The 68,080-nt window shown below is 44.4% G+C and overlaps 2 protein-coding genes and 1 long non-coding RNA gene across 7 annotated transcripts; 1 reads left to right on the forward strand and 2 right to left on the reverse strand.

Annotated features, from left to right (window-relative positions):
- Positions 1 to 1,942: 1,942 nt before the first annotated feature.
- On the reverse strand, positions 1,943 to 25,723 carry smarcc1a (SWI/SNF related BAF chromatin remodeling complex subunit C1a). Of its 5 annotated transcripts, none has more exons than XM_086217713.1 (28): positions 25,378 to 25,723; positions 22,936 to 23,055; positions 22,708 to 22,793; positions 22,311 to 22,392; positions 21,942 to 22,034; positions 21,745 to 21,816; positions 21,542 to 21,621; positions 21,089 to 21,164; positions 20,486 to 20,611; positions 18,514 to 18,608; positions 18,165 to 18,295; positions 16,282 to 16,341; positions 16,115 to 16,152; positions 15,106 to 15,227; positions 14,932 to 15,003; positions 14,735 to 14,848; positions 14,492 to 14,645; positions 13,841 to 13,951; positions 13,627 to 13,686; positions 12,964 to 13,222; positions 12,477 to 12,638; positions 11,333 to 11,388; positions 9,871 to 10,024; positions 9,313 to 9,491; positions 8,056 to 8,190; positions 6,205 to 6,565; positions 5,952 to 6,077; positions 1,943 to 5,144 (listed from the first exon to the last, which is right to left on the reverse strand). In XM_086217713.1, exons 1-28 carry the CDS (start codon positions 25,546 to 25,548, stop codon positions 5,053 to 5,055), a joined length of 3,387 nt encoding a protein of 1,128 aa, XP_086073839.1. In that variant the 5' UTR covers positions 25,549 to 25,723; the 3' UTR covers positions 1,943 to 5,052. The 5 variants fall into 5 exon arrangements, with proteins under 5 accessions (XP_086073839.1, XP_086073840.1, XP_086073837.1 ...); XM_086217714.1 differs by having other exon boundaries at positions 21,542 to 21,611; positions 21,747 to 21,816; positions 25,378 to 25,721; XM_086217711.1 differs by having other exon boundaries at positions 18,514 to 18,632; positions 25,378 to 25,721.
- Positions 25,724 to 26,966: 1,243 nt separating this feature from the next.
- On the reverse strand, positions 26,967 to 50,113 carry dpy19l1l (dpy-19-like 1, like (H. sapiens)). Its single transcript, XM_086217717.1, has 22 exons — positions 49,731 to 50,113; positions 49,300 to 49,324; positions 49,102 to 49,189; positions 46,495 to 46,632; positions 45,157 to 45,277; positions 43,489 to 43,582; positions 43,201 to 43,258; positions 42,714 to 42,805; positions 41,989 to 42,088; positions 41,172 to 41,249; positions 38,013 to 38,099; positions 37,429 to 37,488; positions 36,626 to 36,706; positions 36,315 to 36,416; positions 35,965 to 36,036; positions 34,508 to 34,581; positions 33,899 to 33,923; positions 32,469 to 32,588; positions 32,017 to 32,191; positions 31,800 to 31,899; positions 31,587 to 31,712; positions 26,967 to 30,988 (listed from the first exon to the last, which is right to left on the reverse strand). Exons 1-22 carry the CDS (start codon positions 49,951 to 49,953, stop codon positions 30,817 to 30,819), a joined length of 2,211 nt encoding a protein of 736 aa, XP_086073843.1. The 5' UTR covers positions 49,954 to 50,113; the 3' UTR covers positions 26,967 to 30,816.
- Positions 49,482 to 52,980, forward strand: LOC147252845 (uncharacterized). The gene is made up of 3 exons (XR_015118478.1): positions 49,482 to 49,812; positions 49,947 to 50,176; positions 52,144 to 52,980. It is a non-coding gene; the product is annotated as an uncharacterized LOC147252845 (long non-coding RNA).
- The last annotated feature ends 15,100 nt before the right edge of the window (positions 52,981 to 68,080 follow it).

Consider the following 68,080-nt stretch of genomic DNA (forward strand, 5'->3'; position numbering starts at 1 on the left):
AAAATAAAGAGGGCCTTTTCCCAAATGACTCAGCACCCGGAAACACCGGTACCTGAAAATGAGTCCAAATAAACGGTCTCAAAGGAATGAAAGCTCAAAATGATGACTGCCAACTCCAAAACGACTTCCTCAATATTTGGCACTCCAGTGTTTTGATCTTCAGGACGTTTTTCCTTCACCTGACTTGCGAGGGGGGGGGGACAACAGAGATGAGCCCTTGATCAGCTGAGTCATGAGCACGGCTCAGGGATTGACGGCGAATACTCGCATGCCGCCAGCTCGGAAGATCGTTTTGTTGCGTTTGACAAGCAGAGCGCGCTGAGAGGATGTCACACCTTTCAAACGCCACACGCAGCACACAATGGCGTGACAAGTATGTGATGTCACAACCTGTAATTCACACCCCAGAGAAACATGTAAAGATGTTTTGCTGCGACGTCCTTAATCCCAACACAAAGGCACTAATCCACTTCCTGCCCCCGGTTCCTCAAAAACAGCTCCTGAGCATCAGATCACAATCCTCCACCCAGCAGTCGTTTGGAGGTGATTTCACTGTCAGATCTGCTGTTAGCTTCACCAAGGAGGTCATGTGATCAACTGGTTCACTGTAGCAGGGCAGCTCGACCAACAAGGCCGATTTTGGTGGAAACGGGGAACGCTGGGGGACGAGTGATGAACTTCTGGAGGTGATCAGGATGTTGATCCTGTTCCAGGACAGGAAATCTCACGCCAGTTAGAGTTTTCTGAGAGGAAGGATGAGATCGGACGAGATCCATCTACAGGTCCGCCGTGATCTGTGACACCCGAGAGCTCCCTGGATCCTAGCGAGCCAGCACATTTTGATCAACTGCGTTGAGGCCGTGTGTTGTGACGGGAGGGATCAGGATCGATCTCCCTGAGGAGGATGGCGTTCTGGATCTGGATGAGCCGTTCGTGGCAGGTTCTTTTGAGTCAAGGATCGATTGTTAGCTCTTTGACACAGGAACTTGCCCTTTAATAACTCTGGCCTGCCAAGAAAAAAAGGTCGAGCATGTGATCGGTGATCCTAGCGTAGTTCTCTCTGCAAAACCCAAAAATCATGCTCATTTTGTCCAATCAGGTCAAGTTTTTGAGACATGGGGTTGTAGAATAATTGTCATTAACTCCCTTTATTACCATTTACTACCTTTTATTTTGGATAATGTGCTTCACAAAAAGCAAGCATTTTATCAAACAAGCTTCAGAAAACAATGAGTATACGTCACCAAACGCTCATCATGGATGAAGGCTTGCTTTTCTTGAATTCGTACGATTTGAGGGTCAAAACGTGCACTTTAACTTAAAAACTTGACCTGATCAAAGAAAATGGGTGTTATTTTTGGATTCAGCGCAACAAAATATACACAAATCAGGTGAAAAACCTTTGACCTTTTTAAAGAAGTTTTTAAACGCAGGCCAGTGTAATCACTGCTCATTTACAGCCTCATCGCTCGTCTTCCTCGTCCCCCCAGCTTAAATTTGCGGTGGCTTTATTTCATTTTATGACCTCATTTCTACCCCCCCCCCTCCCCCAAGATCTGTTAGGAAGTGAAAAACTGTCAGCATCTGATGTTACTTTGAAATCATTTAACAGGATTTGTAAAAAATAAAGCGACCACATTCGAACTGGACAGGCAGGATTCAAGGGTTTCATTTGGAGCCGTTTATAATCAACACCTTTTTTTGTCGACGCGTTCTCTTCGCTGACACGTCTAGAAAGACGAGGTCACGGTTAAAACTCGCTGCTTCAACTTTTCTCCAGTCATTTTTTCAATCTGCTGAATTCAAAACAAAAAGATAGAGAACATCAGGGGGCGGTTTTTTTTTTTCAGTGTATTTACCAGCAGCTCGCAATAAAAACTGGAGCTCGTGAGGTTCAGAGAAAGCTTTTGAAAACGCGCATCACACTGGTGCCACAACAAGCTCATACAAAACAGTTTATTAGACAGTGTCCAGGTCCAAGTACCAACAGACCTCATACAAAAAAAAAGAAAATGCTACAAACTTCCAAAGAACAGGGAACTTCCATCTACACAAAACTTCTCCTTAAAAATACATTACCATTAACAGAAAAAGTAGCGATTAAAGATAATATGTGTGTGAGGGGAATCCCGTCATTTTTAAGTGATATTACATATCAAGCCTGGTGATGAAGATGTGGTGGTGGTGGTGGTGGTGGTGGTGGTGGTGGTGGGGGGGGGGACGAGTGAGAAAATGTTTTCTTCTTCCAACCGGCTGGGAGAAGAGGGCAACAGTCAGTGATGCAGCAGTCATGTGGGCAGGAAACAGAAAGAAAAGTGAAGGGAAAAGAAACGAGAGGTAGCGAAGGGGTGCGCAGAGAGGTAGCAGATAGCAAGAGGAAGATTTCTAGAAGAGGTAGCTAGCGGATGGATGAGGAAGAGGTAGCAGACACGCTAACAGTGCTAGCAGAGCGGGGGGAGGGGCTTCACAGTAGAACGACTGAGCGTATCGTCGGTGCTGCGAAGATGCAGGATGACGAGTGACGTCGTTAAGCCTTTTACTGTCACGTTACCTCTGCGGGATGCTAATTCCCGCCACGCATGGAAGGAGATCCAACGTTTCACACTGAATTCTCTCGGCTAGCAGGTGAAACAAGATTTCTAGGCCCCCGAACAAATGGCGGGTCATTTCTCCGCAGGATTGTTTTTCCACTTTTGTCAGTTGGAAAAAGCTGTTGGCAAAACCACCATGAAGCATCGGATCACGTCACACCTCCTTCATCAGCAGATGAGACTAAAACGCCCAGAAAACTGAAGACACCCGGGAACGCGTCCGCTGAGGTAGATGTTACTTGATCAGAAGCTGTGAATAATCCACATCGTGAGATTTTTCCAGCTGCTTTTTCCATGATTCTACACATCGAAATTTGATCTCCAACGTCTAAATTCTGGATGAGCAAAGACGTGCTGGCCTACACGGACCACCGGTCAGTGTGAGCCGCTGTCTGAAGTGACAACGTCCAATCTTGACATATTGATGAAGGAACATGAGCAGGGGACGGTCCTGCATGTGAGGCTCCCCTGTAGACGGAGGAGGCCTCCACTGCAGAATCAATGGTGCACATTTCACTGAGGAATGCGGATATTGCTAACTTTTAGTGGTTAGAGGCTACAGCTAGCAATGCACGGGTAGGTGCGTGGAGTGGCAGGAGGTTAGCGAGGTAGGCAGCGTTGGGGGAAACTGTGAGCAGAGGAGGAAGGGGCGGGGATTATTGGCTACAGTATCAACACCTAAAGCCCACGGCGCTGAGGAGGAGCGCCGGTCGAGCCGCATCACAGAGTCTCCCTCTCGATCAAGGCTGTGTGAAGGTCAGCAGGAGAATATCTACGCAAGAGTGTGAGTGTGGATGTCCAGTGCTTGGTTGCAGGGTCTGGCCAAGTTGGTGTGTGCACGCAGCCTCCAGTGTGAGCCTCAGCTTAGCTTACGTTTTTGTGTGTGTGTTACAGTGCTGTAGGCGGTGAGGCAGAAGGATGATTGACAGGTGGGTAACCTCCTGGAGTTAAACCGAACCGGTCCGTGCCTCTTGCGTCATCAGCGCATTCGGTCTGGGAAGATATCCTCCGTGTGTCAGGAAGCATTTGGACTGGGCCTCATGAACTGTCCTTTTTATCCTTTGTGAGCTCTTCTGTTCAAACTGTTCACACCTCCTTTCCACATGCAGGTCCATCCCTCCGTCTGCGAAGCTCTTCATGTACTTTGGGGTCAGGGGTCATTATTAGCCTGCAGTTAAGCTAAACAACAACTTCTGCTGCAGATTTTGGAGGCTACGGAGCAAGCAGGCGTCTCTGCAGCCACGCCTGACGTCTCTCGTGCCACTGCACGGCCTGTTTATGAGCTGAGGAATGTTTCAGGCAGAAAACACAAGTTGTGCCTTTGGGAAGATGATCTTCGGTCCGTCTCTCCTACACAGATTCCTACCTTGGATGCGATGCGGGCGAGTAAACAAGAAACTGTTTCAGGTATTTGTGGTGTCCCAGCAGGCTGAGCGCCAGTGTCAAGGCTCAGCTCTGCCTCTGCGAAAGGCTGCGTATGCGGGATGGTATCCAGTCAGTCAGCAGACGACAAGCAGGATTAGTGTACGAGAGAGAGGCAGCGGCCACCTTCGTATGGCGAGGCTCATTACAGGGATGCCATTTAGAGGGAATCCAGGGCTCAGAGGGTAAAAATCCCAAAGATTAAAAAATTCACTGAACCTCCTAAATTCCTCCTCGTTTCTTATTCTAAAAGTCAACATGAATGCAGAGGCGTCACTAGAGGCACAGACTGGTCCGAGGAGGCCGAGCACCATCAAACACCCCTCTGACTTGAACACACACACAAAATTTCAGTGTATCATCTAAAGAGGAGCGGGAGGTAGATACTTGACCAGACAAGAGCGAGGGCGGGCTGTTCCCACTCAGGGGTGTGTGTGTGTGTCACCGTGTTACTGTCTGAATCATCCACCTGACACAACTGTGTGTTACAGCTCAGGCTGCTCAGTGCCCGCGCACACACACGCACACACGCCAGCATGTCTGACAGGCCTTCTGCTCCCACTAGCTCCCCCTAGTGGCTTTGAGAGAGAGAGAGCAGACAGGAAGAAATGTGTTTTTGGAGACAGGAGGGAGTTTACAGTGTCTTTAAAACAGCATTGAAAGAGAAACGTGAGCCGGAACATTTTTGTCTGTTTCGTCCTCTTGTTTTGTTTTCTGTACGCAGTCGTTCTCTCCAGCCTCCGTCTGGCCCCACAGAGCAGAAAACAGTGTTTATTACTAGACGACCCTTGCCGCTGTGCCCTGAGAGGAAGTCTGGACGTGTGTGCGCGTGTGTATGTGTTCATGAGAAATTGGGCCACTGAATCCTGAGTGTGTTTGTGTGTCCTGTGAGGAAGTTATGGTACTTTTGGGTGTTGAGTGAAACTACCGAGCCAGTAGCAAAGGCCATCAAAAAGGAGCTGAGTATCAGAGACAAGTTGGTTTGCACGCGTGTGTGTGTGTGTGTGTGTGCTTTTGCATGTATTTGTGTGTGTTGGTCTTAGTTGTCAGCCACGCGTCCACTCTGAGGTGCCGGAGGACCAACAGGGGCTGCAGGTATCGCTTCAGGCTGTGCAGGTGGGGGGCCGGGGTCTGAAAAAAGGAAAGATGCTCCATTTACAACAAGCAGGGATCCATGCAAGTCCAGGCTGTGGGTCTGGAGGAGGACCCGCCTGAAGAGCAGCCTGATCCACCTCAAGACTGATGCCAAGATCAGCAGGACACACAAGCAGCTCAACAGTACACTACTTTGAATATGCTCACAGTATCCATTTTTCTTTTCTCCTCCCTCTAAAGCTCAACTCTGTTCACTGGGGGTCCAAAGTGTGCCGAGTTAAAGGAACACACCAATCTGTTGGGAAAACACCCTCCCAAGAGCCATTTCTTATCCATCAGCATTCCTTGTGCTAAGCTAACCATCAGCAGCAGAAGGGAGAGAAGGGCCTCCATCACTACAGCAGACCTTGAGGAGAGACTGCAGCGGGTTTCTAATTCACAATAAGTTTGAGATGAGACCTGCGTCTGTGGGACGTCAAAGTCCCAAAATAAGTATCAATGTAAAACCAGAGAATTAATTTCAATACCACAAGCGTCTGAACAAATCCTGACGACACAAACAACCGACAAAAACAAACGTGATCAACACGATCAAGCACTGATGGCCAGAATGTTCGAATGAAGTACCAGCTGAGGGTCACAGAACTATTTGGATTCACAGAAATACTTTTCGTGCAATTCGTGTGTGATGTAAACACAGGATTATGGAATTATTTCCAAGCCTTGAATAAACAACCTCTGGTGAACTGAACGGTTTACCCAGCACCACAAATGAATGGCTATTTTGATAATAATATGTTTTATATCAATAAACGACAGGCGCAGGAGAGGATTTGCACTCACACATGCCGTTAGGAGCCCCGGGGTGGCGTGGGGGCATCATCGGAGGCATGCCGCCGGGGGGGGGGCCAGCTGACGGAGGGCCGGGCATCATTCGGCCAGGCATCGGCTGGCCTGGTCCCATTGGTCCTGTAAGGAAGAAGGTTCAGAGAAGAGAATTGTTGTCCAGCACAGGTGAGGGAGAGGCCGCGGTTGCTGGAGTGACGCTTTCATCGTTACGTTTAAATGGACAAACATGGCAGGAGACGACACCCACCTGTTTGACCGGGATGGTGAGGAGCCATCGGGTGGTGGCCCATTGGGGCGTAGCCAGGGTGCATAGCAGCGCCGGGAGGGGCGCCCCCATGATGTGGTGGGGGTGCTCCATGATGGGGGGAAGGTCCTCCGTGGTGCGGTAAGGGGCCTCCTGGGTGCATGCCTGGTGGATGTGGCCCAGAGTGGGGTCCGGATCCAGGGGCCTGTCCCTGTCCTTGAGCCTGGGCGGCGGCAGCAGCGGCGGCGGCGGCGGCGGCAGCTTGCTGCTCCATCTGCTGCCTCGCCTTCATCTCTGCGTATTTGAGCTGCTCCATGTGGAACGCCTGACGCTCAGTGAGCAGCTGCTGCCGCTGAAGCTCCAACTGCACAGAGAGGAAACACAAAGACGCTTAAATCAAGACATGAGTTGAAACCATGGACTTCACAAAAAGATGGACGCAGCGCTACTGCCTCCCGGAACTGCCCTCATGTACCGGTGATGTCATCTGAAGGCAGAACCTGGCGTTAATGTTTGGGGTTCATCCACAGCTTTGTAAGGTGTTACACATCCAGCATGTCCACATACGAGGTGGGAGACGCTCTGAATGAGGGGCTTCACAGGCCTGCTCCTCCACCGAGCTGTGCTGAGTGAACCATTGTTCAATCTGAGAAGCTCAGTGTTTTACAGTCTATGGCAGCATTGGGCGTTTGGTTTCCCTCCAGCTTACATAAACCAGAGTCCTTTTCACGCACTATTTACAGCTGTGAAACTGGGCTACGATCCCGATGCCTCCACCACAAAAACACTTTTACGCTCTCTGGCGTCTCCAGGGTTTGTCCAGCAGCAGGACACACACACACACACACTCAGAGCCCAGGGCTATTCATTCGCCCTGCAGAGGCAGGTAACTGTTTCATTCGCCTGACTAAACAACAGATTAGCTCTGGAAAATGTTTTATTTTCAATTCAGCTGTCTCACAAAGAAGCAATTCTGCATCTGCTCGTCAGTCTCTGTGGAGGACTGGAGCCTGATGGGAAGCAAACATTGGCTAATGAACTCCAAATATTTACTGGCTACTTGTGTCGAATCAGCCAGCACAGAGCTGAGAACACTGGATGTTGGGGGAGAATAATTCGTTACCCACATCCAAGTCTTCCTTTCACATTTCACACTCGAACTTCACAGCACAGTCAATTCTGAGTGGTCGGTGGAGGCTCTAACTTCAGACCGTGATAATTTAGTTGTCCTATAGAAGTAATCAGACAAAACAGGTCAGAGAAGGGCGTCTAAAATGTTTACGCAAAACAGAAGCCTTCGCTTTGGACTGCGAACAGAATGACCAGTCTAGCCATTATCATTTTTTAATCCATTTAAACATGATGACACAAATTAGTACAGCTGATGGTGGAAATATTTCCCTTCGAAATTTGTCCCCACTAGTCTGAAAGAAGACATTCAATTCTTTTTTTAAATGAAACCTAAAATTGACACCTCAATAAGATACATCATACTGGTGAACATGAGACATGAACAACAGAATGTGAGTAACCCTGCTTTTCCTGATCAGACCGCTACTGCAGGGACCTACATGAAAGATTTACTGTTCTCTCCAGAGTTTAGTATTCACATGGGATGTGTGTGTGTGTGTGTGTGTGTGTGTGTGTGTGTGTGTGTGAGTGACATAAAACTGCAGGATGAGCTTCTGTAAACAACTGTCTCCATTATTAATAATCACTGAGAGGCAAGAGAAATGCCCCTGCTGGAGATAATGCTCTCTGCTCTCAATAATTAATTTTTTTCTTGTCATGCGGGCCCATCAGGCTCATTACGTTCACATTTAAGATAATCCATCAACATCATTCGTGACTTACCGCCTCTTTCTCTCGATCCATGATGGTCTCGAGCTCCTCAAAGTGCCTCAACTTGATCTCCAACTTCTTCATCTGGGTCTCCACCAGCAGAGCAACCAGGGACTTGATCTTCCTCTCCTCCACTGCAGCCAAATGCTGAGGTCAATGAGAAGACAGACAAATTGTGAGCGCAGGAGCAGCGACGTCAAGATTTGGATTTTAGGAGTTCATTTTGGATCAGAACTTACAGATCTCAGGTACACGGGGCACCTTAGCTAAGCAGTACACAGAACATTTGCACCTTCAGACCGAGAAGTTTGGAGCTGTGGTATTTATATAACATTTAACTTGAGGAGCCACTACATCCTTCAGGACTGTGGATTTACAGAATACTTGAGTAAAAATACCTTTACTCAAACCACTGGAGGTATAAATCTTACAGAAAATGTGTACTAAAGTATTTTTAACCTGACTAGATTTAGGAATAACCAAATAATGTAACCGTGCTTCTATTTGAGTAATTCCATTCTCAAAAACGTGGAGGGTATTGTTACTTTGAAGTGCAGCTGTTTGATCACTAACAGGCATCAAGGAGATCCCACGTAGGAAGCATCTACATTTGTCTGATAAACAAAATTTAAAAAGGTACCAATGGATCCAACTCAAGTGATTTATCCTCGAAACAAACGCACAGTTAAATTGCGAATTGTCTGTCTGAAGCATATGAATGAGTATTATGAGTATTTTCTCCAAAACAACATCAAGTGCATCAGTCATGAGCGTGGGACCTTCGTCTTTTTACTCTTTACTTTGTCTGTTCTTTGTTCAATTTGGTTTCTGCTTTCCTTTAATTCAAAAAGAACAGAACAACAACCCAGAAACTCCTGTGTGCGCTCCACTCTTCTTCCTTCTGTCTGCCGCGGCATTTTATTGCCTACATTTCATGGTCTTTATCAGCTGATAGCCTTTCTGGCAACAAACATGCTGATGAGAGCTCTGAAGAGAAGCCAGACTGTAGGTAGTCTGGGGCCCAGACAAATCCACTAGCTCACGTTTGATTCAGTCTGGTGATGGAGCGCTATTCAGTAGTCAATTACAATTACGTTTGAAAGAGTGAGGTAGATAACAGTGATACACAACTAGGAGCAAGACAAAGAACCTAATAGAAAAGTACAAGCCAAATTATCTCTGATTGCAGCAGCCCAAGGTGGAATCTGTCACTTGCAGCCAGGAGGACTAGCTTCAATGAGTTTTATATCTTCACTCTTGCAATCACACCTTGGCCTTTGTGGCAGCTGATGCCAGGGCAGCGGCAGCCGCAGTGGCGATGTTTCCCTCTCCGATATCATGCTCCAGCTTCTTCCTCTTCTCCTCTCCTTCCTCTGTAGTGGCTTTTTCCTCCTTATCCTTCTCCTGCTCAGAGGACGACGTCTCCATAGCCTCCTCTTTGTCCTTGTCTGTCAGAGAGCAAAACAAACACATAAAAAAAAAAAGTCCAGCACCGTTTTCAAAACCGCCTTCCTTCCAGGCAGCACATACTGATCAGGTCAAATTGCAGCATGCAATCATCAGTATGCCACTTGTACCAGGTTTTACTAATTATGAATAAAATCTGCTGCAAGCATTTGACATTTTGAGCTGAACCTGAAGGCCGCTTCAATTTTGTCCTCACCGAAATTATGCCCCTTTATGAAGTTTTGATCATTTTTCTGGTGAGATTTTCGATTTTTTTTATGTGAAGTACATGCATACAATATCACGTCTTTAATTTGCTGACATTTGTAGAGTAGTGAGGACCGGCCAGCTGGTCAAATGCCACTGCCGCCTCAGCGCTACCTGCTGGAGCCGACTTCGCCTCCGCCGCCTCTTCATTCTCCTCCTCGCGCTCGGATGTCTCCCCTCCCTCCTTCTTCACCTTCTCCGCCGCCTCTGTCTTGTCATTCTTCTCTGCAGACTCACTGGGCTTCTCTGCTTCATCCTTCATCTCCGCCTGAATGATCAGGTCACAGGCAGATAGGATTCAGGCCCTTATCACAGCTCACGCTGTAAATCTCACATGAGAGCCGGTGGCCCGTTTGTCGGCCCGTCTATACTGTGAATTTCAGGATATTCAATGCTAATCTGCAACTTCTTACAACAGTCCCACTTATAGTAGTTGTTAAAACATATAATCATCACTGTACCACACATAACTACCATACCAGCTGCAAATAATCAAGGAACCCACCAGGATGAAGAAACAATCTTCAGTTTTTTTATCTGTGTGATGGTGCATCAATTACCAACAGATATCCAGTGTGCTAATTTTCCCTTCAAATAACAGCAGCAACGTTTTATTACCATTATGGTTTGCTCAAAGCACATCAAGCCAGTAAAATCACTTTGCCTCTTTGTTTGTGCTCTGTGCTGCATATTTAAACTACTTACTCACGCCTGTGCTGGTTTCACTCCCCCACCCACACTTACAGGGAAAACCTTCCTGTTTTTTTCATGACTCCTCCATCATGTTTGCTTGTGCGTCGCTCCGTTATAGAACCTGTCAGGTCAGCAGGATCGACAGGCTTGGACATTGTTGATTTTTTGGAGATTGAGAATTACGATGATTAACATTTCTTTGTACACCCCCCAACGGACTGACACGTTGGTAAGTGCTTCCGGCATGTTGCCTCGCAAAAACCCGGGAATGGGGCTGGCTTTTGCATCCCTCATCCGAGTGGACAATATCACCTCCTTGTCAAGCTTTGTTGGTCGTTGACACTGTATAGGCCTAATTCATATTCAGATTTTACAATGCCTTTGGATGACATTTTGTGAGTTTTTGATGAAGTCTCTATATAAACAGTAATTGTTTTGATTGACGATATGCGTTGGTTATAGTACCACTCCCTGCAGGGGCGATCGATTCCAAGATAGATTTCAGAGGAATCGACCGCCTCTCGAGTAATTAAAGCTTTTTCTGGTACTTGTGCCCATTCCTATTCATTATCAGCGTATTCACTGGAACACTCCATTCACACACACTTGCTGCTGTGGAAAGCAGCTACATACGAGTATGATGCATGCACCTCACACGAGCCCAAACACTGAAAGCCATTCTATACTTCAGGTCATTGTAATAGTTACAAAGCAGGTGGAGCCCATGCAATAGCACAGTTTAAAAGTGGTTCAATCAAAGACTGAAAAAGGCAAATGTTCAGCAAACCTCCTCCTCCATCACCCGGCGGATTTCCAACCACGCTTTGTAAACTTGATCTTATTTTCCCTTTAGTTTCTCGGGATTCTTGTCAAGTGCTCTCACCTTATCACCCTGCTGTGAGTCTGTGTCTGTGTCCATCTTCTCTGCCTCTTGGGTTTCTGTAAGTGTCCAGAGTAAATTCTCATTATATTGCAGCCTAAAATTTCATTTCAACTACATCCCCATGTGAATTGTTTAACAGCACGTAAAGTGGGAGGGTAACACAAAATGACAAAGCACAATTGCTTTCATCCCCTCTGACTGATCTGTAAAAGCAGTGGCCAATTTTAGAGTCCAAATTAAAATTTTAGATTCGCTGATGTAAACATGATAAATGGTGTTTGGGGGTTGGGAAGAGGAGGTGGAGGCCAGGAGCAATTGAAGTTTACAGGCCCATAGGGGAGCTGTGCAGGTGTGCACATGCTCACTGAACGGTCCAAAGCACATGTGACCGGGTGAATTCACGTTGCAGATGAGTGTTAAACCACATCCTGGGTGCACTTGAGGGTGTGTTAAGTGGCTGAATATTGATCATAGGATGTGAGTGTTGGTCAAGCACTCCGAGCCATTTGAGGCACTGTACATATTTAAGCTTATTGATTGCAGCTGTGTTTCTGGAGGACATTTATGCAGGCAAAACACGCGAGAGTGTCGGGGAGCAAACGTGAACATTTTTTCAAGAAAGCATCATGGAGGAGAACAAGATAAGCACACAGTGGAGTGTGATGACCCAGTTTTCTGCTCCCCCCTCCTCCTATTCCATTGCCCCATCTGCCACTGTTGTTTTAATCCACTGGTTACCATGGCAGCCTGCACACACATCAATATTTCTGCATTGTTAACCCCCCCACCCCACTTCCCGCTGGTAAAAACAAGAGGTGCATTACCCACAAATGTCAAGATGGGCTAATTATCTTTCCCTGATATCCTGGTGAAAATAAACATCAGTTGTTGTTCAAAGAGGAAAAACAAGCACGTGAGAATAGGAAAATGTGATGACATCATCCACTCCTTCACCACTCTTAACATGGACACACATGCCAGCACTCTGCACCAAAGATGCCTCTTCCAATAGCATTCTGCTAATACAGCAACTGTTTGCTGCCCCCTAGTGGCGAAAGATACCTTTCTTCCTTCATTAAAGAGCTTGATACTCCCACTCATCTGGTGATTTAAACAAAAAACCTTGGGAACCGTTTCTACCTACCGGTCTTTTCTGGCTCATCGGGAGCGGTGCCGGCAATGCCACTGCTCTCCAGACCGAAGGCGGGGTCCACCTTGCCCGTGCTCCTGGCGGCCTCCTGCACCTTTTTCACATGAGCCTCAACCAGTTCTGCTGGCACTTCCTCACGCACACGGGAGAATTCCTCTGCAGAGAGCGGTCCATTTCAGATTTAAATTCATGACTGACATTAATGAGACTCTCCAAGTGTGTTCTAACAGAAGAGCACCTCATTCAAGCAAATGTCTGTCACATCTTTCTAATTTAGCCTGCAGCTAGAGAAACCAAATAACTTATCTTTACCAATGTTTATACTCTTTCTTCTGGGTAGTTGAATTGAGAGGAAATACTGATATGCATATATTTTTTCTAAATAATTTACAAGATTCAATCACTTGGATTCAGAATCTCATTCTCAGATGCAAAATCTGAAGTCAAAACAGCAACAAAACAGTTTCTGGTCTGCTCTCACCTAAGGCTGCCCTGGCAGCAGCAGACGCCACTCTGGGATCGACCACAGACGCCAGGAAAGCAACTGTGCTCATGACGGGGTTTCCAGACTGACTGAAGGGGATTGGCTGGTAGGCAAGAGGGCCTAGAGAGGCTTCAGTGCTCTCCAGGTAAGGATCCTCAATAGGCAGCCTCAGGAAGTGCAGGATACACTCGTCTTGGGTGCGTGAGCCGACGTGCTCAGATACTTTGTTCCAATCGTCTTTGTACATCTCCAGGGCCTGACAGCAGGTGACAAAGGCGTTACGTAAGTCTTTGATCACATCGAAAAGGTATTACAACCACAAATTCCTTCGATTTAAGATGAAATAGAAACTGAAATGAAGAGAGTGAGAGGGTTGCTATGATACAAGATCAAGAGATGTATGAATCAAAAAGGTATGACTACTGAGGGTCAAGAAGTGCAGGACAGACAAAGAGTTAGAAAAGGAGGAATAGAAGTGCAAGAGGGTAAGAGAGGGATGAGGAAAACAACATAAGGTGGCAGGCAGGTCATGGGGCGGCCAGAGGTAGGACGCAGTGCAAGGACCATCCTAGGGTTCCATCAGAATGGATGGCACCTGAGTTTCAAATACAATCCACGGTATTTTTGCAGCCTTGCTGTTGTGTGTCCTTAGGGACTCACCTCCAGCAGCAGTAGAGTCTCCTGCTCCGTCCATTCCCTGGTGGAGGTCACAGCTTTACCCTGTAAACATCAATCACTGAAAGATGAGCACTAAAAACAGGCTGTATGAGCTACTGTACATATGCTGTTTTCTCTCTCTCTCTCTCTCCATTTTTATTATTGTTGCCATATCCCAAAATGTGTGCGGTAAAACAGAAGTTTGTTTTCCTCTGACCTTTGGGTTTCTCTTGTTGTACTGGTCAGTACGAAGGCCAAAGTTTTGGAGGTCAATTGGCTTGTCTTTGCTCTTGTCTGGAAAGTTGGCCATCTGCTGCGGAGGAGGGATCTGAAGGGATGAAACATGATAGTAGGAGCTGGTTTTAATGCAGGACCGAATGAAGAAATGGACATAAACACCACGATTTCATTAGCAAAAGATGGGAGGAATACTGTTGCTGTTTGGTACTACTGTACATCTACACCAGGCATCTTTTAGGTAACAATGTAGGTGTTTAATCATTTAATCTGTTGTTTTATCCATAAAGCCTCTGATTTGCTGACACCAGCTGTAGAGGCCGTGGCCAGCAGTTGCTGCTGCCACGCGATGAGGTATGACAAGTCTCGCCTTTAACCACTACCAACATTTGAGCCAGCGGCAAGCCTTGACATCATGTACCATAATTCGTTTTCAGACAAAACCAAAACCTTGCTGGCAGTCCAGGCTAGCGAGAATTCAAGTCTCATGATTCACTGTATTGAACAACCAAATCCCCCTCAACTCATACACCCCGAAATTTGGTCACCACCATGGTGAGAGATAACCACATTTGGATTGCATTACTTCTGTTGGTCATAAACTTGTTCAGGAAGCGTTTGTAATCCTCACCGGTGGAGGTCGGTTGTTCAGGGGCATGAGGCCAGAGGGCGTGTCAGCCAGCACTGTGAAGTGAGGAGTAGGTGGGGGGCCCATGGGCAACGGCCGGCTCTCTGAGTCAACCTGGTAGTTCACCAAACCCCACTGCTCCAAGAACGCGTGAACCCTGGAGGCAAGGGAAAATATCTCATACATACAGGATGTATATCCTCAACAACAAGCAGAGACTGCATGGACTCAAAGGATCTGGCTCACCTCATAATAGCACAGACATCCCCTGTTAAGTTCCTGCGGCAGGAGGTGGAGGTGAGGTACTCCTGAGGGTTTAACCGGTACGTGTCAATCATGAAGTTACGATAGGCCAGATATCTGTGGAGAAGGGAGAGTTGCATGAGTGGGGCAGGAAACCACAGTAATACACAGCCTTGTGTGGCTTGTATTTCTGGGCTTACATCTCAGGAGTTTTGGACTTGTTCTTCCCATTGAAGAACTCTGGTAAGGCTCTTCTTTCAATCTCATGGATGCTGGCAGACAAATAAGGAAAAGCAAGTTTTAAGTTTGACAGCCACTCCCCTTAAAGTTTTCTGTGACCTCCAGGTTGCTTCACGTTCAAGAACCGCCCTTACCAGTTGTAGTCGAACCAAGCGCCATAGCTGGGGATGATGATGTGGTGCGTCTGTTCAGTCACATTGTCCTCACCAGCATCCATCAGTCGGTTGACTTCAGCTTTGCTCTGATCCTCATCATCCTGCAGACAGCGTTAGGCTGCTCAGTTTGATCGATGGGAATTTTGCATCAGCACAATTCTGACCCGTTAAAGTTTATTGATCATTTGTTTTAAAGCCCCGCTTTCAAAAGGTCATTTGCAATGAAAATAAGGAACAAAAAGCCTTTCATCATCAAGCCATGTTGTGTTCCCACAAGCTGACATTTGACTAGAAATGAGGCATCCACCTCCAAAGTACTCATTAGCATTAGTTAATTACAGGTTTTCTGAAACATTGGCTTTTAATTGCCCTTAAACTACTAAATAATTTGCTTATTTCCCTTGTTATTTTTGCCTCTCAAAATCCAAGTTACCAAGTCCAAAAGTAAAGTAGAGGTATGCCAGGCAGGGGAAACATGGTAGGTGGTCTAATCACCCGGGCCGGTACCATACCCATGACCGTCAAGGCCTGCCTGGATCCACCTGGAGACATGCTCACTAATGGGGCTCTGGTAAAGCCATATGGACGGATCATCCACTTAGTGGAACTTAAACAATTACAGAAACACTCATGGAAAGCATGCATCTGAACCAGCTACAGAAAATTATTGGATGGTGTTTGATCCCTGAGGAGCAAAAGGGGTTTAAGTCAAGCTTGAAGGGCAATTCTGAGCCTGGTAGTGCCAGGAGAATGAAGGAGATTGAGGAAGAACACACGCTCATTTTACTAAAATAAAACTTTACAAGTATTCTTTGATACCACCATTACACTTCACTGTACTTTGAATTTTTGACAACCTCGTGTTGCTCATTTGTAATTTACAGACAATATTCTGGCTAAACTGGTGGCAGGCAGTCACTTTATGGGGTTCACTGCATTTCCTTCCCTGATGTGTCAAACAATGATTAAAGGAGTCAAGCCATCTTACCTTTCCACCAGACAGCACAGAGTCATCCTCCATATCATCTGGAAAAAACAAACAAAATATATACATTTAGCTGTTATTCCTCACCGGTCTTTATTAAAAACCCCTGGAAATCCCAACAGATTGATTCAATCACAACTGAACAGATCATTTCAGTCATAGACACATACCTAAGTCAGCCACATTCCCTCCTTTCACTGGAGTACTCTCAGTGTCTTTCTTTGAATTTGCTGTGTATATAAATAAAAAAGAATAAAGGGGGAAAAATATGAGGAATAAAACACTGAGAAGGAAAACGAAATTTAAAAATTCAGAGGAAAATTCAGCCGTAGGCAGGGAGGCATGAACCTGCACTCTGGTTCGCAAAGGACGTCACTGAAATAGATCGACTGACAAAGTGTTTGTGTTTGAGAAAAAGGAGATTTTTTTTTTTAAAGTGGGACATTACAAATGGGACTTGGTCTAAAAAAAAGCATGTTAGCGAGGACTGTGTGTTTGGTTTTAAAAGGAGGGGAAATGCAGATCAAGTGCTACTCAGTGCTTGTTATTGAAAAGCAAATCCTCGGGCTGTTTTTCTACTTCCCTGACTGGAACACAGTGCATGTGGCTGTCTGAGGACTTTTGTGCTGTTGAGTAGATTTTCTCGTTAGCCTTATTTAGCAACGAGCACACAGAGACACAGAAAAATGGGTTGGTTGAGTGTAAGGGCACTGATGTTCAACACGTGGAGAAATTTAGACAAGCAAATAAATCAACTTAGCCATCAAAATATGTTTTTCAACAATCAACTGCGTGTTTCTTTGACGAACTAGAAATTTCGTGCTGCAGCTGCATGCCTCAGCAGCGTGTGCCTCTAACAGAGATTTCATGTTCGGTAACGGCGACTTTTCACCACCAACATCTTTTCAGCTCCCGCTCGAGTCTCAGTGGACATTTGGGCAAAAGTTGAAGAAAGTCCCTCGAGTTGCTGCAGAGATAACGTGTTAACGAGAGTGAAAACGTGATGCTTCTGGCCAACAGCGTTCGCGTGGAGGCATATAATCACGGTGCTTGTCATTGAGAGGCATGCAGTCACTGGTGACATCAGGAAACAGCTTTTTAGTGTGCAAGCTACATCCAGAATAAATTATTTACAATATTTAATGATCAATGCACACCTGGACGTTTCAACACTGCAGTGCTTAATTTCATGCAGACAGGCCGAAAAAGTGCCATAAGAATGATTTTTGAGAAACTGAATGATTTACAGACTGACAGCATTCAGAAGTTAATCTGAAGAACAACTCAACCAGTCAGCAGTTGACTAGGATATCAAAGTTCTTAATTGCAAAAACAAAAAACAAAAACCCCAAAAATCACATTTGGCTGAAACAGTAAATAAAAATGGTGCACAACTTCAAAAATTAAAGCAGTGCTGCACATGTTCAGTGGATGTGCATGTTTTTGTCCTAGACACAGTATTTTGGGTGTCATTGCTGACTTTCTGCAACTTCACGTTTCCTCCTCTTCATGGGTGAAACAGCAGCTACTCCAGCATCTTGTGATTAATGACCAGCTTCAAGACATTTGAGTTGGAACAAAAGAAGTCTTAATGTTCAACAAACTGTTTGCCTTCAGGCTCTTGGTTCAACTATCAAAAGGCATCTAGGACATCCAAAACTTAGACGGCACACAGTTCTGCCAATCATTTGTACCGAGACAATAGACAGGATTGATCTACACCTTTCATTAAATCATTCGTGCTGATTGTATTTTACAGTGTTGATCTAAACATCTGATGTGAGGACATTAACTTGGGCTCTGGGAACTTGTGGCGAAATCCTTACATCAACATTTGAAATACAAATATAATTTGATTCTCATCCCAGCTTTGAGCTACACATCCTTGCCTTTGATCGGGTGCGACGTTTTATTGGCTGGCACAATAATGACCCCACCTAAACAATAAATAAAAGTGCAGCTTTTTTCCGATGGCACTTTAACCGCACAGCCAGTTAAAAAAAGACCATCATGTAATAATCACAAGGAGTTTAGCTCCACCGCTGAAACATACCATTCTTGGACATGCTGCCCTCCTCCATGCTGGCTCCTGCTGACGAGTCGTCCATGTCCTTTGTTATGTCCTCTTCTGTGTCCTCCTCTTCACCTCGGTGGCCTCGCCGCTTCCAGTAATGGCCTGGGTTCCTGGCACAGGGGTCAGTATAGGTCAGTTTAATGTGAGTGTAAATCGTAAATCAAATACACATTCAGCTGTTTGGCTCATATCTAAGAGGAAGTCAGCTGTTCATAATATTACATAACATAATGTGTTTGAGCTTCCTATGGTGTCAGCTTAAGAAGTGCACGAAGGAGGCACATTTCCAATATTAACTACACAAAACTGTAACTTTCGGCTTTCTCACCCCTTCTTTCCTCCCTTCTTGCGCGACTCGGCAGGAGTGCTGGGCGGAGAGGGCGAGCGCCTCCTCTTCTTTCCGGCAGAGTTGGCCTTGCGCTCCTTGCGATCGGGTGTACGGGAAGACTGATCAGATAAACCCGTGCAGCACATGGAGCGAGGGATGGAGGATGAGAGAAAGAGCCGCAGAATGAGAGGATGGAACGGTTGCACACACAAGGAGGGGAAGCAGAGGGAGGGTGACGGCGGAGGGGGGAGGATGCCGTGGAGGTGAAAGAGACAATCAGGGTTTCTGTAATCTGCCATTTCACAGGTAAGACAGGCGTAATACCACCTCGGAATAAAATCGCTGCCTATTTTTTTAAAATCACAAATCAAGTGGGAATGTGGAAACTACGGCAGCAGAAACTATGAGCATAAGCAGAAACAAAACCTAATGGGAAGAAAAAATTTCCTTAATCTCTTAAAAAGGAACACACACCAACATTTTGGGGAATACTTGAATGTTTAGCTATGAGTCAGCTGTCCAGGAGCAGTAGAGAAAAGAGCATCTATCTGCTTGTCTGGCACGATGGCATGATCCTTTAAATTGCACTGAAGCACAATCAGGTGTGACGTTTGGTGTGTGTGAAGTACCCTCGAATACAGACAGAAACCCTGACATGCCTTGGAAGGAGAGAAGAGTGAGGAAAGGATGGGCAACATACGCAAAGGACGAGGCACAGACCACACGGCAGAGACTCATGCAAACACGTATCCGTACTTGACATCACCAACTTTCCATATAGGTCAACAATTCTGGCCAGTTTTTAACTGTTAAGTCACAAAACCAGCTCAATGCTCAATATGTATTTTCCTATTGGTTTGAAGAAGAATTCTTCAGGACACAATAAAAAAAACAACAACAACAACTTGGTAACTGGACACTGATTTGAATTTGTGCTGATAGACAAGACCTCGAAAACATTGGGAATACAGAGTAAACACGTGACAGGTATATGCAACTGCTGCTACGCCCACTGGGCCTCATTCATGAAATGTTCCTGCACACAGTAGTGTGTTTAGTCTTTGCAAGCCTGGGTGACTGGCAGTTGCAGGAGGTACAGACTAGATGTCAGGGGCAGGGACGTACAAACGGCCACCAGGAGTTGCTTCCTAGCTCTAAAGCTTGATTTACATCAGATGTACGATGTGGACGCATGTCACTGAATACTCTATGCCACAGCCTGACATTCCCCTCATTGGAAATGTAACCATGCGCAAACACAGAGACCACAACAACTGTGACTGGTCTGCCTCGCATCACCACATTTCCTCCAACGCATTTCTGCAAGCTCTTTGATGTGTTTTTATTTACTTACTTCAGTAAATTCCACTGTTGTTCGACATCTAACCACTCGAATAAATGCCGCAGTATAAAATTACATGTCCTCACTTTGGACAAAAGCATCTGCTTAATGAAATTGTAAAATTTTACATGTAGAAACCGCCACAGCAGAGTAGAAGCCCCACCTACCAGTGGAACTACTACGAACACTTCAATGAGGGTTGGTATCAAGAGATGACATTTCCAGACCCCCACAAAAAAAAACAAAAAACATTAAGCATAGAGTTTATTACTCATGCAGATATTTGTATTTATTCATTTCAGAGTTTTTTTCCCTCACTCCTGCATTGTTGCTTCATCAGTACAATATAGAAAATACACAAGGGAAATGGCCGGCTGGGCCTAACACAAATATGAAATATTACCTTTGGTAACAAAAGCTTTGTCTCCTGAGTCAAAATCAGGAGGAAACCAAAAAGTCCAACTCTCTTCAATTTGAACTGATTTATTTTGGTCCAAGTTTTGTTGTTTCCTCTGCTAAAGGTGTGTTGCAGCATGTTTTGCTACACCTCCTGACTGAGGGGGTGTATCCCGGTACGAAAGTTATATCATTATTCGCCTTCTGTACTAACAAACCCGCACAAAATACTACCTCCTCCTCCTTGGGGAAAATCTTCTGGCGGAAGCTGACTGGTTTCTTGTTCTCGTCCACCTCGTAGTCTTCTTCATTCATCCACTCATTAAAAGCATCAGTATCCAAAACCCACTTAGCGTGGACCTGGAGAGAGGCAGGGGGGCACAGACTGAGGCCAGTGTGTTGATGGCAGTGACAGATTAATCACTGAATATTGTTCAGTGAGTTCAAACAAAGATGGCTAATAGCTCGTGGCTAACCCTGTCACAATTCGTGTCCAAGCTTCACTTAAAAAGGAAAAATCATCAATTTATAATCACTTCCACTAGAAATGATTCACTGAGTCATCCTGATGTGATGTGTAGGAAATATCTAGGTAGAAGTACATTATCCTGTACTGTACTTCATTATGACGCTATTATCCTATATAGTATTGTAGTACTTCTGTATTCTAGTGGATTATTTTTAGGTGACACGAGGTCACTTAAAAACAAGCTGTCCAGGGACTGAAATGTTTCAGGCTTCACTTGAGAAAAGGAGTTGATTTCTTTTCAAAATATTTGTTTTAAGAAGAACCAAATCTATTTTTTTGTTTGATGACTTTCACTTGTAGCTTCTCACCTTCCACGGCCGGTCAGCGCTGGGTGGATCCTCTACATCGCCATCGACCTCGCCGGCTGATACCCAGGTATCGTAGCTAACCAAACAAAAGCCAAACAAGTTGGACAAATTCAATACGAAACTCCAGGACTGAAATAAAAATTTTGCAATGAATTTTGAAAAGGAATAATTGGAAGATCTACTGAGTCTGATTTAGCTACTGCACCAAGGTTTAGCTCTTTGGAATTCAACTCTGTCAAATCAATTTAATCTTTCCAAAAGAAAAGAAAATTTAGATTTAAAAAAAGAAATTAACATCAGAATGTGATGATCTGCTGAGCTGAGCTGGTCTTCTGTCAATAAAAACAAATGAACTACAATTCGCGACCACAAAGCATTGTTGTTGGGAAGCACTGATGTCCGGAGTTGGATGATCAAATATTAGCGTGCATGAACAGAAACGTATAAGCCCACCTGTCTGGGTAGAGACCCCAGTGCACCAGCACCTGCTTGTCTTTCCTCATGACAGGACGCAGCCACTCTTCTGCAGCACAACCAACACAGGTAGAGACAAATATAGACAATTAATCTTCTTCAGTATGGAGTATAATAAAATGGGTAGTACCTTACTCACTGCTGATCCTCAAATTTAATGTTACATTTATATTCATAAACTTACCTTCTTCTTGTTGAGATGGAGAGGGATAAATGTGATGGGTGGCCTTGGACTTATCCTCAGTGATGGAACCCTGAAGAAGATAGAAAGTACAAAGAAATTAAATGAAGGGATGATAAAAGAAGATGGTCTGCCAGAGTAAACATTAATTTCCTCTTTGATAAAATCTTTTCAATGACATCTTCAGCTGGTGCTTACCTGGTGCCTTTTGATGATGTCTTTAAGCTTACTGGCTTGTTTCTGTTCAATGTCTGGTGACAAGAACACGGTGGGTCGGGTCAAGCAGTTATTCTGGAAACACAACAATTCTGGGGTGAAATTCACAATCACCGAAGGAGGTAACACGATGGTGGTTGGGCCTGCAGCGCACTGACGAAAGCTCCTGCATTTGCAGTGATTACTGACTGAAAGAGCTTGGTATCCATAGCAACATTCACTGATACAGGTTGAGGCTAGGATGCTGCTAATGCAGACTAAACATTTCTTGGTTAACTACAACAAAGAAACTGCAACCACATCCCTGAGCCAGGCAGGCTTTGGTCCTTGAGTCTGTGGACAGCATCGTACCTGGACCAAGTTCTTCTCTACATTCAGGAACATTTCCACATTCCTGTCCATCCGTGAGGGATTTTGCAGGTCAAACCGACGCCTGTTATTGGTTGACACAGAGCAGAAACAAGCATACAATGAGAGGTGGTTGTAGCAGCATGTCACTCGTACAAATCAAATAACTTTTGTGTAAGTATTCGTGAAGTGTGATATCTATGAAAATTCAAAACAGAAACCAGGTCTTTCCTCATCACATTGGTCATTTACTTGATCTAATGTGTCATGGGTGGGAGCAAGACAGTTAATACAGCAAGAAGATCCTGGATGAGTGTGTATTTCTACTCCTTTTTTTTTTTTTTTTTAAGGATCTTCTTTTGCACATTTTACAGCTGAAGTTACCCGAACGTAAACTCACCAGCCCTGCTCAGTCTTGAACTTGTAGACCGATCCCAGAATATGACAGAGAGCACCTCCAGCCTTGAAATCCAGGAAACACTTTGCCTGAACATGGGACATGAACAGTGAGTATATGACTGAGTCTTGAGTGGAAACTGGAGCCCATTTCCACTCTGTTTTTTTCCCCAGAAGAAAACATAAAAATGTAAGTAAAAGTATAAAGTGTGTTGGTGGGTGTGGTGCCTACAGGTAGCTTGGTGAGAGCAGGATTGTTGACCCTGCGTCCAAAAGCATCTTCCTGGAACTGCAGCAGCTGGACCACCAGGCCCGCCAAGGATTTACTGGAGGGGGAGTCATTCTGAACATACTAGAGCAAGAGAGATACAGATCCATTCATTACACCGTTTGACAATTCTAGGGTTAAAAAGAAGAAATAACCCATTACGAGGTTTTATTAAATAGATTAAAAAACACCAGCATTACAAGTGGCCGTAGAAAATATCTTGGATGATATAAAACTGTCTATGTATCTATTTAAAGATCTTTACAATAGAAGAAGAAGAAGAAGAAGAAGAAGAAGAATCAGAAGAAGAGTTTCAGAGTTGTGCTTAATTCACTGAAATATGGGTTTTCTTTTGCTTTCCTCCATGGAAGAGGTTAAAGGTCAGGGTCAATATCAACACTGGGAAACAGAATGATTCAGTGGGTTCAAGCTTTCACGGGTTTTTCACTTTTAAATGTCCTCATGAGAATTTTCACACAGCTTAAGTGTTACAAGGTGAAGTGGTGGTATTCCATCCGGCTCAGAGAAAGTGGGGCAAGCTGCACTGAAAGGGGAAAGCTAGGAGAGCTGGAACATTTTTATCAAGGGCAATGTTAGGGAGACCTACTTCTCACTTTTAACCAACACTTCTCAACTTCTTGTCAAACCCATGAGCCATGAGTACATGCCAGTAAAAACCCATCAAGCTAAAGTCTCATCCTCAAACCCAGTCCTAATTCTATCATCTAAGGTTTAAGCATGTGGCCATAGGGTCTGACAAGTTAATTCAACTGAAACCTCAGCATAACTTCGTACTAATCCAAACGGACTAATGATTTACAAGGCAAAGTACTGTGGTGCTGCAGAGATATTCCAGCCTCCAAACTATATTCTACAGACTTAACACCCCAAAACAAACACTTCAATTTTTCAATTCAAATGGATGTAATGCACCAAGGTCATGCCTCCCAATAATGTGAATCATACTGCAATTGCAATTAGAGATGCACCAATTGATACAGATTCTTATCAGAGTAAAAACTCTAGTACTGTATAGTAGTACTGTATACAAGAGCAATTTAACTCCACTTTGAATGGATCTGTAATGTCCCTGACACATTACAGCAGCTTCATGATCCAGTTCACACGATGCAATGAAATCTTGACTGGTGCGTGGACCGCTGCCACCATCAATCCGGTGTCTGATCTGAGCATGAAGTCAGCTGATATGTGAATGAACGTCAGTATCAGCATCAAACTGACATTCCCAATTCAATGTCATTGTCAAAACAAGTTCAACCAGGCCATTTTCCCCAAACCATTCAGCCCCAGTGGCTGCGAAAGCTATTCGTTTCACCAGCATTGTTAAGACCTGTGGCAAGGTGGGACCTGGGGCCTACATCTTAGCCCTTGGCAGACGTTTGCATTCTCAAAGTACATTTTGACATTTAGTTTTCTTTCTCATTATATCTTGATGTTGTATTTCTAAGTGGTTCAGTCTTTTACTTTCAAGACCTACGTTTTAAATCAACTGGACTACATAATAAGTGGGTGATACCTTCAGATTACTCTTTAAAATTAGGCATTTGTTGATTCTATTTTTTGTACGTTGTTGTTGCTTGACTTACATTATAGTCTAAAATGCTGCATCCGGAAATCCATTCGAGAATGCGTGTAATCCAAACATTATCTCCATCATAGCTGCTCCAAGTGTCAGTGGGCTAACTCTGTGCTAACAGACAGAGGCTGCACATTGTTTGGCTGGCTTCAGTGGGCGACTGCAGCCCGCAAACACAGCAGCTGTGTTGACAAAACTTAACTCTGCTGCAACTCAATTCACGTCTGTGCTTGCAAAACATTGACAGGGTTCTACTTATTTTTAGTGAGGAATAACGGGCGGTTTTATCTTCCTGATACCAAAACTTACTGCTGCAGACTGCATGGCGTCCCGTGACAAACATTCCCTTTACTTAGCTCCTCGGTGCTTTTGCAACGATAATAAAAGGGTGAATTGGTAGAGTTTTTAACAATTGGCTTCAAGTAGCAAATATGAGTTGGGTCGCATATCATGAAGCCGCTGCAATCTGCTACTGATAATGTAAACATAATGTTAGCTAGTGGCTAATGCTAAAGGTGAGCTAACGCCAGTTAATGCTAAACATATCGTTTAAAGGACAAATTATTCAGAACTCGTCGTTTTTCAAGTAACATATTTGAAACGAACTGTTAATACCTTGAAGTCCCCTGCTACTTTAATCATCCTATATGTTTAATACTCGTCCCAGCCCTTACATGAAGGTGAGTTGATTTTTTTTTTTTTTTTTTTTTTAGCTAGCAGCGCTCCATTGTGCCAGCGGGACGCGGGCCTTCATAGGAATCAATGGGTCAGTGCAGCTAACTAGCTAGCTAGCTAACGAGCTAGCTCACCTTCTTGTAGTGCTTCCCGATCCACAGCCGCACCGTCTCCAGTTGAGATATCGTCTCTGAGCTCTCCCAGAATTTAGTGGACGGGCCACCGTCTTTCTTTCGTCCCATTGCGGTTCCACCACCGACCGGGCCGGTGGCCGGTCCCCCTGCCGTAGTCGCCGCCGTCGCCATTGTGTGTTTTGTTCGCTGCGTTGTCTTTCTCCTCCACCACCTCGTCGCCCACCGTGCAAATTTTTTCGAATGATATTGCGCAGTCTCAGTTGCGTTTCGTTGTCGGGTCTCGCGCTACTTGAGGGTTTGATGGGAAACGTAGGCACCAACGTCACTCCCTTAACCTTTTTTTTTTTTTTTTTGGTGAAACCTGTGGTATTTCTTTGACCAAACAAACTCATTTCTCATGACAGAATTTAGTCCCATTCAATTCATAAAGTTGGACCTCTCAAACGTTTTTAAAAGAAAAGTACATCTTGCTTGTAACCGAAATGCCATTTGAAATTATGTCACACTGAAATTAGATAAATAATAAAATTGTAACATTGTACTCTACTAGACAACCATTTCCACTTTAGGTGCAGTGTAGAGTTGATCATGTAAAGGTGAGGTTTTTTTTTTTTTAAATAAAAAACGAATTCCATGTTTCATTGATGGTCATTTCCAACTTTAGATGGCCAGCAGCTTCTCACGTTTGTAAATGTTCATCCAGCTTTTGTTTTATATTGAGTGTCCTTTTTTTTTTGGTTTATCTGCTTAGTAATGTGGCATTTTTGCGACGTTTTCATCAATATAACATCCGTTTGTTACCCAAATTTATGAAAAGTTGTTGACAGCTGGTAATGTGCTCTATTGGAGCCTATGAGGATCCTCTCACCCCCCTGAAGTCACCAGCAGGGCGAAAAAAACCCTTAAAAACATCAGAATATTCGATATTACACATCCATCACATGTACACGAACTCACTATGATGAAAAACACAGTTGTTGTGTTACCTTAAGCTATAAAATCCAATAATTAAATTTATAACTTGGCTTAGTAATTGAAATACAGCAACGCTGATAACCTAAACTCACGACAGACATCTGCAGTTTGTCCGGTAAAGCGTGAGGATTCACTCCCATCGCATCAGTGCTCCAGCCCAAGAGCGTACAGCAAGAAGTGATGCACTGTCAGCTAAAGGCCACTAGGTGGTGCAGATTCACACCCGCCTCTCTCCTCTCTATGGGGGATAAACAGTAACAGGGTTATGGCACCAGAAACCTTTGGTGGGGAAAAAAAGTGACATCATTACTCACCTTTTATATAACTGAGCAGCCCACAGCTCTCAAGGAAAGAAAAAAAAATATTGTTTGCACTGCAGCTTCAAAATCAATTCCTCCATCACATTTCAAAACACAAGTCAATGTAATGAACACCTAAACATCAAATGTAGCCTTTTATAAGTTACTTTTACTATAAATATTAGAAATCTCTGTATGTTTGTGTGTTCACCTGTACCCGATTACCTCAACAGCAACTCACTGGAATGACATCAAACTCAAAATGTCTGACAGTTACAAAGAAATTGGTTTTAGAGACATTTCAAAGATATTACTTTGAATTCCAGGTTTAACAGTTGAAAAGTTAAAAAAAAAAAACTTCATATACACGTTCAAGACCAAAAAAAAAGCAGTTGAACTGATGAGATTTTTTTTATTTTTAAAGTACAGACAAAATAGACAAATATAAAAAACACCAGAAACACTTGTTTGGCCTGCAATAGGAATAAACTGTCAAAATGAGTTGGCGGGTGCCGCAGCCCCGCTTCTTAAACACGGGCACCTACTTTAGAAGACATCTGCACACTGTAAAAATCTTGACTCCTCACATGGGAAGTTCATAAACACAAAGGTCTGCAATCAAGGTTCCTTCGCTCGCCTGCTCTGGCACTTTGGATCTCACCACAGAAGCACGAGTTTTGTTCAACTCGGCCACTGAAACAATCTCGTTCGTTCTGCTGCGCCGCACAGCCTCACCAGCGAGCCGCGACCACGTGTGTCAACTCAAGTGATTTCCGCCCTGTAAATATTACATCAAAGCAGCCGACGCAGAACAGAAGTCCATCGTGAAATATTGGAGAAGTGGTGAGCAAAGACACATAATCCTGTAGGGACAGAATCATGCTAGCTGTTTCCCATTTGCGTGCTGTGCTAAGCTAAGCTAATTCCCCGCAGGACCACTTGGAGCGTACAGACCTGACAGTGGTTCTGATTCTCTCACGATGCTCTCCGAGAATCCCACAAACTATTCCATCTAACATTCATAAATGTGGCGTGGTGAGGGAATCACACACTGCTATCGTGCACTGCTACGAGGCGTTTGGAACAGTAGTTGAAGAACTCACACAACCGAGGGTTCTCAGTCACCCATCTTGCATGTGCTACAGTACCCTAACAGTTTTAAAGGAGCACGCCAACTCCTTGGGGAATACACATCGTACGTCACTTGTAGAGCCCGACATGCAGACAGATCCCCTTCGCTCCTCTCTGGTGCATCACGCAGCTCCACACCCCCACACAACAGCCGACTGCTAGTTTGCTGAGCTGCCATGAACGCTGCCCCGTGTCATCAAGTGTGCTTTTCATCCAAATGGCCTCGGCCTGCATTTACAGGAGTCGGGTAATGGTTGACATTCACCACGGAAAGAAAAAAAAACTGTTGAAAATGACGAGATGTAATTTTACAGATGGATGTAAACCCAGAACTCCCTTTCAGACCGGGAGCAGGGATCTGATGCAGCGCCTCAAAAGGTCCATCACAACAACTTTGATCATTAAAGTGATCGTTGATGACAACAAGAACGACGCCTCTGTAGGAGAGGATGAGGAGGATCGCTGCTGGACACGCCACACCCTGAACCTGACCTATTTCAACCAGTGCAGGCGTTTGAGGCTGGGAGAGCAACATGAGACGGGAGGCTCTGGGTATGCATGTGATTAAATGACATCTTGAAATTTTAAAAAGTCTCCAAGCACAATCCTAGTTCTATCAATTTAGGCAAAGACCACTTTAAAGTGTGTTTGATGAGTTTTGAGAAGTTTCTCTACTGTTAGCATTCATTGCAGCTAAGCTAACAAGCAGTCGGCTGTCCAGTGGGTATCTGGAGTTCTGTAACGCACCAGAGAGGAGAGAGGGGTTTCAATCTCCTTGTCTGGCACTCACAATTATGGAAAATACGTATATTTTCCAAAAAAGTTGGTGCGCTCCTTTAATAACACTACCTTTGGCAATAAACGATGATCATTGAAACACACAGGACCTTTGAAAGGCAGTACATCGGTGATTTACAAAACAGCTGTTTGGGTATTTACAAAAGAAAGTTGGGGGACCCTTTAACAATTTTTTGGAGTCAAAAACTATAAATGTTGCAATAAAAACAGTTCCTGTTGAAAACCCTGTCCTGCGGCACCTCCGTCATCAACACCGTGCGTCAGCTGCGTGTCATCCTCTTTCTCTCCCCTGCTTTACATGTCACTCTACTGCATAACTTTAAAATAAAGTAGAAACTGTCAAAAAAAACTCAAATGGGATCATCTGGATTTTCGGACATTGGCATTGAATGATACGTCTCAGAGGTCAAACTCTTCCACCGGAGCTACATTTTCCCTGTAAAGAGAAGCTCTTGAATGCGGCTAAATAAATTCTTTTCACAATCTAAAGGTCACAAAGTTTGTACACGAATAAATAAAAAAAATAGTAAACTAGTGAAAATGACTTTCACCACAGAGGGATGCACCGATCGTGAAACTTTGGACTGATACTGATGTTTAATTGCCTCTATTTATGGGTTTGTGGTCATTCCTGGTTCTACTGTAGGGATTTACTTGTCACAGACTCTGATTGGCATTTACATGAGCCAGGAGCAGCGTTCCTCTGAAGGACCCCCACACGCATGCACGCCAGACGGCAAATGAAGTGGCTCCCTCTGCTTAGCTCTCGGCTAATGGCTGTGGATGAATAATGTAATGGTGGGTCTCCTTAAAACTTGCCAAACATCCACTGTTTCATGGCGGTTCTTTCACAGTGTGAGTGTCTCGGAAAAATTGTTTTGAAGTGCATCGTGGGACAAATGAGGGAGGGGCGTGAAATCTGAGAAAGCATTTTCATCGGACACGGAAGGAGTACACACCCCCAATTCAGGATGACTCATCAAATTTTGGAAGTGTTTTTTACAAATACTATGGCGGTGATTTTTCAAAAAAAATTGTTTTTTTGCCATTTAACAAGAGATAAAAGGACAATTAACACCAGAGCACAGTATTAAAACTGCGCTCGTGTATCTTTCTTTTTACGGGACCTTCATGGCAACAATTTGCTGATGATTTATTACAAATGTTTGTGTGTCTGTGTATTGTGTCGTTTTTAATTTCCAGTTCTATGCCATGGAAATGAAGAAATTTTCATCCCTCCATGTTCTCCCTCTCCTCCTGTTGAGGGTGGTGGGGGTGGAGCCTATCCCAGCAGCCTCCCCCCTGGACAGGTCACCAGTCCATGGCAGGGCCAACACATAGAGACAGACAACCATTGGCTCTCCCAGCCACGCCTACGGTCAATTTAGAGTCTGGATTAACCTGGTCCCTCTTGATGTCTTTGGACTGTGGAGGAAGCTGGAGTACCAGAGAGAACCCAGCAGGAACAGGGAGAACATGGAGACTCACACAGAAAGACCCCGTGCTCCAGCTGGGGCTCCACCCACAACCTTCTTGCTGGGGGGCCACCGTGAGGACCACTGCTCCACCGGGCCACCGAGAAATTTTCATTGTAGAAAAAAAATAAAAAAATACTGCATTCAGTCTTTGAGCCCTTTAACACATCTGCTAATGCCACTGGTTTGCGCCGTCTTCATTTACGATGGCAATCAACGAGGCAAATATCAGCTGATCCTGATATCAGGCTGATAAATCAGTGCATCCCCACACAAAAAAAAATAGAAAAAGTTGGCTTTTGTCTTGTTTGCAATGAGTATTGCTTCACAGTATGTGGACATCATGATTTGGTCCTGCCAGACAAAACCTACTTCTATAGCTTGAGTCAAAGAAAAATGATTTTCTACAATAAAAACAAGGATGCACGAACAGTTCCTCTAGCGGTTCAATGTTATCTACGTAACCGATGCAACAACCTCAAGAAGGAGTTAGGACAACTTTTGGCCATCACTGGGGCGATGGAACGAGGAGGGAAATTTGCAGGATATGCAGCGATAAGGATGAAAGTCATAAATACTGAAAACTGTTTGTCCAACCTCTTATTCGTCCATTGTCCCGTGAATCAGAGCACCTCAATAAAGGGGAGGTTGAGGGCTTTGGGAAGTAAAAAGCAGCAACGGCAGTGACTGACTAAAAAAAACAAAAAACAAAAAACCACAAGTTCCACAAGTTTAGTGCTGAACCAGTCCATCCCACGCCGTTATCTGAGATCTTTGGTGACTTTAGGAACTTTGAGAACTTTGTAAATGTCATTGGAAAAGACAGTGGTGAAGTGCGGCTTTGAGCTTCTGGACATGTGGGTGCAGAGAGGAGTTTTACCAACATTGTGGGGATCTTCGACATCCCAGATCTCTGGCATACTGCACCCAGGCCTGAGCGGAGACGGAGAGATGATGGGGAAAAATGTCAAGTTTAGTATATTTGGATACCCTTAAGCTGCATTTTGTGTCATGTACCAAACAAGTTAGCGGACTTAAAGTCTTACATTTTTTTGAAAGAACTGACAAATCTTGAAGCTGAGGCAGCAACAATGTCTCTGCGTGTTGCTGAAATGAGTTTAGTCCGCAGTAATAACTTGAATGTTTGCAGTTTGACTTCTAATAAACATGCAAATCTTGTTTGCACATTAACATCACACTCAAAAAAATACAAAAATATGATAAAAGTTGTAGTAGTAGTAGTAGTAGTAGTAGTAGTAGTAGTAGTAGTAGTAGTAGTAGTAGTAGTAGTAGTATCAAAGTAAAATGAGTCTTATCTGCTTTGACCACTGTTTTTCCTCACCAACACAATGTGTCATGTATGTACCATACATGACACAAAAACACCTGAATATACTTTATATACATTTTTTTTGGACCAGTAAAAAAAGGTTTATAAGGTAGAGTTTATATCTGTGAGACATTTGGCTTGTGATCTATAAAGTTTATTTTGGGCCCTGTGACAGGTACTAGATGTGTACTCAGGTGGTACCTGGTTCGCCTGGTACACCACGAGTCCTCCAGGACAAAGAAGTCCACGCCCAGTTTCATCAGGTTCCTCTTTACGGTTTCTCCAGACATGCGGCTGTACATGGAGTAGACCAGCTTGGTTCTCTCCCTGCAAGGAAACAATGTGTGTCCAGAACTGGATAGGACAGTCGTACGAGAGCATACAAGCTGGGGTGCAGTTGCGACCTTCACTGACCTCAGACCGGCGTCTTCGTAATGGGGGTGGTTGACAATGGGTCGACTTGTGGACAGCTTCACACTGGCCATTGTGGGCATGGCTCCAGCAAACACAGAATCTACATCATACAGGCAAACACACACACAAACACACAAACACGTCTTTACTTTTTGCCTACTTCTGTATAAACAAAATTAGTATTAGATTGTCGTTCAGGTGGGGCCACATCTCTCACCTGGGCGGGTGTTGTCCTGGATCCAGTCTAGCAGCTCCTCCTGGGGCAGGTTGCTGAACTCTCCAATGATCGCCCACTGGGCCTGAAGGTTGGCCACGCCTTGTATGGCCATGACAGCCATGATGACAAACACTGCGATCTGGTGCTTGAATTTCTCTCCGATCCAACCGAACAACTGATAAGAGAACATGGCTGGGTGTCTTGGCAAGACCTCACAGTATCGAATATCACAATATAATGCAATACTATACTATCGATACAGTACTGTGAGAAAAAAACAATATTGTAATATATTGCTGTATCAATTTTATTTCACAGTACTAAAAGGGTCAACAGTCTTAACAGGACAGCATTTATGCTCCAATTATCCATGGACGAGATGATCTCACTCATGACTCTGTTTCCTACTTGTAGCCTGTGGCATTCCTGGAGTGCAGATTAGAGCTACAGACCTGTTTGGAGCAGATCAGCGAGGCCATGATGCACATGTGAGGTGTGAGGAAGAGCTTCAGCCGCATGATGAGGACGGCCAGGACAGCAAACGCCACCAGCTGCAGGCTGTGATACACCAGCTGCAGAGAGAGAGTGTGTCACAGCTGGAGGACCTCTTACAGCCTGGCTTTAACAGTTTGAAAGTCAAATAATATCAGACAAACTTTAATCTATTTCAACAAGACACTTTGGATTGGATGCCCTTGAATTAGCCGTTTAAACAACTCAGGCAGACGTAGCGGGCAGTTTTGAAAGTTGAATATGGCATTTTAGAACATTGATTACTTGTCATTTAGCAGCCAACATCAACAATAACACAGGATATTAACTTGCACTGGTGCATCATAAATCACTGTCATATAGAGCTGAAACAATTAGTTGGAGGATTGGTTTGCAGACTTATCTGCATTATTCACTGATTGCAGACTTGTGTTGTCAATGTCTTTATCTGGTTTTTCCTAGCTGGTCTCGTTGCCCTGGATCCTACCCTCATGCTTTTAACTTGTGCTAACTTGTCCTGTTTATTTCCACACAGGGCTTGGGGGCAGGATGAGGCACCCTATGATCACAGTTCCCTGACTTGACTTATCAATGACTCAACTACTCAGTCAGTTGAAAGAAAACTGTTAATTGTAATTTTACTCATGCATTGATTGTAAATTCACTCAATTATCTGAATAATACAGTATATATGGAAAAGCATCTATAGGTGAGAGATACACGAATGCTAAGATTTAAGGTTGTAGAGAACCATACAAAGAGAATGATGAATTCTGGCAATGTGTAACAGACATTTTATGTCAAAAAGATTCATCAATGATGAAAAATGATCAGTGTTCGTGTTCTACATGTAAATAAACATGAGCTGCAGGCCTACTGCCAGGAAAGCAGCCATGTCTGGGGTGGGAGCTCCCCTGGAACTCAAACTCTCATCTAGACTTGAGAGAAACGCTACATTAGCCAGACAGAGCATGTAATGACATTTAATCCAGTATTTCTTAGCACAGCTTCCCTGTGGGTGTCCCCACTGCTCACTGCCTTCTCCTCATTTAGCCACACCAGGACATTTAAACAATGATGGGAGAAAATGACAGAAACTTGCAGACACTGTGGCTGGCGGATGAACATTTGAACATGACCCTGCCCTCGGGGGCACATCAGACAGAATGACACGAAGCAGCTGGAAGAGAGCTGACAAAAGGTAACGTCAAGAGATTTCAAGCCAGAAGGGAAGCTGCCTTTCATTTCTCCATAATGAGAAAATAAGATGAAAGGGAAATAGAAAGTGGGCCAACATAAGTTCGCAGGGGGAATCTAATCAAATAAAACAGGTCTTCAAAAATCGAGTGATGCTGGGGAAACGCTGAGAAGTTCAAAAGATGTTCCTCACCTCTCCTTTTGCAACGATTTCCATCCTGTGAAAGAGGAAAACACAAATATACTGTAGATTATTTCCAAGAGTCAGAACTTTTTGTTGTTGTTCAACAAGTTTAGTGTATTTATTGAAGACATAAAACATTTTACCTTCATACTGGGGTCATTTTCTGAGCGAGGGGCTCTTAAATTATAAGGGTGGGATAACATTTTGTTCTTTTTAATAAAAATTTTCAAGCACTTTTTGAGCGCTAAGAACAGGTGAGTGCCTCGTGAAATTTTCAGGGATGAAAAATTTGTTTTAGCTCTTTTAAAAACAGCCTCACACAAACCTCCCTCACTCACTCTCTATCATACCACCTCAATGGTGAGTAACTCACTTAAACATTCCCGTTGACTCGTCTCAGTGATAGAACGTTGAGAGAGAAGTGTTAGAGCTCTATGGAAGCTGTGACAAACTCAGATGGACCAAAAAAAGTGCATAATTTCTTTCTAATAATTTGTACAAGATACTGCTTATTTAATTCTAACACTCAGATGATTGTTTTGATGATTAAAACTGTAGTTAATTGCAGGAATTATTAAATGTAGTGAAATCAGTAACAAGACAAGAGAGGAGGCTCACCCTGCAGCTTCATCACCGTCATCAGTCTTGACCTTCCCTCCGTCCCTCAGGAAGCGGACTATATCCTGAACCGTCTGAAAATGACAAGTGTGTGTGTGTGTGTGTGTGTGTGTGTGTGTGTGTGTGTGTGTGTGTAAGAACAGAAATGCAAAGGACATTCATCCCCGTGTCATATTTCAACAAACAGTGCACTGAATGTGATGGTCTTTCCAGCAGCTTGCTCATGTACAGTGCGCCATGCTTTGTCAAATCGGCTCATGTATTCTTAGCATAGCGTGGGCAAAGCGTAATGAGATTAGGGTGCATAAAGAGCAGTTCTTCAAATGATTTTCTCCTCTAACCTCCCACACCCCCCTCCAAACGTTTCATGTTCCAGAAATCTCTTTTAAAAGCATTTCAACTATGTTTCATATTGAGGACATATTAAGCAAAAAAAAACAGTAGACAGAGTGAAAGCGTATGAGCAGCATTTTTACGGGATTCTCAGTAAAGTTCTGGAGTCGTTTTTCATCTCAGAACAGATTTTGGGGAGTTCATCTGAGCAGATGATAGTAAGGAATAAACACAACTGTATCCATCTCAAAGCTGCAATGTACTGTAGATAAATGTCAACTACTTTTCAAGGCAAACGGAGACAGAGCAGGTTTTTGAAGGACGCCAGCTCCGTCATCCTGCAGGAGTGAGTCTGGAGTGATGTCAACTTCATGGATGGCTGCTCACTGCATTGTTGTCTTCTCTTGAAAAAGCAATCTTGGTGTCAGCGAGTCATCCAGAATAAAAAATGCTCAACATATTAGCATCATGTCTTCTACATGGGCCATTAGGAAGTGAAAATGTGTACATACGGAGACATGCTGCTTCAACTTCAGCATATCATCATTTCTGTGACCGGTTTAATCCATTATTCCCCTTTTAAAACTGAATCAGCAGTAAACAGGAAATAGTCAGAGATAGAAATTGAGTTTTCGACCAAGAAAGAAAGAATAGCTTCATCACTTAGCGACAACAGCTGAGCACAATAATCCGAAAATTGTTGTTTCTGTCAGCTGCAAATGCCTGTCCTCATTGGAAACCAAGCAGCAGCTCTGAAAATGACCTCAAACTAAATTTCCTTTAAATTTCCTTCAGCGAGTGTGGACAAGTTCCACTGATTGTTGGTAACCCTCAGTCTCCTTTAGCTTCAAGCAACATATACATAGCCGGCTCTTCCTGCATTCTGAAGTCAAAGAAATACAGGAGGGGAAAATGTCTTTGTGAGCTCAAAGAGAGCAGGAAAGAGAGAGACATAAGGAAATAGACAGACAGTGGCAGAGAGGGAGACAGAGACAGAGAGGGACTTGAATATTTGACCGATGTAGCAGCAGAACAGACTAGTTACATCTTAAGCTACTTGAGAAAAAAACAGGCTAGGATTTTACCAGTTTTTCAGGTCTGGTGTTCAAGACGGAGCAACTTACCCTTCCTGCAATAAGAGCGACCACCAGCATGTTGATGGGGAGCAGCAATGTTTTGAGGTAACGCATAGGGGTCTGAGGGGAAGAGAGATAGATACGAAATGTATAAACACCGTCTAATCGGCAACACCCTAACAGCCTGTCAGGGTAGTGACAACACATAACCGAGCAGTGTTCTAACACAGAACTGAGCTGCCAGAGCAGCTCTGTGTCTGACATCTTGAAAGGAGGCTGAGTGATATTTGGACCATGCCAACAGCGGAGACTTTTATTTTTTTCACTCAAGGCTGCAGAGCCGCCATCATTTATCATTTTGTAGCAGGTCGTCCAACTCCAACGGCCTGGAGTCGTACCTCGAACTCCATGAAGTCAAATTCTGCAGCACACGTGTACATCAGAGTGTGGAAGTCTTTGTAGCTGGTAAACTTGGACTTGATCAAGCCGCTAATATGAGCCTGGAAAAGAACACAGAGGAAAAAACATTATCAACATTTTTTCTACACATTCTGTATTTTTAATGAAATTCTGATGGATTAATTTAATTTGGTTTTGGTAGAGTGTTGAAGAGCCATCGAGCACAGACTTGGACCATGATCACCTGAAACATTCGTGATTTACAAAAGGGTTCAGTGAAATAGTAACTCTTGAAGTTACGACAGCTTACATCATCAGAGGCACCGAGGATGGTGGACAGCATGAACTTGAGCAGAACTGTGGAGCCGACCCAGGCTAAACCCTGCATGACCTGAGAAGGAAGATGGGCAGGATAGGAAGCACATGTGTTGTGTTTGGATCAAATGTTAAGCAATTTTTTTTCAGGCAGGGTGATTACACAACGAATAATTAAATGTACATGTGTACCAAATGATGCAGCACGATTCCGGTACAAGTTGAACATCTTCAACTCAGACAAGAAATCTGTGTGATGCTGTGTCAAACAAACTGTACCTGGTCTAATCCAAACTTCATTCAGAAAAACAAGCATTTCAAAATGTCTGTCTGTATTCTAGTGGATAAACCTGAAAATGCATGAATTCATACTAAGACAAAACTGCATCCTGACATACTTCATTTGGCAGTACTTCAGTCTGGGTATTACAATCAAATCAAAACAAAGTCTAAATTGGAAGCAGCAGACATCCAAGCGCAGCTCCTGGAGACTGCTGTGTCTACACAGAGTTGTGTTTGCCTCCTGAAGATGTTATGGAAGCAGACACAACACTGCTTGGCTTTCTGATGAATGTGGAACACTGGTGTTGGCTACAGAAGAAAGGCAGACAGAAACCACAACTCTGCCTGTTTTTCAAAACACAGATTTTTGAAATATGAGCAAAAATGCATCAGCAACCTCACACAATTAATAAGACATGACTGCTTTTAGCTTTAGTTGTTTTCTTCCCATATTTAACTAATATTTAACTAAGGGTATCCTTTTAGACCCAAGAAACAGTAGTGAATAATTCCTACCCAGGTGACAATGCCAGGTTTGAAGCACTGAACAAATCGATGTCTCATTGCAATGATTGCCTGGAAAAAAAGAGAATCAGGCCAGAATTCACTGTTAGAAAAAAACAAGATTAACTGTCAACATCCAACATTGAATTTTGGATCACTGCAGAAAATCAGCGCTCTTATATTTATTTTTTATATTAGATATATAATATAATATTATTCAATAATGTTATAAGTTGTATTTTACTGAGCAGGACAAGCTTCACAAATGAACATCACTTCTAAGATTTTGGAAGTGTAAATGTAGTGGATAGCATTATAATAAGCGCCCGTTAAGCTATGACCAAGCTACACCAAGGGCCTCAACGTCACCGCAACTAACAACATTTGGTTCAACTATCAAATGTGATATGCTAAAGAAGAAAATATCAAAATATCTTTATTCAGGCATTTAACCAAAATCCCACTTTGGGATATTGAAACTAAGAAGTTCAGCAATGCCATTTCAAGGTTTTAGGACTCATGTCTATGGCAGCTAGCCATTTGCTAGCTTTGGAACCTGATGGATTTGTCTTATTCAACTGAATTCTTGAACCCACCCAGATGGAGACCAGTGAGGAGGCATAGAAGGACGTGAGGAGCATGGAATTGCCAAACATCAGCAGAAAGCAGATGCCAAGTGTGATCTGTGTGAGGGGGTACAGGAAGGAGATGAGACGTCACTGATCACAACAAGTTTGGTTACTGTGAGAATCAGCTGCTGTACCTGGCGTTTGCAGGAGCTGACTGTGTCTGTGGAATTAGACCTCATGCTGAACATCTGAGCCCGGCAGTGAGCTCAGAGGCACAGACAGCTTCATTTTCTATTAGAAACACTGAGCTTCTAAGCTTGAGGGTGGTGTGGGACAAACTATAGTGTCGATAATTATTTTTCTCCTTCACAATATCTTTCAATACACTCCAGAGCTTCAAACTAACACAGTAAACTTTAAATAAACAGTCACCATCAGAAATATCCATCCATCCATTGTCTTCCGCTTATTCCTACATTAAGGGTCGCGGGGGGGCTGGAGCCTATCCCAGCGTCAACGGGCGAGAGGCGGGGTTCACCCTGGACAGGTTGCCAGTCCATCACAGGGCCAACATAGAGAGACGAACAACCATTCACACTCACATTCATACCTACGGTCAATTTAGAGTATCAATCAGCCTCGTCCCCAAATTGATGTCTTTGGACGGTGGGAGGAAGCCGGAGTACCAGAGAGAACCCAGCAGGAACAGGGAGAACATGGAGACTCCACACAGAAAGATCCCGTGCCCGAGCCGGGACTCGAACCTGGAACCTTCTTGCTGTGAGGCGACAGTGCTGACCACTGCACCACCATGCAGCCCCATCAGAAATATAATCCCATTAAATGAACTCTAGATACTAAATATCACAAGTGCAATTATCTGTCACTCCATACAGCAACAGCTGATCAATTAATCATGAAAATGACTGATAATCAATAATGTTAGTTTCAGCCTTTATAAAGCCACTCAAGCTCTTTATAAATGCAGTAGGTCATACAGGACAGGCACGTCTGGTTGGGTGTTAATTCTTTTGTTACACACACACACACACACACACACACACACACACACACACACACACACACACACACACACACACACACACACACACACACACACAGGCGCGCGCGTCTAAACTCTCTAAATTATGCAGAGACATATGCCTCCCTCTGACACAAATCTCCACCATCTCACCACAAAGGGCCCTCTCCTTATCTGTAGAGCACACAAGCTCGCCAACATGCTGGAGGGATTAGGAGGAAAGAGTGTGAGGAAGGACAAACGACTAGAAGGACACACAAATTTACATTTCTACATCAATATACTTTGAACCAAGTAGCACAGATTCTCTCTCCTTCACGCTAAAATGGACTCTTCATTGCTGCCTCGGCTGGTGTAGCGATTCTCTCGGCCGAGCGCGATAAGGAGGGAGCGACATTTTAACTTAGTGGACACTAAAGCAGGGAATGACTCACTTCTGGTGAGCAAACCACTCCATTAGTGCAGATAATGGCCATAGAACATACATTGGTGATGCATCAAACCGCAAGGCAATCAAAGACTTCAATGTTCCACCTCTTACCCTGAATAACTGTTTACTTTTTGGAAGTTAACAGCTTTTCTCTTCATTTTATGTCTCACTTGCAAAGCTTGGTAATTCACATCTGTCCACTCCGTACTGTTAATCATTTTGTGGTATCTCTCTAATTAAACTGATTCAGTGTAATGTTTGTTAGCATAGAGTCACACCATGCTGCAGCAGCACCAGTTCAAAATGCACAAGTGACAAATAACCAAGTTAGGAAACATCTAGAAAAACCACACTGCAGTTGTGTCAAGCCTCCGTGACGTGTGCCCGTCCCGATGACCTCTGACCACCAACATCTTTTCAGTTCATCCTTCTGTCCATCTACGCCAAAGAGATCCTGGCAAGGTGTTTGTGGGGTATCAAACTAACAGGAATAGGACAACCCAAAAACTTAATGCTTCATGCCTAAACCTTAGCTGCTGCTAGCATGGAGGCATAACAACACTTTCAGTCAGGGTCATTGTGGATTTTAGAAGTTCAAATTAAACCTTTGAAGACTTAAAAAAAAAAAAAATTCAGCGGCCAAAAAGGACACACACACTAGACATGAACGTAGAGTTCAGCTCAGGTCCTGCATCAACCTGGATGCTGCTCTCAACCATTCATTGCGGCTCAGGCTGCAAAGCCTGTCTTCCAGCACATCTACATTCCTTCCCTGTGAACATCGAGTCTAATGATTTCGAAATTCAGCGGTGACAAAAGACACCTGACATCCTGATAGATGCGGCATCGTCGCCCCACACGCTGGATCGCAAATTCTTCGGGGTAACCCTTCCATGTCACACCATAAAGAAGTGAGATGTTGCAGCATCTCTCAGGATGTCAGGCGAGCGTCGTAGTTTGTCATCGGTGACTTGGTGTTCCTAACAGAGGAATGTGGAAGTGCTTTTAAATGGTTTCTGTAACCTAGCAACAATAAATGCCTCAGCGTAAAAGAGATCACGGGTGCTTTTAGATTAAGAAACAAAAAAAGTCTAGTGAACACAGCAGAAAAACAAAGAAAAGCCAAACATCATTTGTATACAAGATCGATGCTGTCAGAGGAAGACATGCATCATGTGGGCACGGGCTCTCAACGCTGGGAACCACGCTGGGAATACAGAACACCACTGAGTGCTGGCCTTTTACAAGGACTTTGTTTTTCTGGTGTCCTGTGTGGCGTTTCTACCTTTCCAGCCCAAAACCTATGATTTGAGCCAAATCTTGTGCACCGTGCAGCAGGCTTCATATCTGATGCTTTTCAACAGAAGGCCTCACCTGGGATCACACACATTCTTACCATCAAATTTTCATGACTTTTTCCACACCTCTAAAGAATATTGCTATGACTCTTAATTCTCTGAAAAGTATATACATGAGACATTGACAGAGAAATCCATGTCAAAATTTAGGAGTGGACATCTACCTAAATGTACTACAAAATAAATCAATATTTTGCTCAGTCACTATTCACTGAACATCTCACATAAACTCTAATATTCAGGTATTTCTGAAGCCATTTTCAATTTTTTTTTTTTTGATTTCAGATTTCTTAAGGAAGCACAAAAACCTGTTAGACACACAGATGGATTGAGTGTTCAACATCCTCTTACTGTACCATATGAGTGACCAGGATGGACTGCATCTTAACAGCACCGAGGTAACCCAAGATGTAGGACGCAAACAGAGAGGCCACCTGCAAAAGAATTAAAACAGACGTCAACCACAGACGCCAGAAATACACGGACACTGAATGACATGTAAACAACAGGCTGTGTCTTTGTGAAGCTTCAGTGTGTTGAACTGAGCACAGAAGACAGCTGGGGTCAATTTTACTTAATGTTGACGTGCAGAGAGGTGGACCAGAACAGAGACGCTTCTATCTTCTGGCTTATTTGGCACCAGGTTGGGTTATGCACGCCATGAATGAGTTAAATTGGCTCATCTAGCATATCCCATTTATATTGTAAAGAAATAGCAGCTGTTAAATGACTCTCTTCATGCACACTTGTTCCCATATGTGAGGCAGTGGTGACCCGAGGGGGCTGCTGACAGTGTGGGCTCAACCGTTGCCGAGCACAGACACTTGCAGCAGCGACCGTTTTGTTCTGCGACTCTTGTATCTGCCAGCCCACTCTCTTTAACTTCAGATTATATTTGTTAGTTTGCCGGTCAGAAAAACCTTCTCACTGTCTCAAATGCTCTACTCAAATTATGGCAAATACCATTTTTCTAAGATATGGTAAGGAAGAGGTGATGAAACTCAATTACAGATTGTGCTGTTATTTCTTCGATCTGCCTCTACTTTGTTGCCACCCTGGACGTCTTCTGCACTACTTCCACCTCATTTGCCAGAGATCTATTTCTCCCTAATCTCTCTCGGCCTCTTGTTCTTTCGTCTCACAATCTCTCTGTTTCTCCTGCTCTCTTTTTACCTGAGTGAGCAGCACAAACTGGGCAAACTGCCAAGGCAGCATAAAGCACAAAGTGGAGATGCCCAGAGCGACTGTGGCTGTCCTGCTCGGGTTCCGTGTCCTGGTGAGAGGAGAGACAGAGAGGAAGGATAAGCAGTAACAGGCCGGTGAGACAGTGAGGGTGCTGGGCAGATAAGAAGCCAAGCATTAAGACACCACTTCTCTCTGACTGCTCCACAAAGCCTGGTCATGTAGCGAAGAAGCCTCAGAAAGAGACCGTCCATTCTCCATTGAGAGTCCACGTTAAATCACATTTTATCATCCCAGAGTTGATCTACGCAGCTAATTAGCAGCATGTCCCTGCTGAATGTTCGTTTGATGGTTGTTTCAACAGGACACGTTATTTCTCCAAACAAGATTCGATTTGCTGAATTAAAACAAGGTCTTTGGACCAATAACAGAGCAGGATTTCATCCAGTTAATAAAGACTAAGGGGTGCCATTATCAAACAAGGCGTTTCAATAGTTTTCAACAAGACAAGTGATTAAGAGACAAAAAACAAAAAAATCAGCTACACAGGCATTTCAAGCAGTCAAGCACTGTACTCAAAATCAAACACTCCAGCAACCACGAGATGCCTGACTGGCTAACAAAATAAAAACTTTATCCAATTTCTGGACAATAAGGGCCTCTCCAATAAGACATGATTGAGACAAACAGACAGAATCACAGGTACTGATTCGTACCTCAAGATGTGGGTGAGGAGAAGCATCTGCAAGACTAGGAAGGGGTAGGCGAAGCTCTCCCTCAGAGGAGGCGTCCACATCACACGGGTGCTCTGATACACACACACACACACACACACACACAGAAGCAAATCACTGTATAGAACTCTTCAGAAGAAACAATAGCCACCTACTGCTGGGGTTTGATAGGACTGAGTGAGTGTGTGTTTGAAATGTAATGCTAATTGATGTGGGAAATATAAAGGCTAGCTGTTTGCTCAGCAGGAAGCAGAGGAGAGGGAGGCAGATGGAAGGGCTGTAGAGGCTGTGAGTGCCGGCCTAAACCGACTCTAAGCTCCTTTGAGGGCTGAAATGAGTCCCTTTTAACCACCCTCTGCTTTTAATTTTGCTTTCTGCCATAGGAGCTTATACCTAGAGTGACTTGTATTGAAATACAAGGTTTTAATCTCCTGGCTGACAGTAAAGAGGACGAGGGCAGTGCACTTACCTCACCGTGATTGAAGAAAAAACACACTGTGGTAACGATACCGCCCAGCCGACTGCCACTAGAGAGGAGAGGAGAGGCAGGGAGCAAACAAGAAAAGGTCACCCTCCATCTGTTTCAAATCCATATTCTCGGCAGACGTCAGGACTCCAACAGCAAACGTCTCCTCACTGATTCTCCTATTATCACCCTCATCATGTGTCTTTCTGCCAGCAGATGGGCTGTGACAGCTCATTATCTCTTCTCTGATGTGTCTGAGCTTGACAGGACAGAGCGCTGAGCGGCCGTTACCTGAGGTAGGCGCCATAAACGAAGAACAGGCTCATCATCATGCCATTCAGGAGGAAAACACAAGTCACGTAGAAATATGCCGGGTCACCCATCCCTAGTACACACAACAAACACACACACACACACACAAAAGTCACATATTACTTTTTTTTAACAACTTGTCCGGTCATCCACTGATGGTCAACAGTTAATTGATGCACGCGTTATGAACATATAGTAGAGAAATCCTAGATTTTCTACTGCTTTGATCTGCCGGTGTGTTGACCTGTTATACAATTCAACAGTGGATATAAAAATATACTTCATACTATTATAATGAGCCCAATTTTACATCAGAAATATTATTCAGTAAGTTTTTGGATTTTTAAGGAACTTCGTAAACTGACTGCATTTCTATGACCAGCAATTAACTTCCTCTCAGCTGTGTTACCGAGACAACTAGCAGGTGCATATCAAAAACGAAGGCACTCTTCAATGCCCAGCAGCGGCTTCGCTATCTGCTCCATCTAAAACCAGAGGTACATTTCCTGATCAATTCCAGGTCTCACAAAATGAATGTGCAGGCGAACAGTTACAGGAAATGCTACCACTTTCTCTCTCTTTCTCTCTGGTCTTGTGCAAGACGGCGGGCATCAGTTTTATGTAAACACTGTGTGCGTTGACCCCAGGCGCCACACTTCACTAACAAGACAGAAATGCAGACACTGCAGATCCAAAAAGGGAAGCTGACGACAGCCTGAATGGCAACTGTTGGTGGGTTTACTCTTCTAGGAAACGTTCTAGCAAACAAACAGGAGAGAAACACATTTGTGTGCAATAAAAGCGTTCCCCACCAGGCTACCAACAGAACACTGTGGCCCTCGCTGTGTCCTTCTGTCAATGTTTGGCTGCCATTTAGACTTTGTGAGTTTGAATTTTAACTTTAAACTAAAAAAAAAAATCACATTTCCATGAAAAATTGGTGCATTCATATAATTCCTGGTAGGGCAGGGTAATATGACTACAAATCAATATCACCCTTTACCTTGATCACAATGAATAAACAATTCCATACACTTTTTTGTACATCATCCTAACATCTATCAGCAGTTGATTTCCTTTAAATGTCCAGCCCTGAATGATAAAACCCCAATGTGGTTTTTTAGGACTAACTAATTATACTGGCTGATATTGCAGTTGTGGTATGATTCACAGGATTAGACACACAGTCTAACAAATGTCACATTGGGATTTTAACACAATTTTGATTACTTGTTCTCCCCTATGACAATTGTGATAATTTCTGCTGATATTGATTTTGATTGACATACAATTAATTGCCAAGCCCTAATATGTGGGGATTGAAGGGGAAAATAATTACTGTGTATGTCTTAATAAAAAAACAACGACTGATCAATAATAATTCTCATGAAGCTGTTTGGAACGATGAAATTCATCAAGTCAGAGAGATGGTGTTACTATCAGCGCAGCTCCAGTTTAGGGCAGCCTGTGTAATCCAGTCATCATTCAACCTGGGGTCTGAGTGTGTGTGTGTGTGTGTGTGTGTGTGTGTGTGTGTGTGTGTGTGTGTGTGTGTGTGTGTGTGTGTGTGTACTGTGTGTGTGTATACGCATACACAACTGAATGTATTTGCACATCAGCTTGGGGCTCCATGACAACCATTTGTACCTTCACAACTGTCCACAGGCGTAAGCCCCTCCCCTCTATTGATAGACCAGCACATCTTTGTGGGAATCCCAAAGTAGCCCATTACCCCGGTGTACACCCGGTACCAGCTGGCCAGGACCACCTGGGGATGATGTGGAGATGCACAGCAGGTTGGAGGACAGTCAGTGAAAAGCTGAGTCAAATAACATGTTTGAAAAAGGTCTTCTTATCTCTGAGGAGCTCAAATACAGAGAAAGTCAAATTCCATTACTTTACCAGAACAGCTTCCCTGAGCTCAAACTGTTTATTTTTCTTTTATATCATAATTCAAAGGAATAGATATTGACGTGTTCTTGCTACAATTTATCTGTCTCTAGAGAATACAGGAAATAAAAACAGCAACTGAATGTGAAAAGCCAGCTTTAATCTAAAGTCTGACGTGGTCTTGTAACGTCATGAGACAACAGAGGATCTCTGCCTGGAGCAACGGTCCCCGCGTCAGATTAGGTGTCATTAGAGTTGCTCTGATTCTGAGGCCAGACTTCGTGCCTCTAGTCTGAGTCCCGTTGGATTGGTGAGGGTCAGTATGCAAGGCTACGCACTGGTCTGATAGCACAAAATCTGATTTGGGATTATTGCAGACAATAAACTCTAAGGCAAACAAAAGTTTGTGAAATTTACAAGCTTTGTTTCAAATATCATCTTCACAAATGAACACCACTTTTATGCTTTTTTAACTTTTTGGAGTGATGACCTTTTATGTCAGTGACAACCTCTGAAGCCTTGTTTAGCCTCTTCTTAGCGACTGCCCGACTTTAAGACACATACACACGTGTGGTATCTACCGACATATATGTGACAGAACAAACATCAAAATATCCTAAGCTCATGTTAACCACATTTTACAAAAAAAACCAACACAAAACCCACTGGCTTTGAGACAAGGCAGTCAAGCGATGCTTACTTATCTCTGGATTAACTGGCTCATTCCTGCACCTCTTTATGATGACATCATATGTCACACTTGGTGTGCACACACACCTATCAGATACCCTGGTCTCAGCCAAACATCGTTCATGAAACTCATGCCATCAGAGGTTGTACGGAGGAGGTTTCACTCATGATCATAATCACTGCTGGGGCTGGAGCCACTCTGGAATGATAACCTAGCAGGGTTAACCAGTTACTCACCGGAAACACCTCCACTATTTAATCCTGTTACACTCACATCTGCTACAGTTGCAGTGATTGAACCCTCGCTGATATTTAGATGCATGATGATATTTGCAAGATTTGAGAAGAGGACAAGATGGTAGTGTGCGTTATGTGACCATGCTGCAGCACAGCATTGCAACTTACCTCTGGATAGAGATTGAACCTCTTCAGGGTGTTAATAACCAGCGGGTATTCTGTCAGACGATCATTCATGACCATGTGGAGGCCGTGCAGGAAAGAGGGAGCCTCAATAATGGTCTTGTAGTAGGAATAGTACAGACCCTGGAAGCAAAAGAAGACATACAGATTATAAATCTCAAACCCAGACGGAACAAAAAGAAATGTCCTGGCAGAGCAACAGCGGGATGGAAAACAAACAAGAGAAAAACGGAAATGAAGAGAGAGAGAGAAGATGAGCGGAAAGATACGGAACCAGACGGACACTCGATATTGTGTTACAAGAAACAGTTACAAAGGCTCAGTGGATGGCAACAGCTCTCAGCTCGTTTGGTAGAACGCGGTGAAAAACGACAGGTATTTGTTTGCACGATTAATTTCATCACCATGAGCGCTGTCTCTCTAGAGGGCATGAAGCTGCATGTTGAACATCAGCAGCTTTCACACAGAACCGGTGACGGTATTCCTTCAGCATACACTACACGACATGTACCTGCTGCTTCTGAGTGAAGGGAGCTGCATTTCTAGTGACCAAGACAAAAGAAACACAAGATAAGATGAGATAAACCTTTACTCGTCCCTCAGTGGGGAAATTGGCAAAGTTCTTTTTAACTTTTCAAGTCAAATTATTCAGTGAATTTAAGGGCAAAGACGTGCCAAACAGACATCAGAGCACCAGCGCACATGGAGGCTGATGGCTACATCACCACAGGTCGCCAACGTCTGCGACAAGATGGACCTCAGATTATGGCCAACTGGAACATTACTTCTGTAACTGCACGAGAGGAGGTAACTCTCCATACCAGCAGGTGGCAGTAGTTTGTATCAGTCATTCACACCACTCTCACTCTCTGTCATCGTACAATCAAGGTTCTATTTGAAGACACAACGCAAATGGCACCGGTGCTCCCATCGCCATCAACAAATGGATGACTGCAAATACAGGGGACACATCGTTCACAGGACTACAGACTTTCACCTGGAAATGACCAACAGCTGAATGTCCACCTGTCATTCACACAGCTGGTGGCCACTGGGCGCCATTAGCTTCAAGCTAAATATACGTGGCTGGCTCTTTCTTCATTTTGGATTTACAAGCAAGAAACCAGGAGTAAAAGAAACACTGATGAGTTCCAGAGAAACACCGATGAGTTCTGGACATCTATTTGTGAGTACTTCAAAAGGCCAAATACACTTTTTGGGTGAGGTATCGTTTGAAGGCACAGCTGCAGGACCCGCTGCTAAGACTCAGGCCACAGATGCTCGTCGATGGCCTGAAGCTGATCACTAGTCCACCGTTGACCAAGAGTATCAGGAGCTTCAGGAGGCGTTTTGTGAGGTTTGCATCCATTCACTGCAACAGAAACCTGAACAACTCAAACTGAGGGCTGCGTTTCCTGTTTTGATGCAACTCTGGCAGACACGCAGGTCAAAGTTCATCTTTGTTCAACAATGCACATTTCTACAATCTTATCATAAAAACAGATCGATATTCCATTTCTGTGTCACACAGACCTGGTTAGTACCATGTGAAAGGAGCAGAGTACGAACAGCAGCAGCACGCTCACAGAATCCTCACAGTCTGTGATTGTAATCTATCATGAAACTATGAACTCACGACCTTATTCAGGGCTGACTCATGGCCGGCCATGCAGAATAAAAACCTGTGACTGCGGCTGCGGTGAGCAGGGCTGCAATTCCACCAATCATCATTTGTTCCCACATCATTTCCTCGCTTACACAACTGAACGATTGTAAAAGGACAAACGGTGACGTCTGAGTAGGGCTGGATGATGACTTCAGGTCAGAATCCTAAATATCTCAAACTTTTAATTTGACTGCAATTATTCTAAACACTTATTACCTGGCTGATAAAAAAAAAACCTATTTGGAAAAAAAACATTTGATGTGATTGTTTGGACTGAAGTTACAATTGTGATGATTCACAATATCCATCAGAATCCTTGTTCTTGTGTCGTCATTCACATTTGAATTGAAAATCATATTTAAGTGATGACAGTGGGATTTTTTTGGTGGGATCTGTACTCCTTTTCCTTTGAATAACTTTTGCAGGCTGGGATACCACAACACTTTACCCTGACACACAGCCTGCCGTCAGCAAACGCCACATCAGCCGCATCGCAATTACAGTTGTGACCAGCCCCAGTATTGGCAAGGACCTCATGAAAGGATTGATGATCCATAGTGTAATAGTCTATGGAACCTGCTAAAAATGTGAAAAATTATAGCTGAAGATAGTTTGTTGTCTGCCACCACCATATCTTACTGATATCTCAACAGATGCATCAAATCAAAACTAGTTGATTTAAAGCTTCCAACACATATTCCAGTACACTATTGATACCAAGGGCAGGAATATTGATACAGTATTGGGGAAAACAAATTAATACACTGCTGTATCGACAACAAATAATTCCCCACTGGTGATTTTACCTAAATATATCTTATATTACCCCTTTTATGATTGCATTGGTCAAAAATGACATTGGGAAACAGCGCCATTGGCTTCAAAACCACATTAGGAGTAAAAGCAATTTATTCTTTTTACATTACCATTTCAGTTCGAAAAGCCATTTCCTTCTCCAAGTTGGATAAGTGAGAAAAGTGTCTGTCATTCTCAAACAGCTGGGTCAGATGGTACCTGGTTCCAGAAGGAGACATGTTAAAAACAGAAAAGAAAAGAAAAGAGATCAGGAGCTGCTTCCAAAGTAGTCAAAACACTAACGAGTAACTACGGATGGAGCAACTTACCAGTGGAGATATCCAGTCAGAGCAGCTGTGGGCAGAGAGACAGAACTGTAACTGAGGTTTAAACACGAAGATTTAATTAAATAAATTGCAGCCAGAGGGATAGAAAATGATAGCCGGGGGGGGGGGGGGGTGATATGGGGCGTACAGAGATGCAATTATGAGAGATAACACAGGAAGATTAGCATGAACTCTGACAGGAAACGTATTAAACACGTGTCTAGGCGGCGTAAACAGAATAATAACGCTACTTTCTTAATGAGTAGCAGTCACAGCTAGCTAGCCCTCCAGAGCTAGCGTTAGGTGAGCTAACGTTAGCCAGCTTGATAGGCAGCTGAGATAACTTCATTAAAGCCGCTCGCGCGGGAGGTTAGCAGCGGTTAGCTTTGTTAGGTGCCCGGCAGGAAGCTAGCGGGCTAACGGTCCCAACTCACCGAGCAGGAGGGTAAATCCCAGCTTCGCGACTGCTGACGGAGTGAGCCCAAGCTTGTGTCGGATGCCCGAGAGCCCGTTAAGGTGAGAGCTGTTGAACGCTTTGCCATCCCTGCCCGCTCGCCTGGCAGTACTTTTGCCAATAGGCGAAACAAGTGGACTCTTGTCGCGGTCAGTCTGGGTGGCTGGACTCTTCCCGGTTTGCTTTCTGTTTTTAGCGACCATGATTACTATGAAGAGCCGGGATTCGGCGACAACGAGCCGTTGAAAACTGGAGGGCTACGAGCTTAGCAGCCCCACAGCCACTCGTATCTGGTCCTCGGATCTGCCCCTTTACTACCCCGGTGATGCTTTCTCCGTTCCTCGCCTCACACGGCGAATTCTGATGAAATGTTTCCCCCTAGTGGAAGCAGAGTGTCACTACAAACAGCTTCCTCTGGTTACCATGGTGAGCACAGAGCCAAGAAAGTTTATCAAGTCTCTTTCCCAGGTAGTTCCCAGTGCCCTTTCCGGTAATCTTCCTGCTTTCATTCCCATCACATCCCCAGGATTTCCCCTGTAATCATGATGGAAGAAATATACAGTTCTTTTGACTGAGTTTAAATCGAAATATGCAGTATAATATCACTCTGAAGGAAAGCCCTCAGTCCTCATTCAAAACGCCACTAAAGTAAAAGAGAAGAAGAGAAGTATTTGATATTGTGCTTATTTATAGGTATCAAAAGTAAAAGTACACATTTGTGTTTTCCATTACTGAACCATTGAGCTCTAAAGGTCATGTTCATATGGTATATATCACTTGTGCTGCTCTGATTAAGTTTCTTCAAATGTGAAGTTCAGCTTCAGTAAGTTTTCCTGTGTTTTCCAAATATTTTATGTATATAGTTACTGTAAGGTAACTACCAGTTGATAACGTCAGATAAATAAAGTGAAGTTACGAATGCAGTATTTCTTTTGAAATCCAGAGTCTCCTAAAATGTAAATGGCCAAGAAAGTACAGATATCTCAGCATTTTTCTGGAGTAGAAGTACTTTTGACAACTGCCCATTTAGAGATTATGTGGTGGAATACTGCCACAGTTAAAAGCCCCATAAAATGAATACTGGGTCTCGATCACACATGACCTCTTTCTGGAAAAATGCTGGAACATTTCTGGGGTTTGCTGCACGTGTGTGTGATGCTTCGAAGAGTGGGCGAGGCGGCGCGAGGTAGAAAGTCACCTGTAATGTTTCCTGCTAGACAGTCTTTGTGACACAATGCCACTTCACCTGGTTAATGTTGTGAAAGGCTATTTTTTTTACTCCAAAGCGTGAGGTCATGAGGCCGATCCAGGAGTCTGGCGGCCCCACACGTGAGTCATTTTCTACCTGAAAAGCGATCCGGCACATCAACAAAAGCCCCAAACTTTTGGATCACAAGCAATTCTCCTTACTACCATTTCAGGCTTTTTTTAATTTAACTAAATTTAGCTCATTGTAAAACCTATGTTCATAGAATAAAATTTGTTGAATTTTACATTACTTTTGAAATGAAAGCAACAATTTGTTGTAAATCCCAGCTCTCATTTCCAGCAAGATAAGGGGGGTGGAGCTCGTCTCCAAAAACCAAGGACATGCTAACACCTTCAGCATCAACTGAGGGGGGGGGGGTCACACCAACCACTTCCGCCCGTCATTGCTGGGGGTTTCCTGATGCAATGTGTTTGCCTTTCAGAGCAAAGCGTACTGCTCAAATTTTCACAAAAATCATCAAGAATCATAAGAATCAGAAGTACAACCCGATATCTTTAATTTTGATTCAAAGTCTTGTGATCATGTAAGATACATACAATGATTTATATCTCATGAATGTGAGTCTGAATGGTTGTCTGTCTCTATGTGGTGGCCCTGCGATGGACTGGCGACCTGCCCAGGGTGAACCCCGCCTCTCGCGCGTAGCCGCTGGGATAGGCTCCACCCCCCATGACCCTTATTAGAAATAGGCGGAAGACGATGGATGGATGGATGGATGGATGGATGGATTTATTTCTCAGAATTCAAAAAATAAAGTAAAGCATTTGGGAATAAAAATGTAGCCAAAGCCTCATACACATTTACTGTAACATCTTTTCATTATGTTTCATTTCCAATTCCCCGTCAAAAGAAATTTGTCCACAAACAGCGCCAAACTTAAAGAATACAGTTTGACACGTAGATGCACCGGAGAAATAAAGTCACCAAAAGACACACAGGTGCTTTTGAGCTTGACACTACCACTCTGACCCCAGTAGATGTCGCTGAAGGACCAGAATACCGCTGCACCTCCACCATGGCGCTCACATTGAAGACCGTAGCTGACAGTGTCGCTGAGCTGTGTTTTCTCCATCTTACTGTTCTTATTGTGTTGTTTAGTGTCTCTTTTGTGTCTGATTTTCAGATTCTTTGCTCATGAAGAAAGGAGGAGGAACATTTTTCATCAAAAAGACTTGACAGTGTAGCCAAGACACGGACGCCATTGTTTTTGTGTGTGGTTGACACCAGGATAGATGATGTGAACTTTAATTGTAGAAAGTGGTGACATCATGAAAGCCTCCCAGAATATCCGCAGATATCCAGCGATTGTCGGTCAGGGTGAGGCGACCCCAGCCCGGGCAGGGGGCCGTGTGCTCCAGGCTGGGAGGAGAGGTTTTGGGAGACCCTGTGTTTGGTCTTCGCTGCCGGGAGCCAGAGGCCGCAGGCGAGAATGAACCCAGAAGTAAATGCAGAGGTGAACATGGAGACGGAGCAGCCAGGTTACCACAGGGGTTGGGGAGGTCGCAGCTTGGCTCATCAGGAAATCAAACTTTTGATGATTTGACCATTGTAGTGTTTTCTAGTGTGATGCTAATTCCGTTCCTTATTCACTCATTTTAGGGGATCTGAGAGGTTAATTAGACGATCAGGACAGCATCATGCAGCGCTTGTTAGTAGCTGGTGATATTCGTCACGATTGGAAACATTCAGCCAACTTAAATTCAAGTGTAAATGCTCATTTAGTTACTGCAATATAATGTATGTACTCAGATTTGACTTTTTTTTTAAGTTTACTTGTACTACTTTTAGCACTGGATATTGTAGTACATCCTGATTATACTATTTCTGTCTCCGTTTTACGTGTTATTAAACAATTTTTTTTAGGAATCTCTGAAAATTAAATTTGATAAAAGGAAAATGAACGCAGGTTTTCAACTCACAGCTGTAAAACACAAAAATACAAATAAATGCATAAATATGATCCATTGTCAACTATTTTTTATTGACTTTTCCTCAGATGCTTAAGCAGATGCTTAACTGGGCCTGCTTTGCACAGTCGTATTGAATGTTTGATAAATCCGGACGTACACGTCACAGACCCGTGGCTGAGGTCTGAAGCTGAAGAGCATCTCTGCACCATCACATGGACTAACTTGAACTGATGAGTTCAATTTCTTCATAAAAATCAGGGGCAGTCAAATCGCTACTACAATGAAAACAACTACAACAGAGTCTGAATTTAAATATATTCGTTTCCAAAACTCGTGACACTTTAATGGTTCATTAATTGCGGCTGGTTAATACTTAGCTGACTAGCCGCTTTGTTGCCTCGTTCCAGCAGGCTTTCTCTCGGCCCACTCCCCCCTTTGACAGAAAGCTTATTGTGGTGCGGCCCTACAGTGGTTGTTGTTGGAACGCCGTGCGTTCGTGCCTTCCCTATTTCGCCTCTGCAAACTACGCCTGAAGACCACCAGCACATGTGGACGTATGCAGGGTCTCTGCATGCCACATCTCTCAGCATCCACCCCAGTTTCTAACCCACCAGGAACCCCCGGCTCCTCACCGCTCTTATGGCAGTGTTTTCTCAAACTCCCGGCTGATTCATTGCTGCCGGGCCGTGCCGAAATACAATAACTGAGGCTGAGTTGTCATCGTGGCTGTCAGAAAGGCTGAGGTGCAGCTGTAGGGGTCCACGATGAAGGACGAGCAATTGAAAACTGTTAGCCCAGCGTGTGGTTACACTGCAGGAACTTGTTTTTAAACCAAACACAGCATGGCACAGGCCTGGGGTTCAATGGCTGCTGGCAGGGTCAGAGACTGGGTTGCTGGAGGTCAATGATCTTAACTTTGTGCTGTTAGGAATTTGAGCAACAGCAACAAAAATAGTGCCTACTCCCAAATGAACCCACTTCAAATGTTTAATTTCCAGATTTGGCTGACTGCTTTTAAATCAGGGTTACTGTAGATTTGTGGATTCCCTTTATAAAAAGTAGATACTTGATCACGCTCCAGCTAACCCTTCCAGATTACGCCTGTGGACTGGTCATCACTGGCAAATTCAGCTTTGGTGTACTTTGCCTTTCAAATGCATTTTCCTCTCCTGCGTTATGTCTGTGTGACTCCATAGGATGCGTGCAGCTCTTTCTGCATTCTGGAATCACAAGGAAGTAAATCAGGAGGGAGAAACAAGCATCCTAATAAACTCAAGAAACAAATTTGTGAGGGCCTGAAAGTTAAAAAGCACTTTTTGGATGAAGTATCACTGTAATGCACATGAGTGATTTTTGTGATTTAATTGCAACATTGGTGGCCCGGTGGAGCAGGGGTCCTCACGGTGGCCCCCCAGCAAGAAGGTTGTGGGTGGAGCCCCGGCTGCAGCACGGGGTCTTTCTGGGTGAGTCTCCATGTTCTCCCTGTTCCTGCTGGGTTCTCTCTGGTACTCCAGCTTCCTCCACAGTCCAAAGACATCAAGAGGGACCAGGTTAATCCAGACTCTAAATTGACCGTAGGCGTGGCTGGGAGAGCCAATGGTTGTCTGTCTCTATGTGTTGGCCCTGCCATGGACTGGTGACCTGTCCAGGGGGAAGGCTGCTGGGATAGGCTCCACCCCCCCCCCCCCACCCTCAACAGGAGAAGAGGGAGAAGATGGAGGGATGGATTGCAACATAATTTCCAGAATATGAACTGTGCGGGCAATAACGTGTGCAGAAGTACGTTTATGATTTATTCAACGCCAAATAGCACATGCATGTTTTTGTGTGTCCTGTCAGATGTGAGACAGTGCGAGCCGGTGTTTATAAGATCAACCCTCGAGAGCACAGTCTCTGATGCGACTGTCTGCCAGAGAGAGACGACAGAATAACATCTCCCAGATGGCTGCAAGAGCTGAGGAGGCAGGGGGGAGGAGGAGGCTCCTGGTCTGAACCGTTGATGCCAAAGTAACCAAGGAACAGTGGGAAGACAGTTGTGTGTGTGTGTGTGTGTGTGTGTGTGTGTGTGTGTGTGTGTGTGTGTGTGAGTGTGAGTGTGTGTGTGTGTGTGTGTGTGTGTGTGTGTGTGTGTTTGACCCTGAATGGCTGTGTGTATATTTTATTCAGTCATGAAATACAACAGTTAGTAATTACAAAATGGCAAAATGGTGAAACATATGATTTTGAAACTTTTTGTGGGTTAATGTGAGTGTACACAGACGTGTTTATGATGGATAAAATGATGGATTGATCGACTTTGATGATGTTGGCATCCCTGACAGAGGTCATCCAGCATCTCAGCTCTCCTCACTGGCATCTTCTGCTTTCTTTCGAGATTCAGCCAATCGAAAAGTCGAAATGCCATCAACTTGCCTGCTGGTGTGTAATTTCTCTTGAAAATCACACAAAGCTTTAAAAAATACTTGGTCCTGAAAAGGTCTCCTGAGCTCACAAAGAAGTCCGTACATCCTGCGTTACATCTCTGTGACCCCAGAGTGCAGAGAGAGCCAGCGACGTACACACTCAGATGTAAGCTAACAGCTTTTGATAGCTAACAGCAGCAAAGCTGCAGTGTTTGCGGATTACTGAACATGTGGGTGGATAAAGAAGACTTGGATTGTGCTGGATGTTGCACTCTAGTGTGTGATACTTTGTTGATAGCTGTCAGTTGCTATTAGCATCTAGCTAAATATATGTGATTGGCTCTTTCTGCATTCTGGACTTGCAAAGAAATAACGGAGTGTGGAGAAGAAGAAAAAACCCTCCTTGTGAGCTCAAGTCACCTCCTCGAAGTATCAGTTGGAGTCTGTTCCATGTCCGGTCCATCTGATCCCAACATTTTAGTTCAAGCCTACGGTTCCAGAGTGGTCACGTTTTTGGTGCCAAGTTTGCTCTAAATGTCTATACGTGGTTTCGGGCGCTGCTAAATTGTTGTGTTTTCCAGACTGAAAAAAAAATTGGTAATATCTGAAATTGCCTGCAGGCTGCTGTAGGTTTTCTTGAGTGTTTGGGAAGTGATGGGTTGCACCGCGAGACGTCGCTAGAGTCGCCAACACACCCGTCCTTTAATGCTGAAGGAGAGGGTCCTCACAAATGCAGTACAGACTTCCATGTGTGTGCGTGGAGAGCAGGGGGAGGAATTAATTCAGAGCCAACTGGCTCCTTGTGTTGCTGTGACATGTTTATTACAGAGCAGAAACACATGCTGTCAATGATCACTCCTTGTTTGAGTATCAGTTATCTCAACATTAAGGCCCCTTAGTATTCTCTGGAAACCAATTCAATTAGCGCTCTCCAGGGGCCGCGGGGCCACAGCACCACATCAGTCAAACCACAGGAGAGAGCGGCTGGCACAGCGGCTGGTGTGTGTGTGTGTGTGTGTGTGTGTGTGTGTGAGAGAGAGAGAGAGAGAGAGAGAGCCCATCTTCGAGGTTCAGATTGAGAAATTTGTCTTTTCTTACCTATCCTAGCTGGTCAGGCATTTCGACAAAAGTCATTCAAAATCAAAGCAAATAATTGTAGCCTCAGAAACGTAATTGTTGTTTTTAATATTTTTATTTTAATTATAGGGTTTTTTTTTGGGGGGGGGTGAAAATCTACAATTGTCTTTGGTGGATTTACTTTATCTTGACCACTTGAACCTCCGCATTTCAGTGATTCTATTTTTTCAGATGAGCTCGTGACAGATCAGATACGACAGTAAATCACAGCCCAGAACCGCGCGAGGTCACGCCAGGAGGTATCAGGGGAACCAGCTCATGAGAAACTTTCAAAAGCAAATGTAAAACGTATCCCCTCATTTCAGCCTTTATCCAGTTCTGCACTTTGAACATACCCTGTAATTCTGTGCCCCCCCCCCCCTTTATTGTTGTTTCTTACATTTGAATCATAATTTTTATTCTGGTTTTGTTTTGTTAAATATTCTCCTTAACAGGATTTTAACGTTCTGTTAACAAGCTTTTGATTTTTTGTCTTTATTGTGGGGCTCTTTGAACTGCAGCTTTTGTATGAAAATGACATTTATTATTATTATGAATATTATTATTATTATTTGGATTATTAGTTTTTAGAAGCATGTGTATGTTTGATGGTGGCAAACGTGGGAATCTTAACACGTCATGTCTCTAAGCTGCCCGGGGAAGCGCAGACTGGTGCAGTGAAGCCCTTGCAACACTTCTGTTTGCTCTCTTGCAAATCAAGAGCATGACTAAATGCTGATTCAATGTTTCTGCGATGGCACAGCGGAAGGCAGACGGCACACAACTCACTAGATCGTTTCTGTGGCGCAGAAAATCAAATCACCACAACATCCTAGAAGGGAGTGAAGCAAGATTATGAAGACAACTTCTATGATTTCTCAAGCGTAAATCCAACCATGAACAGCGCAGCGCTAGCACTCACGTGAGTACCACCTTCTTCCTGTTTCGCATGATGTTCAGTGTCTGTGGCCGTTTTTTAAGAAGCATACAAAGCGGCTGTATTTACTGACGCACTTTAAGCCATAGGAAAAAGAACGCTGAACCACCTTAAGCTCGTGTTAACCACAGACCCTGTTTCAGTCATTCAGCCAAAAACCCATTCATAAAACACTTGGACGAGATGTCCAGCAGCCTTTACTCCGGGCTGAGGACTTGTTCGTGTCCCGCTCTATAGCTCTTTGAAAGACGTAGAGACCCACAGTCTTTAGTTCTGAGTGTCATACACCAAAAAGGAGACGTTTCAACATCCGGGCCGATTGCTGACATCAAACTTTCGTTTCTCTGCCGGGATCAAAGACTGTCCTCTACTCTAGCAGCTACTGCACTTGCTCTACTTTTTTTCCCCGCAGGTCATTGTCATGGCAACACCTGTTTTACGTGGTCAGAGCGATGGCCTTGGCCTTGCTTAATCCTAGTAACACAGCTGCTGGGATTATTAGCGCACCTTGACCTCGAGTGTTTGAATCCCTCGCTTCCCGGGACAAAGCTTCACCTGCTACACTGATGGAGAGATAAACTGAGGAGAAGTCATCAGGAGGAGCAGCGGTCGCTGCGCATCACAGGCATCGCTTCGTTTTGTTAGAGGAAAGCTGCTGCTGACGGTTGACAGTGCGCATTAATACTAAGCTTTTATCAAAATGTAAATCAGCAAGTATCTCAGGGTACTCTGGAATACCATCAGAAATACTCCACTGGCTGAAAAAGCGATGTCCCCTGAAAGTGCATGACCCCTGTCTTTCTGTGGCCAATGTGCAGATTCAGTTACTCTCCAGGATGTTAAGGCAAATGGTGGCACAGTTGAGCATTGTAGTTTCGACTGACTATTTCAAGATATATAATTTCATTTTCCCACAGTTTGAAGTACACAACAGTCGTGGCATCCTGGTGAGCAGCCGTCCGAGAGCATGCCCTGCAGCCGCAGCATTCCTGGTTCAGGTCTGGCTGTCGCAGTTCAAGCATACATCAGATTTACGCAATAAAAATGACCATAAAACTGAACTCGTGAACACTCCAAATCAACAAAAATGTAAAAAAAAAAAGCTTGAAAAGAGGCACACGAAAAGTTCTGAAAATCTTGAAAAGGCAATACAAGTAAATATGATTCAAACATTATTTATGCAAAATGTAAATCAGTCAAAATATCATTCAATAAACAGCGAGAAGAAAAGCCGGGGAGAGACGAAGGGCGAGCGAGAGGCCAAGCGGCGAGTTGAGAGAGAGGACATGATTGGCTTAAGTCAGTGCAGAAAGATTGTTTCCTTTGGCCCTGTGCTGCGATTTCCTGCCCTGTGATCATCTCTTCCCCATGATTAGGCCAATGTGCAGAGCATGCAGTCATATGACGGGCTTTGCTCCGCGCTGGCTCTGCAGGTAAATGAAGCAGAGCGGCAACAGAGTCAGCAGGCCAGCGGAGGATTAGCAGCGGCAGAGACACACAGGTCATTTAGAGGAATTGTCACCAGGGTTAGCAAGATGTTAGTAGCCTCGCCGCTAGGCGGTGAACCTGAGGGGTAGAGGACTGCGTGGGTTCGATTTCCAAGGTCTCATTTAAAAGTTCTTGTCGTTTGTGTTTCTTCTCGAGCGCTAGCAGGAACTCTGAAAGCGTAGTACCACTGGATCCACTGTGGAACAAAATGACACATTTCTGGACAAAGAAACAAACTTTATGCTGATTGACTTTAGGAAGTCAATTTTGTTTGATAGTCTTTGAACTTAAGACTCAACTTTGAAAGACATGCAACAGGTTAACTTGTACTGAGATGTGATGACAACAGGTGAACCAGAAGAAAACCTGACAGTTGCGAGCTCTTCTGGAATATACCGCCACCTAGTGCTGTGGAGGCTGACAAACTCAGGTGAAGAAACTGATTCTTCCCCACTCATAACTGGGACAGTTGGGTTAAACGACCTAATCAGGCTCGGCATCTAAATGTACTGACTGACTAAGCAGTTTGTTGGTTTAGTTAGGAGTTGGTGCAACGTGCCTCTGGAGACTCGCTAAACCCTGACTGCTGTCTTAACCTTAAACCAAGCCTAAGATGATTCACACGTTGGGGATTTTTGTCCCTGAGAGTGAGGCAAGTCCCCACAATGTGAGAAATTCTCTCTCTCTCTCTCTCACACACACTCACACTCACACACACACTCACACACACACACTCACACTCACACAGCCCAACCAGCCCTGAGGAAGGTCGACGTAATATAATTAGCCCAAATCAGTGACCTTCTTTTCAGACCCACACAATGCCAGAGGGGCCCTGTTCCCCCACACTCCCCCCTCCTCACCCACCAACCTCAGACTGGCCCAGCTGGGACCTTCTGGCTAATGGACCCTGGACCAGCAGGCTATGTGTCTGCCAAACGCACCGAGATGTTCAACCAGCTCAACATGTTCAGCTGTGTTAAAAATATTGAAACCAGGTTGTTTGACAAAATAAAACACCTGGAAATGAAAATGTCAGGAGTTTAACAACTTCTCACATCCCAGCCTGGAGCCGGTGTTCCTGTGGAAGCAGCCGAACGTCATTTATCAGGCAAACCAACACACGAAGCTCCCTCGAAGTCTGCCTGCATTTCTCAAAATGCTGGTCAACAGTCGCTACCACACATTTCCACACAGGCCGGATTTAGTTTTCTTTAATATTCTCCTCCAGATTTGTACATTTAATGAGAGTAAGAAAACATTTTTGTTGTTGTTGTTGCTCAGACAAAGTACCCTTTAAGGTGTATTATCAGAAATATAGTTTAATCATATTCAAAAGGACGGAACAAGAGAAGTAAAACTATGAGAATATCTATTGAGCTGACGCAGTTCTAGGGGAGGACGCGCCCTCACCAGAGACAGAACCAAGAAGAACCCCTCGAAAAGAAGGGGAGTTTTTCATGCACGGTGACAGAAATGGTGCCAAACAAATGGCGCAATAGTAGTCCATGTTGCGTTTATGCAGAATCTCACAGAGAAATTTGCGTGAAGCTGATTTGATCTCGTCATGGTTTGTGTTTGCATCGATTGGGTAGCACTGGCGCCTCATCAGTACCGACCGACATCGGACGGCTTACATACGACGGCACAGACGGCGAGGGAACAAAGCAGCAAATGAACATATGATTTATGGGCTTTTTCAAAGGTTTTGATGTTTGCTTTTATGTGACTTCACAGTTCAGGCGTCAGTTCGGTTATTTTGGTCATTTCTTATTTTGACAACGGAGGGAAATGGCAGAATCATGTTTGGCATTTACGTGACTCTCTGGATCGTTGATGACATTCATTCATGTCAATGACATGAAGGGGGGGAGTGGATGCTCATATGAACACTCGTGCTAACTTGGTTTTTCAAAACTTTTTGGAGCGCGTTGTTGCTTGCCTCTCTAATGTTTCCTCACAACAAGAATGAATCGCCTATTCATTCCCAGATTTCCTCCCTCTCTCGCTCTCTCTCTCTTTTCCTCGCTAATCTCTTTGTCTGTGTCTGTGTTTATTTCTCTTTCTCCTCTACCCTCCCTCCTCTTCCACTACGTGCCCTCTCTCTCATTACCACAGCGATTTTTGTCTAAGCCTCTTACTGCTACAGACGGATACCTGATCGAGTATTGGGGAACAATCTGGAAAGCCAATTGCTTTAATGAAGGTGAAGAGTCTCTGAGCGGCCGGCGATGGGGGAAGGTGTGTTTGTATGTGCGCGCATGACTCCACCGCTGTGGCTTACACACTCGACGAGGCTCCTCTGTCACTTGTCAACACCCTGACGATTTAATCTTTCCTGCCTGTGCAAGCATTAAAAGATTATGAAGGTTCTGCATGGCTTCATGCACGCCGCATAAGGGGCTGTTTCTCGCCGGGCCCCTCGGTTCATTCTCAGATGGGGTGAGATGGAGGCCCGCGGGGGGAGAGAGGCATGGCGAGGAGGTTGAGCTGGTGGTCGTCCACCCGAGGAAAACAACGGGATAAGTGGTGAACGCAGGCGTCCAGGAATGGCCCGCCTCCCTGTCCCTTTCAGAAATGATTTTAAGATTTTACTGATCACTTTTAAAGCCTGCCTGGGTGTTGACCCCAAGTGAACCCACTCACTGCCTCAGACCCTCCAATGGGGCCCTTCTGGTTGTTGCAAGGTCTCAAATCTCAACTGAGCCTTTGCCATCTGGGGCCCCGCGGCTTTGGAAGGAGGAGGAGGAAGCGATAAGGTGTGCAGAATCAGTGACCTCCTTAAAATCCCTCACTTTTACATGAAGTCATCCTTTTATTCATTTTCTATTTCACTCCCTTCACTCCTCTTGTTCCATGTCCAACTCCATTGGCTTTCTTCACTCTTATTTCTCTCTTTTTCTCTCTTGCTGTTTTGAACCAGTTTCTTAGCCGCTTTTCTTTTTTTTAATCCTTTTTATTCTCTTTTCATGGTTCATTGATCCGTTATCAACCCCTGATTGTATGAACTCTCTTCTGGCATTCCTCTGCTTTGACCAAAGCACACATGACATCATCGTTTTCACATCTGATGCCAGTCCCACCCTGAATACACCCACACGCTGAATCTAAGTCACAGCGCCATCTAGTGGTTAGAAGAAGTGAGCCCGAACAAACAAACGTCAAAATGAAACCATTGTGTCTTCACGTGATGTACAGCAGCATCGTATATGCATTAGGTGAGTGTTCTTTAGCGCCACCTAGTAGATCCAGGAAGTGATCTTTGCACCACAGAGCAGCATTAATCTTCTCCTTCACGCAGGTTTCCTTCGGGTTTCTCCTCCGTCTCAGCCGAACTAGAACAGAGACACACTGGCGTGGGAGTGCAAGGGTCTGAGAGGAATGCGCTGTCCGTTCCCTCCAGTTCTCCATTAATTTGAGTGAAGAGATCTATCCTGACTCTGCTGACATCACGGGTGATGCTGAGGGGGAAAAGGTTGCTCTTATCAAGCTACAGCCTCAAATCCTGGGTGATTTTGAGCAGGGTTTTTATAACTTAAATGATTTTACCGCTCTTTAACAAAGGCAAACAGTCTGGCCATCCATAGGCTAGTCCATCGGTCAGTGTACAGTGTATATATATGTATATATATATATATATATATATATGTGTGTGTGTGTGTGTGTGTGTGTGTGTGTTTTTCATAAGCACATGGTTCAGGTACAGAAGTGAAGTGTAATAGGCTCTTTCAGCGCCTCGGCCGAGTGGCGAGCAGCAGCGATCTTTCAGCGGCTGGACGCCCCGCTAACACCTCTCTGCTCACAGAAGTCCGTCAATTAGCAGTTTATTATTGCAGGGGCCCCTCAGCGTCAGCCCCCAGGTGCTGATAGCTACCTGCCAATACCGCCACTGACAGTTTGTGAGCTTGTGTGCGCGAGGGGGTTGGGGTGCAGAGGTGCAGACTGACATCTTTCAGCAGCAGTCTTCAGGGTTTCTGATGCTAGCTGACCAGTGAATTTATGAGTGTGTGTGTGTTTGAGCGCTGCAGAACATACTGATCCGCTTGTGCCTCCCCATGAACCTGACCCACTTCAATGACTGATGTGCGGCTCAAAAGCTTAGTTGTCTTGGCAAATTGTAGCTCAACGGTTCAAACGTTTCTTGCTCACCATGGCCGCCTCTGGCCCAGCGCGATGACCACTGCATGACCTCGGCTGTCCTTGGATCTGAGGTTTGTTTAGCAGATGCAAAGTTCTCAAGTCAAGCAGCTGCCCTCTGATCTGCTGCGTGGAGGGCGACCATCCCTCCCTCATTGCTTGCTCCTCTCCTCCTATGAAGGCCAGTCAGGCAGGGGCCACATCCAGTCCTGAACCTGTTGGCCACAGTCCCCTGAGTAGGTTGGTACCAGGGACCTGGAGGGAGGATCAACCTCATGTCGTGCTGGCGATACGAATGAGCGTACCAGCTGATGTCACACATAACAAAAGGACTCTGTGTCGTCTCAGTTCTAGTTGTCTGTGTGTGACACGCGTCCTGCGAGGGATTCAGTCGTTTTAGCGGCTTTCCTAGCAGCCCGTTCCAAGTTGGGACGATTGCACCACAATTGGAAGAGAGCCAGCGAGTTCGACCAACTGATGACCAGCTGATCGCGTGTTCACTGTCGTTTTACAGACGGATAAATAAATCATGGATTGGCAAGTTTGTAAAATTCAGTTTTTTGGAGAGTTTGGATGAGGCTCTTTTTGCTCTCTGGAGTCACAATGAAGTAACACATCTTGGCAAGCCTAAGGCACCAAAGTGTGAGCCCTTAACGGGCAAAACACACCTTTTTGGGTGAAATATGGAGTCAAACCATGACGTCTTCTTGCTGTGTGACTTCTTGGTGACTTGAAAACGCAGGGAACAACAGCAAAACTGTCCAAAAAAATCATCCGTCTACAAACTCTAAAGCATTCGGTCCAGTAGGATCCGCGTCTCCTCTGTCCAGTCGCAGACTCACGCATCTAACACTTTGGTTAGAGCCGAGACGAGCTGAGGCCACTGTTCTGAGCAGAGCTGAGATGAACGGCGTGAGCTGCTCGCCCTCTCGCTGATCAGGATTCTGCCACCAACCTCGCAACGCAGTGTCAAGAGGTTTGTGTGGGCGTTTTGCTCGTTTCGGTGATATTCGAGTGTCCTCTGTCACATCTGCGCTCACATTTCTCACACAGCCGCAGAGAGAGTTCAAACATGGAAATCGTCATTAACACGAGTCCCTACCCTCGCAGCAGTGTGACGGTTTTGAAGTAAATCCATGTGAACTCGCTGTTGGAGACGAGAGGAATGTTGTGATGGGTTTCTGTCTGCTTTGCGACAACCGTTGTCACAGTGGATCGACATCCTGTTCACCGCAGAGGTCACCATGCTATGTGTGTGTGTGCATGTGTGTGTTACTGGGTGGGAATGGGTTAACACTCACAACAGGAAAACTCCCTTGTGTTTCTTACATGATAAGACTCACACTCGCACGCACACGCACACACACACACACACACACACACACACACACTCTCTCTCTCGTCTCCTGCCAATGCGCTGCTGGTTAGATATTGTTAGCATTCCATTTGCCATTTACATTTTCCCTGCTTGACATAATTGAGGAATGGATGCTCTTATGAAAATTAAACCTGTGGTCCTCCTGGGTTACTGTAACCCTGTTAAAATGTAATGAGATTCTTTATGCGTTGTCTTGTGATTTTTTTATTAAATAGAATATCAGTATGACTAATTCCCCGGGCCCAAATGTGGACTGGACACCGCATTATTGATAGGCGAGTGCATAAGTGGTCTCTCTCGGCCTGCCTCTAATGGCCTAATAATGCATTATACCAGTATCAGAGGGGCTGCGGCGTGCAGTGCTTATTGTCGTTATTGAAAACACCTGGGTGGACCATTCATCAAGGTTAAATCACCAGGGCCCATCCGTTCATTAGGCTGTCAGTAAACATCTTTATTTCGTTTCGGCTGCCGATACTGACAGAATAGAGGCACGAGAAGCCCTGACGAGCAGCTGCGGCCCCTGAGCATCCAGGAAGTCAGCGGCCACGGCGAGGCTCCGGGGCCCTCGGTGGTTCGCCGTCGAGCCTTCCTTGTCAATTGGACGGATGACAGAGCAGAACGGATTAGTTCTGCCGTTCCCGGAACAGAGGCGATTTTACGATAGCCGTGCGCTTGCTGAGCGTATTCATCTTCTCCGATGATTGTTTGGCGTGCAAGCAGAGGGAGAGGCGGAGAAAGTGTAACCGAGAGAATTTGGAGGCGATTTTTTTTCTGTGGGTGACAGATGGCACGAGGCCCTGACCGGGAAAGACTGGGCAGGCGGCAGAGCCAGCAGAGAGATGATTAACCTCATTGACTCCCATTTTTATTTAAAGCGCAAGTTGACAAATCATCGCCGCTCAGGCTGGAGACAGCGTTAATAATACACTCATACATTAGAGCTCTGAGTCCAAACACAAGTGAAGTGACAACTGATGTTTCACTCACTGACACACAACTCGTCGGTCCCGTCACAACGGGCCGGTTCCAGTTTGGAGAACTTTTTTGTGCTCGGTAAAGTTCAATACAGGAATAAGCTGTTTTCAGATCTGTCCGTCAGCAGGAGTCACTCTCACTCTGACTCACAAATCTTTTGAGAATAAGTTTTCGTTTTCAGTTCATAAATTAAACTGAAGGCAGACGCTACTCCGACAAAAACTGATCGGAAAATAAATCGTTATAATTATTAGAATAAAAGGACTTTTTAAATACTCTTTAAAATAAATGAATGAATGAAGGAATTACATTTTTCTTAAATTGTGCCACTGTGTCACTTCTTGTGTGACTGTCTACTCATGAGCACTTTCAGATCTACTTAAAATGCAAAGTGCATTACAAATATATTATTATTACTGCATTCATTATTACATATTATTTTTCAGTTACTGATCATCTCATTTAAGAATTGTGTTTTTATGTTTTGCAGTGATTTTCAAGTCCAGCTGTCATGAATCTACATTATTTATGCTTTGTAAAAAAAAAAAAAAAACCCCAAAAAAACTGATGACAGTGAGATGAACTTCTGGCCTCAAACTGAAGGATGAAACATTTTCAGGCTCCACTCAGACGATGAGGGATTCATCCGTGAGGCAGCAGCGACGAACAATTCATTTTCTCTTCATAATCAATTTCTTCACAGCCTTTAATAAACAAATTGGCCCCATTTAAGACAATTAGTGGCGTCTTATTTTTGTTCATTTGCACGCACCTCTTCACGCACCATTCACGTTAAATTCTCCTTTGCTCTTCTGCTGTGACGATGTAAATTTCCCCACTGTGGGACGATTCAAGGTTTATCCCATCTTGTGCTGGAACACAAATGGACCAAGTAAACTGATCATTTCTGAGAAAACTGCAACAAGTGAACCAGATGAAATAAAGTCACAGATCTTAATTATAGTAAAAAAAAAACCAGCAACGGTACTTTACTTCATTGGTTTGGATTCTAATCTGGAAAATGGGTAAATGCTGCCATCGCTGCCTCACGATAAATGACGTCTCTCAGAAGGAAGACCACAAAAGCAAGAAACAAACGACGTGTTGGTTCCTCAATTCATCGCCGACTTTCTACAAATTCACGTATTCATCAGAACGACTTTCTCCGGCAAATGACAGCGCGGGCAATTCTAGACGTGCAGCCCTACATGCAGCTCAGGAATTCTGAAATACTTCTTTTCTATCGAAAATCCACACTGGAGAAGCAAATTCCGCCTGTCGAACTCGTGCCGGAATCCACCGTTTTTGTTTTTTTTCTTCCTCTCAAGTCGATTTCAAACCCTCGACATTTCTGTCTTGCGTCAAATTGTTTTGTTTCATTTAAAACTGAATTTCTGGCATTAAATGACAAATAATCTCATCTCAGAGCCTCAAAACCTTTGATTCGCGGACTCCAGCTGCAGCTTTGTTGATACACGTGCAGCTCGTTCAGCATTACAGGACAGAAAACACCATTTCCACAAGCTGAGTCCATCACGTCTCTCCCTGAAAGCGATGTTTGGCAAAAGTATCGGGGTGCAACAGCTCAGCGCCAAGGTGTGTGTTATTTTTTTAATTTATCCAAATAGTGACTGCGTACTGCGTTGAAACATCTGATAAGAGGAACACGCCGAACAATATCATTAGAAACGTGTACTGACACTGTTCAAATATTGATGGTATTTCAATGATAATAAGCAGCCGTCAGCCTCAGGTTGTCCATCCGTCCGTCTGCACGTCCCAGTCTCATTCGCACGTCTCTGGAAGACCTCCAGAGAAACTCTTTAAATTTGCCGCAGATGAACTGGAGTGACATATTTTTTTGGGTCAAAGGTCATCAGGCGCACCTTGAGGACGCATCCAACTGTATTTATATTCAAAGCAAATGTGTAGTAAAGTCCTCATATGGGACCCAAATGACAGCCACAGACCTCATTGACTCAGTGTAAACAAATTCCCTGATCGAAGTGAGAAGTTCATGACACTTTGCTCCACCTCGCCGTGAGGCGGCGGCGGCGGCGGCCACAGAGCTTAAATCTTTTACCGTGAGATCAAAGTGTTTTTAATTCATCTGATGCGATGAAAATATGGAGACAAAATATACAAAAAGTTCTGTGTGTTACTGTCTGGAGGCAGTAAACACACACACACACACACACACACACACACGCGCGCGCACTTGAAGGAGACGCCACATGTGAGACGGGCGGCTGGCGGTGTTGAGGAGTTGATGTGGCGGGCAGCTCCTCTCCTGCCAGGCCGGGACACACAGCTCGGATTCATGGGAACCAAAAGTTCCAGGGAGCCGTAAATCTCTCAGAGGCCGAGGGCGGGGTGGGGGTGGGGGGGTTTAAGAGCCTCGCACGTCTGTCACTGAGCTCCCGAGCCTGACCAAACACACAGCTGGACCCAGAGAAACTCAGACGCACGCTTGTGTACATAGAACCTGCATTCAGCTGAGTTCTTCCAACGGTCGACTGAGGAACCGAGTAGAAATACTTGGACTTCTTCCCTCCAAAATCCCACTGGCTGGAAAAAAAAGTGTCCTTTCCAGGGCTGTAGTGTCACGGGATCGTCCGGGGAGAAATATTCCTACGATCAGAGGACAGACTTGTTGTAGAGGGAGGTCCCACCTCCACACGCGCAGATTATTCTGAGCTTCATTCTCTTTCTCT

The sequence above is a fragment of the Aulostomus chinensis genome, chromosome 11, assembly GCF_037954235.1.
Source record: "Aulostomus chinensis isolate RoL2024-O1b breed Wild chromosome 11, RoL_Achi_v1.0, whole genome shotgun sequence".
Classification (NCBI taxonomy): domain Eukaryota; kingdom Metazoa; phylum Chordata; class Actinopteri; order Syngnathiformes; family Aulostomidae; genus Aulostomus; species Aulostomus chinensis.

Bases quoted from the DNA above. Each gene is read 5' to 3' on its own strand.
- dpy19l1l (XM_086217717.1), bottom strand. From the start codon at position 49,953: ATGGTCGCTAAAAACAGAAAGCAAACCGGGAAGAGTCCAGCCACCCAG. The intron at 31,900-32,016 runs GTGAGAGATGTG...TGTATGATGTAG, and splicing joins CCAGGACAACACCCGCCCAG to ATTCTGTGTTTGCTGGAGCC. The intron at 31,713-31,799 runs GTCAGTGAAGGT...GTTTCCTTGCAG, and splicing joins TACGAAGACGCCGGTCTGAG to GGAGAGAACCAAGCTGGTCT.
- smarcc1a (XM_086217711.1), bottom strand. From the start codon at position 25,548: ATGGCGACGGCGGCGACTACGGCAGGGGGACCGGCCACCGGCCCGGTC. The intron at 15,004-15,105 runs GTAAGGGCGGTT...TTTGTCTGCCAG, and splicing joins GCTTGGTTCGACTACAACTG to CATCCATGAGATTGAAAGAA. The intron at 12,639-12,963 runs GTGAGAGCAGAC...CGCTCTCTGCAG, and splicing joins TGCTGCCAGGGCAGCCTTAG to AGGAATTCTCCCGTGTGCGT.